Here is a 72,089-nt window from a genome sequence, read left to right as displayed (position 1 = left end):
CAAACTGGGCCAAACAGGAGGTTAAAGGCGCTGACTTTCCAAGTAGGGAGAGTGTTAGTAAAGCATCTGGAATGTTGCACCCGAGTACCAGGGGAGGAAAACTGAGACATATTTGAACACGTCTCCCGTTCACACAGTTGATCATACTCTGGGTTCCACATGCATGTTTTAGCTGAAGGAAGAATACCTTAAACCTGGAGAGTTGAGACCCGTGTAATGGGTACCATGCAATATGACTTCAAAGGGTCTTCATTTGCTCACCGAACCTCTCCAATCCTATCACTGCTGCGTTTATGCCCCTGTACACATGCTTGATTCTCTTTCAGAGACATAGCAATCCATAGGTTTTAAGATATTTACTAGTCAGGTACATTCTTAGGTGTTTAATATGCGGTGTTGAGTCCATTTCGTTGAGCAAGGAGTAGCTCTTGTCTATTCCATATTTGGCTTAAGGAACTTTATCTGTGCTCATTTCAATCTCTGGTTTTATGCAGCACCCCAACTCACCTTTCCCCTTAAGCAAGCATAAGTTGGTTTTCTAAATTTGAGACCCTGTTCTGTTTTGGAATTCAGTTCCTGTGTAGCCAAGTTTACATTCCGTGTATTACTGATATCTTATGATGTTTCTTTTTCTGTGTGACTTATTTCAGTTAGAATCATCGTACCTGAATCCACTCATTATGCTGCTACGGGCCTGATGACATAGATTTCATTGCTGAGTGATATTGCTTTGTAAGCAAATACCACAAGTTCTTTATCCATTTTTCACTTTCTGCGATGTTGAACTTGTACTGTAAACGAGGTTCTTGTAAACAGAGGTGTCCCAAGCTTTGGGGACGCTGTGTCTTTTTGATTTTAATTTCCCTAAGCTATAGGACCATAAGTGGAAGTGCCCTAGGCTCTGTTGCTTTGTTTTTTAGATGTTTCAGGAAACACCATACACTTCTCCCGAGTGTCTGTTGGCAATTTACATCCCGCCCATCAGCATAACAAGGCTCCCAGTTCTCCGTGGCCTCTCCTGCTTTTCTGGATTTTACACTTTTTTCAGATGGCCCTTTTGACCGGGGGGAAGTGAGACTTCATTGTAGTGCAGATTTCCTTTGCAAGCTTGCTTGGTTGGCCAAAAAGGGCGTATGCGTTTTTTCCTGAATATATTCAGGAAAAAACGCATACGCCCTTTTTGGCCAAGTGCATCATTGTGGACGCTCTGCCTCTTTTCCTATGCTTTCAATGCAATTCCAGTCTACCTCCTGAAATCGGTTTCCTGCAATTCTGCCCGGCTTTCAAGTCCTCTTGGCAGCCTTACTTCAGTCTATTTTTGGACGATAGCTGTCATTTATAACTCTGCAGGTTTGTGAATTACAGTGCCCCTGAGCTCCTTTCTTCAACTCGCTTTCTTGTGAGCTGGCCGCAACACCGCAGGATGGCTTCAGGCCCTAATCTGGTTCCGGCACGGCACGCTGAGCCTTTGGTTATTTCCTCTTCCTGGTGGGAAATGAGAGTTAAATTTGCCCGTCCAGACACCTCCAGCTAGTCTGTCATTGGTTTTCGCTATTCCTGTTCATCTTCCGCAGAAATTGCAATCTGGGCCAAACAGGAGGTTAAAGACGCTGACTTTCCAAGAGGGAAGAGTGTTAGTAAAGCGTCTGGAATGTTGCACCCGAGTACAAGGGGAGGAAAAGTGAGACATATTTGAACACGTCTCCCGTTCACACGGTTGATCATACTCTGGGTTCCACATGCATGTTTTAGCTGAAGGAAGAATACCTTAAACCTGGAGAGTTGAGACCCGTGTAATGGGTACCATGCAATATGACTTCAAAGGGTCTTCATTTGCTCACCGAACCTCTCCAATCCTATCACTGCTGCGTTTATGCCCGTGTACACACGCTTGATTCTCTTTTGGAGACATAGCAATCCATAGGTTTTAAGATACTTACTAGTCAGGTACATTCTTAGGCGTTTAATATGGGGTGTTGAGTCCATTTCGTTGAGCAAGGAGTAACTCTTGTCTATTCCATATTTGGCATAAGGAACTTTATCTGTGCTCATTTCAATCTCTGGTTTTATGCAGCACCCCAACTCACCTTTCCCCTTAAGCAAGCATAAGTTGGTTTTCTAAATTTAAGACCCTGTTCTGTTTTGGAATTCAGTTCCTGTGTATCCAAGTTTACATTCCGTGTATTACTGATATCTTATGATGTTTCTTTTTCTGTGTGACTTATTTCAGTTAGAATCATCGTACCTGAATCCACTCATTGTGCTGCTAAGGGCCTGATGACATAGATTTCATTGCTGAGTGATATTGCTTTGTAAGTAAATACCACAAGTTCTTTATCCATTTTTCACTTTCTGCGATGTTGAACTTGTACTGTAAACGAGGTTCTTGTAAACAGAGGCGTCCAAAACTTTGGGGTGGCTGTGTCTTTTTGATTTTAATTTCCCTAAGCTATAGGACGATAAGTGGAAGTGCCCTAGGCTCTGTTGCTTTGTTTTTTAGATGTTTCAGGAAACACCATACACTTCTTCCCAGTGTCTGTTGGCAATTTCCATCCCGCCCATCAGCATAACAAGGCTCCCAGTTCTCCATGGCCTCTCCTGCTTTTCTGGATTTTACACTTTTTTCAGATGGCCCTTTTGACCGGGAGGAAGTGAGACTTCACTGTAGTGCAGATTTCCTTTGCAAGCTTGCTTGGTTGGCCAAAAAGTGCGTATGCGTTTTTTCCTGAATATATTCAGGAAAAAACGCATACGCCCTTTTTGGCCAAGTGCATCATTGTGGACGCTCTGCCTCTTTTCCTATGCTTTCAATGCAATTCCAGTCTACCTCCTGAAATTGGTTTCCTGCACTTCTGCCCCGCTTTCAAGTCCTCTTGGCAGCCTTACTTCAGTCTATTTTTGGACGATAGCTGTCATTTATAACTCTGCAGGTTTGTGAATTACAGTGCCCCTGAGCTCCTTTCTTCAACTTGCTTTCTTGTGAGCTGGCCGCAACACCGCAGGATGGCTTCAGGCCCTAATCTGGTTCCGGCACGGCACGCTGAGCCTTTGGTTATTTCCTCTTCCTGGTGGGAAATGAGAGTTAAATTTGCCCGTCCAGACACCTCCAGCTAGTCTCTCATTTGTTCTCCCTATTCCTGTTCATCTTCCACAGAAATTGCAAACTGGGCCAAACAGGAGGTTAAAGGTGCTGACTCTCCAAGTGGGGAGAGTGTTAGTAAAGCGTCTGGAATGTTGCACCCGAGTACCAGGGGAGGAAAACTGAGACATATTTGAACACGTCTCCGATTCACACGGTTGATCATACTCTGGGCTCCACATGCATGTTTTAGCAGAAGGAAGAATACCTTAAACCTGGAGAGTTGAGACCCGTGTAATGGGTACCATGCAATATGTCTTCAAAGGGTCTTCATTTGCTCACCGAACCTCTCCAATCCTATCACTGCTGCGTTTATGCCCCTGTACACACGCTTGATTCTCTTTTGGAGACATAGCAATCCATAGGTTTTAAGATACTTACTAGTCAGTTACATTCTTAGGCGTTTAATATGGGGTGTTGAGTCCATTTCGTTGAGCAAGGAGTAGCTCTTGTCTATTCCATATTTGGCTTAAGGAACTTTATCTGTGCTCATTTCAATCTCTGGTTTTATGCAGCACCACAACTCACCTTTCCCCTTAAGCAAGCATAAGTTGGTTTTCTAAATTTGAGACCCTGTTCTGTTTTGGAATTCAGTTCCTGTGTAGCCAAGTTTACATTCAGTGTATTAGTGATATCTTATGATGTTTCTTTTTCTGTGTGACTTATTTCAGTTAGAATCATCGTACCTGAATCCACTCATTATGCTGCTACGGGCCTGATGACATAGATTTCATTGCTGAGTGATACTGCATTGTACGTAAGTACCACAAGTTCTTTATCCATTTTTCACTTTCTGTGATATTGAACTTGTACGGTAAATGAGGTTCTTGTAAACAGAGGCGTCCCCAACTTTGGGGTGGCTGTGTCTTTTTGATTTTAATTTCCCTAAGCTATAAGACAATAAGTGGAAGTGCCCTAGGCTCTGTTGCTTTGTTTCTTAGATGTTTCAGGAAACACCATACACTTCTCCCGAGTGTCTGTTGGCAATTTACATCCCGCCCATCAGCATAACAAGGCTCCCAGTTCTCCATGGCCTGTCGTGCCTTTCTGGATTTTACGCTTTTTTCAGATGGCCTGTTTCACCAGGGGGAAGTGAGACTTCATTGTAGTGCAGATTTCCTTTGCAAGCTTGCTTGGTTGGCCAAAAAGGGCGTATGCGTTTTTTCGTGAATATATTCAGGAAAAAAGGCATATGCCCTTTTTGGCCAAGTGCATCATTGTGGACGCTCTGCCTCTTTTCCTATGCTTTCAATGCAATTCCAGTCTACCTCCTGAAATCGGTTTCCTGCAATTCTGCCCCGCTTTCAAGTCCTCTTGGCAGCCTTACTTCAGTATATTTTTGGACGATAGCTGTCATTTATAACTCTGCAGGTTTGTGAATTACAGTGCCCCTGAGCTCCTTTCTTCAACTCGCTTTCTTGTGAGCTGGCCGCAACACCGCAGGATGGCTTCAGGCACTAATCTGGTTCCGGCACGGCACGCTGAGCCTTTGGTTATTTCCTCTTCCTGGTGGGAAATGAGAGTTAAATTTGCGTGTCCAGACACCTCCAACTAGTCTCTCATTGGTTCTCCCTATTCCTCTTCATCTTCCGCAGAAATTGCAAACTGGGCCAAACAGGTGGTTAAAGGGGCTGACTCTCCAAGTGGGGAGAGTGTTAGTAAAACGTCTGGAATGTTGCACAAGAGTACCAGGGGAGGAAAACTGAGACATATTTGAACACGTCTCCGATTCACACGGTTGATCATACTCTGGGTTCCACATGCATATTTTAGCTGAAGGAAGAATACCTTAAACATGGAGAGTTGAGACCCGTGTAATGGGTACCATGCAATATGACTTCAAAGGGTCTTCATTTGCTCACCGAACCTCTCCAATCCTATCACTGCTGCGTTTATGCCCCTGTACACATGCTTGATTCTCTTTCGGAGACATAGCAATCCATAGGTTTTAAGATACTTACTAGTCAGGTACATTCTTAGGCGTTTAATATGGGGTGTTGAGTCCATTTCGTTGAGCAAGGAGTAGCTCTTGTCTATTCCATATTTGGCTTAAGGAACTTTATCTGTGCTCATTTCGATCTCTGGTTTTATGCAGCACCCCAACTCACCTTTCCCCTTAAGCAAGCATAAGTTGGTTTTCTAAATTTGAGACCCTGTTCTGTTTTGGAATTCAGTTCCTGTGTAGCCAAGTTTACATTCCGTGTATTAGTGATATCTTATGATGTTTCTTTTTCTGTGTGACTTATTTCAGTTAGAATCATCTTACCTGAATCCACTCATTATGCTGCTACGGGCCTGATGACATAGATTTCATTGCTGAGTGATACTGCATTGTACCTAAGTACCACAAGTTCTTTATCCATTTTTCACTTTCTGTGATATTGAACTTGTACGGTAAACGAGGTTCTTGTAAACAGAGGCGTCCCAAACTTTGGGGTGGCTGTGTCTTTTTGATTTTAATTTCCCTAAGCTATAGGACCATAAGTGGAAGTGCCCTAGGCTCTGTTGCTTTGTTTTTTAGATGTTTCAGGAAACACCATACACTTCTCCTGAGTGTCTGTTGGCAATTTCCATCCCGCCCATCATCATAACAAGGCTCCCAGTTCTCCATGGCCTGTCGTGCCTTTCTGGATTTTACGCTTTTTTCAGATGGCCTGTTTCACCAGGGGGAAGTGAGACTTCATTGTAGTGCAGATTTCCTTTGCAAGCTTGCTTGGTTGGCCAAAAAGTGCGTATGCGTTTTTTCCTGAATATATTCAGGAAAAAACGCATACGTCCTTTTTGGCCAAGTGCATCATTGTGGACATTCTGCCTCTTTTCCTATGCTTTCAATGCAATTCCAGTCTACCTCCTGAAATCGGTTTCCTGCAATTCTGCCCCGCTTTCAAGTCCTCTTGGCAGCCTTACTTCAGTATATTTTTGGACGATAGCTGTCATTTATAACTCTGCAGGTTTGTGAATTACAGTGCCCCTGAGCTCCTTTCTTCAACTCGCTTTCTTGTGAGCTGGCAGCAACACCGCAGGATGGCTTCCGGCCCTAATCTGGTTCCGGCATGGCACGCTGAGCCTTTGGTTATTTCCTCTTCCTGGTGGGAAATGAGAGTTAAATTTGCCCGTCCAGACACCTCCAGCTAGTCTCTCATTGGTTCTCCCTATTCCTGTTCATCTTCCGCAGAAATTGCAAACTGGGCCAAACAGGAGGTTAAAGGCGCTGACTCTCCAAGTGGGGAGAATGTTAGTAAAGCGTCTTGAATGTTGCACCCAAGTACCAGGGGAGGAAAACTGAGACATATTTGAACACGTCTCCCGTTCACACGGTTGATCATACTCTGGGTTCCACATGCATGTTTTAGCAGAAGGAAGAATACCTTAAACCTGGAGAGTTGAGACCCGTGGAATGGGTACCATGCAATATGACTTCAAAGGGTCTTCATTTGCTCACGGAACGTCTCCAATCCTATCACTGCTGCGATTATGCCCCTGTACACACACTTGATTCTCTTTTGGAGACATAGCAATCCATAGGTTTTAAGATACTTACTAGTCAGGTACATTCTTAGGCGTTTAATATGGGGTGTTGAGTCCATTTCGTTGAGCAAGGAGTAGCTCTTTTCTATTCCATATTTGGCTTAAGGAAATTTATCTGTGCTCATTTCAATCTCTGGTTTTATGCAGCACCCCAACTCACCTTTCCCCTTAAGCAAGCATAAGTTGGTTTTCTAAATTTGAGACCCTGTTCTGTTTTGGAATTCAGTTCCTGTGTAGCCAAGTTTACATTCCGTGTATTAGTGATATCTTATGATGTTTCTTTTTCTGTGTGACTTATTTCAGTTAGAATCATTGTACCTGAATCCACTCATTATGCTGCTACGGGCCTGATGACATAGATTTCATTGCTGAGTGATACTGCATTGTACGTAAGTACCACAAGTTCTTTATCCATTTTTCACTTTCTGTGATATTGAACTTGTACGGTAAACGAGGTTCTTGTAAACAGAGGCGTCCCAAACTTTGGGGTGGCTGTGTCTTTTTGATTTTAATTTCCCTAAGCTATAGGACCATAAGTGGAAGTGCCCTAGGCTCTGTTGCTTTGTTTCTTAGATGTTTCAGGAAACACCATACACTTCTCCCGAGTGTCTGTTGGCAATTTACATCCCGCCCATCAGCATAACAAGGCTCCCAGTTCTCCATGGCCTGTTCTGCCTTTCTGGATTTTACGCTTTTTTCAGATGGCCCTTTTGACCGGGGGGAAGTGAGACTTCATTGTAGTGCAGATTTCCTTTGCAAGCTTGCTTGGTTGGCCAAAAAGGGCGTATGCGTTTTTTCCTGAATATATTCAGGAAAAAACGCATACGCCCTTTTTGGCCAAGTGCATCATTGTGGACGCTCTGCCTCTTTTCCTATGCTTTCAATGCAATTCCAGTCTACCTCCTGAAATCGGATTCCTGCAATTCTACCCCGTTTTCAAGTCCTCTTGGCAGCCTTACTTCAGTCTATTTTTGGACGATAGCTGTCATTTATAACTCTGCAGGTTTGTGAATTACAGTGCCCCTGAGCTCCTTTCTTCAACTCGCTTTCTTGTGAGCTGGCCGCAACACCGCAGGATGGCTTCAGGCCCTAATCTGGTTCCGGCACGGCACGCTGAGCCTTTGGTTATTTCCTCTTCCTGGTGGGAAATCAGAGTTAAATTTGCCCGTCCAGACACCTCCAGCTAGTCTCTCATTTGTTCTCCCTATTCCTGTTCATCTTCCGCAAAAATTGCAAACTGGGCCAAACAGGAAGTTAAAGGCGCTGACTCTCCAAGTGGGGAGAGTGTTAGTAAAGCGTCTGGAATGTTGCACCCGAGTACCAGGGGAGGAAAACTGAGACATATTTGAACACATCTCCCGTTCACATGGTTGATCATACTGTGGGTTCCACATGCATGTTTTAGCAGAAGGAAGAATACCTTAAACCTGGAGAGTTGAGACCCGTGTAATGGGTACCATGCAATATGATTTCAAAGGGTCTTCATTTGCTCACCGAACCTCTCTAATCCTATCACTGCTGCGATTATGCCCCTGTACATACACTTGATTCTCTTTTGGAGACATAGCAATCCATAGGTTTTAAGATACTTACTAGTCAGGTACATTCTTAGGCGTTTAATATGGGGTGTTGAGTCCATTTCGTTGAGCAAGGAGTAGCTCTTGTCTATTCCATATTTGGCTTAAGGAACTTTATCTGTGCTCATTTCAATCTCTGGTTTTATGCAGCACCCCAACTCACCTTTCCCCTTAAGGAAGCATAAGTTGGTTTTCTAAATTTGAGACCCTGTTCTGTTTTGGAATTCAGTTCCTGTGTAGCCAAGTTTACATTCAGTGTATTAGTGATATCTTATGATGTTTCTTTTTCTGTGTGACTTATTTCAGTTAGAATCATCGTACCTGAATCCAGTCATTATGCTGCTACGGGCCTGATGACATAGATTTCATTGCTGAGTGATACTGCATTGTACGTAAGTACCACAAGTTCTTTATCCATTTTTCACTTTCTGTGATATTGAACTTGTACGGTAAACGAGGTTCTTGTAAACAGAGGCGTCCCAAACTTTGGGGTGGCTGTGTCTTTTTGATTTTAATTTCCCTAAGCTATAGGACCATAAGTGGAAGTGCCCTAGGCTCTGTTGCTTTGTTTTTTAGATGTTTCAGGAAACACCATACACTTCTCCCGAGTGTCTGTTGGCAATTTACATCCCGCCCATCAGCATAACAAGGCTCCCAGTTCTCCATGGCCTCTCCTGCCTTTCTGGATTTTACGCTTTTTTCAGATGGACCTTTTGACCGGGGGGAAGTGAGACTTCATTGTAGTGCAGATTTCCTTTGCAAGCTTGCTTGGTTGGCCAAAAAGGGCGTATGCGTTTTTTCCTGAATATATTCAGGAAAAAACGCATACGCCCTTTTTGGCCAAGTGCATCATTGTGGACATTCTGCCTCTTTTCCTATGCTTTCAATGCAATTCCAGTCTACCTCCTGAAATCGGTTTCCTGCAATTCTGCCCCGCTTTCAAGTCCTCTTGGCAGCCTTACTTCAGTATATTTTTGGACGATAGCTGTCATTTATAACTCTGCAGGTTTGTGAATTACAGTGCCCCTGAGCTCCTTTCTTCAACTCGCTTTCTTGTGAGCTGGCAGCAACACCGCAGGATGGCTTCCGGCCCTAATCTGGTTCCGGCATGGCACGCTGAGCCTTTGGTTATTTCCTCTTCCTGGTGGGAAATGAGAGTTAAATTTGCGTGTCCAGACACCTCCAGCTAGTCTCTCATTGGTTCTCCCTATTCCTGTTCATCTTCCGCAGAAATTGCAAACTGGGCCAAACAGGAGGTTAAAGGCGCTGACTCTCCAAGTGGGGAGAATGTTAGTAAAGCGTCTTGAATGTTGCACCCAAGTACCAGGGGAGGAAAACTGAGACATATTTGAACACGTCTCTTGCTCACACGGTTGATCATACTCTGGGTTCCACATGCATGTTTTAGCAGAAGGAAGAATACCTTAAACCTGGAGAGTTGAGACCCGTGGAATGGGTACCATGCAATATGACTTCAAAGGGTCTTCATTTGCTCACCGAACCTCTCCAATCCTATCACTGCTGCGATTATGCCCCTGTACACACACTTGATTCTCTTTTGGAGACATAGCAATCCATAGGTTTTAAGATACTTACTAGTCAGGTACATTCTTAGGCGTTTAATATGGGGTGTTGAGTCCATTTCGTTGAGCAAGCAGTAGCTCTTTTCTATTCCATATCTGGCTTATGGAAATTTATCTGTGCTCATTTCAATCTCTGGTTTTATGCAGCACCCCAACTCACCTTTCCCCTTAAGCAAGCATAAGTTGGTTTTCTAAATTTGAGACCCTGTTCTGTTTTGGAATTCAGTTCCTGTGTAGCCAAGTTTACATTCCGTGTATTAGTGATATCTTATGATGTTTCTTTTTCTGTGTGACTTATTTCAGTTAGAATCATCGTACCTGAATCCACTCATTATGCTGCTACGGGCCTGATGACATAGATTTCATTGCTGAGTGATACTGCATTGTACGTAAGTACCACAAGTTCTTTATCCATTTTTCACTTTCTGTGATATTGAACTTGTACGGTAAACGAGGTTCTTGTAAACAGAGGCGTCCCAAACTTTGGGGTGGCTGTGTCTTTTTGATTTTAATTTCCCTAAGCTATAGGACCATAAGTGGAAGTGCCCTAGGCTCTGTTGCTTTGTTTCTTAGATGTTTCAGGAAACACCATACACTTCTCCCGAGTGTCTGTTGGCAATTTACATCCCGCACATCAGCATAACAAGGCTCCCAGTTCTCCATGGCCTGTCCTGCCTTTCTGGATTTTACGCTTTTTTCAGATGGCCCTTTTGACCGGGGGGAAGTGAGACTTCATTGTAGTGCAGATTTCCTTTGCAAGCTTGCTTGGTTGGCCAAAAAGGGCGTATGCGTTTTTTCCTGAATATATTCAGGAAAAAACGGATACGCCCTTTTTGGCCAAGTGCATCATTGTGGACGCTCTGCCTCTTTTCCTATGCTTTCAATGCAATTCCAGTCTACCTCCTGAAATCGGATTCCTGCAATTCTACCCCGTTTTCAAGTCCTCTTGGCAGCCTTACTTCAGTCTATTTTTGGACGATAGCTGTCATTTATAACTCTGCAGGTTTGTGAATTACAGTGCCCCTGAGCTCCTTTCTTCAACTCGCTTTCTTGTGAGCTGGCCGCAACACCGCAGGATGGCTTCAGGCCCTAATCTGGTTCTGGCACGGCACGCTGAGCCTTTGGTTATTTCCTCTTCCTGGTGGGAAATCAGAGTTAAATTTGCCCGTCCAGACACCTCCAGCTAGTCTCTCATTTGTTCTCCCTATTCCTGTTCATCTTCCGCAGCAATTGCAAACTGGGCCAAACAGAAAGTTAAAGGCGCTGACTCTCCAAGTGGGGAGAGTGTTAGTAAAGCGTCTGGAATGTTGCACCCGAGTACCAGGGGAGGAAAACTGAGACATATTTGAACACATCTCCCGTTCACATGGTTGATCATACTGTGGGTTCCACATGCATGTTTTAGCAGAAGGAAGAATACCTTAAACCTGGAGAGTTGAGACCCGTGTAATGGGTACCATGCAATATGATTTCAAAGGGTCTTCATTTGCTCACCGAACCTCACCAATCCTATCACTGCTGCGATTATGCCCCTGTACACACACTTGATTCTCTTTTGGAGACATAGCAATCCATAGGTTTTAAGATACTTACTAGTCAGGTACATTCTTAGGCGTTTAATATGCGGTGTTGAGTCCATTTCGTTGAGCAAGGAGTAGCTCTTGTCTATTCCATATTTGGCTTAAGGAACTTTATCTGTGCTCATTTCAATCTCTGGTTTTATGCAGCACCCCAACTCACCTTTCCCCTTAAGCAAGCATAAGTTGGTTTTCTAAATTTGAGACCCTGTTCTGTTCTGTAATTCAGTTCCTGTGTAGCCAAGTTTACATTCCGTGTATTACTGATATCTTATGATGTTTCTTTTTCTGTGTGACTTATTTCAGTTAGAATCATCGTACCTGAATCCACTCATTGTGCTGCTAAGGGCCTGATGACACAGATTTCTTTGCTGAGTGATATTGCTTTGTAAGTAAATACCACAACTTCTTTATCCATTTTTCACTTTCTGCGATGTTGAACTTGTACTGTAAACGAGGTTCTTGTAAACAGAGCCGTTCCAAACTTTGGGGTGGCTGTGTCTTTTTGATTTTAATTTCCCTAAGCTATAGGACCATAAGTGGAAGTGCCCTAGGTTCTGTTGCTTTGTTTTTTAGATGTTTCAGGAAACACCATACACTTCTCCCGAGTGGTTGTTGGCAATTTACATCCCGCCCCTCAGCATAACAAGGCTCCCAGTTCTCCATGGCCTGTCCTGCCTTTCTGGATTTTACACTTTTTTCAGATGGCCCTTTTGACAGAGGGGAAGTGAGACTTCATTGTAGTGCAGATTTCCTTTGCAAGCTTGCTTGGTTGGCCAAAAAGGGCGTATGCGTTTTTTCCTGAATATATTCAGGAAAAAACGCATACGCCCTTTTTGGCCAAGTGCATCATTGTGGACGTTCTGCCTCTTTTCCTATGCTTTCAATGCAATTCCAGTCTACCTCCTGAAATCGGTTTCCTGCAATTCTGCCCCGCTTTCATGTCCTCTTGGCAGACTTACTTCAGTGTATTTTTGGACGATAGCTGCCATTTATAACTCTGCAGGTTTGTGAATTACAGTGCCCCTGAGCTCCTTTCTTCAACTCGCTTTCTTGTGAGCTGGCCGCAACACGGCAGAATGGCTTCAGGCCCTAATCTTGTCCGGAACGGCACGCTGAGCCTTTGGTTATTTCCTCTTCCTGGTGGGAAATGAGAGTTAAATTTGCCCGTCCAGACACCTCCAGCTAGTCTCTCATTGGTTCTCGCTATTCCTGTTCATCTTCCGCAGAAATTGCAAACTGGGCTAAACCGGAGGTTAAAGGGACTGACTCTCCAAGTGGGGAGATTGTTAGTAAAGCGTCTGGAATGTTGCACCCGAGTACCAGGGGAGGAAAACTGAGACATATTTGAACACGTCTCCCGATCACATGATTGATCATACTCTAGGTTCCACATGCATGTTTTAGCTGAAGGAAGAATACCTCAAACCTGGAGAGTTGAGACCCGTGGAATGGGTACCATGCAATATGACTTCAAAGGGTCTTCATTTGCTCACCGAACCTCTCCAATCCTATCACTGCTGCGTTTATGCCCCTGTACACACGCTTGATTCTCTTTTGGAGACATAGCAATCCATAGGTTTTAAGATACTTACTAGTCAGGTACATTCTTAGGCGTTTAATATGGGGTGTTGAGTCCATTTCATTGAGCAAAGAGTAGTTCTTGTCTATTCCATATTTGGCTTAAGGAACTTTATCTGTGCTCATTTCAATCTCTGGTTTTATGCAGCACCCCAACTCACCTTTCCCCTTAAGGAAGCATAAGTTGGTTTTCTAAATTTGAGACCCTGTTCTGTTTTGGAATTCAGTTCCTGTGTAGCCAAGTTTACATTCCGTGTATTAGTGATATCTTATGATGTTTCTTTTTCTGTGTGACTTATTTCAGTTAGAATCATCGTACCTGAATCCAGTCATTATGCTGCTACGGGCCTGATGACATAGATTTCATTGCTGAGTGATACTGCATTGTACGTAAGTACCACAAGTTCTTTATCCATTTTTCACTTTCTGTGATATTGTACTTGTACGGTAAACGAGGTTCTTGTAAACAGAGGCGTCCCAAACTTTGGGGTGGCTGTGTCTTTTTGATTTTAATTTCCCTAAGCTATAGGACCATAAGTGGAAGTGCCCTAGGCTCTGTTGCTTTGTTTTTTAGATGTTTCAGGAAACACCATACACTTCTCCCGAGTGTCTGTTGGCAATTTACATCCCGCCCATCAGCATAACAAGGCTCCCAGTTCTCCATGGCCTCTCCTGCCTTTCTGGATTTTACGCTTTTTTCAGATGGCCCATTTGACCGGGGGGAAGTGAGACTTCATTGTAGTGCAGATTTCCTTTGCAAGCTTGCTTGGTTGGCCAAAAAGGGCGTATGCGTTTCTTCCTGAATATATTCAGGAAAAAACGCATACGCCCTTTTTGGCCAAGTGCATCATTGTGGACATTCTGCCTCTTTTCCTATGCTTTCAATGCAATTCCAGTCTACCTCCTGAAATCGGTTTCCTGCAATTCTGCCCCGCTTTCAAGTCCTCTTGGCAGCCTTACTTCAGTATATTTTTGGACGATAGCTGTCATTTATAACTCTGCAGGTTTGTGAATTACAGTGCCCCTGAGCTCCTTTCTTCAACTCGCTTTCTTGTGAGCTGGCCGCAACACCGCATGATGGCTTCAGGCCCTAAACTAGTAAAGGCATGGCACGCTGAGCCTTTGGTTATTTCCTCTTCCTGGTGGGAAATGAGAGTTAAATTTGCCTGTCCAGACACCTCCAGCTAGTCTCTCATTGGTTCTCCCTATTCCTGTTCATCTTCCGCAGAAATTGCAAACTGGGCCAAACAGGAGGTTAAAGGCGCTGACTCTCCAAGTGGGGAGAATGTTAGTAAAGCGTCTTGAATGTTGCACCCGAGTACCAGGGGAGGAAAACTGAGACATATTTGAACACATCTCCCGTTCACATGGTTGATCATACTCTGGGTTCCACATGCATGTTTTAGCAGAAGGAAGAATACCTTAAACCTGGGTAGTTGAAACCCGTGGAATGGTTACCATGCAATATGACTTCAAAGGGTCTTCATTTGCTCACCGAACCTCTCCAATTCTATCACTGCTGCGATTATGCCCCTGTACACACACTTGATTCTCTTTTGGAGACATAGCAATCCATAGAATTAAGATACTTACTAGTCAGGTACATTCTTAGGCGTTTAATATGGGGTGTTGAGTCCATTTCGTTGAGCAAGGAGTAGCTCTTGTCTATTACATATTTGGCTTAAGGAACTTTATCTGTGCTCATTTCAATCTCTGGTTTTATGCAGCACCCCAACTCACCTTTCCCCTTAAGCAAGCATAAGTTTGTTTTCTAAATTTGAGACCCTGTTCTGTTTTGGAATTCAGTTCCTGTGTAGCCAAGTTTACATTCCGTGTATTAGTGATATCTTATGATGTTTCTTTTTCTGTGTGACTTATTTCAGTTAGAATCATCGTACCTGAATCCACTCATTATGCTGCTACGGGCCTGATGACATAGATTTCATTGCTGAGTGATACTGCATTGTACGTAAGTACCACAAGTTCTTTATCCATTTTTCACTTTCTGTGATATTGAACTTGTACGGTAAACGAGGTTCTTGTAAACAGAGGCGTCCCAAACTTTGGGGTGGCTGTGTCTTTTTGATTTTAATTTCCCTAAGCTATAGGACCATAAGTGGAAGTGCCCTAGGCTCTGTTGCTTTGTTTTTTAGATGTTTCAGGAAACACCATACACTTCTCCCGAGTGTCTGTTGGCAATTTCCATCTCGCCCATCAGCATAACAAGGCTCCCAGTTCTCCATGGCCAGTCCTGCCTTTCTGGATTTTACGCTTTTTTCACGTGGACCGTTTGACCGGGGGGAAGTGAGACTTCATTGTAGTGCAGATTTCCTTCGCAAGCTTACTTGGTTGGCCAAAAAGGTCGTATGCGTTTTTTCCTGAATATATTCAGGAAAAAACGCATACGCCCTTTTTGGCCAAGTGCATCATTGTGGACGTTCTGCCTCTTTTCCTATGCTTTCAATGCAATTCCAGTCTACCTCATGAAATCGGTTTCCTGCAATTCTGCCCCGCTTTCAAGTCCTCTTGGCAGCCTTACTTCAGTATATTTTTGGACGATAGCTGTCATTTATAACTCTACAGGTTTGTGAATTACAGTGCCCCTGAGCTCCTTTCTTCAACTCGCTTTCTTTTGAGCTGGCCGCAACACCGAAAGGATGGCTTCAGGCCCTAATATGGTTCCGGCACGGCACGCTGAGGCTTTGGTTAATTCCTCTTCCTGGTGGGAAATGAGAGTTAAATTTGCCCGTCCAGACACCTCCAGCTAGTCTCTCATTGGTTCTCGCTATTCCTGTTCATCTTCTGCAGAAATTGCAAACTGGGCCAAACAGGAGGTTAAAGGGACTGACTCTCCAAGTGGTGAGAGTGTTAGTAAAGTGTCTGGAATGCTGCACCCGAGTACCAGGGTACGAAAACTGAGACATATTTGAACACGTCTCCCGATCACATGGTTGATCATACTCTAGGTTCCACATGCATGTTTTAGCTGAAGGAAGAATACCTTAAACCTGGGTAGTTGAAACCCGTGGAATGGGTACCATGCAATATGACTTCAAAGGGTCTTCATTTGCTCACCGAACCTCTCCAATCTTATCACTGCTGCGTTTATGCCCCTGTACACATGCTTGGTTCTCTTTCGGGGACATAGCAATCCATAGGTTTTAAGATACTTACTAGTCAGGTACATTCTTAGGCGTTTAATATGCGGTGTTGAGTCCATTTCGTCGAGCAAGGAGTAGCTCTTGTCTATTCCATATTTGGCTTAGGGAACTTTATCTGTGCTCATTTCAATCTCTGGTTTTATGCAGCACCCCAACTCACCTTTCCCCTTAAGCAAGCATAAGTTTGTTTTCTAAATTTGAGACCCTGTTATGTTTTGTAATTCAGTTCCTGTGTAGCCAAGTTTACATTCCGTGTATTAGTGATATCTTATGATGTTTCTTTTTCTGTGTTACTTATTTCAGTTAGAATCATCGTACCTGAATCCACTCATTGTGCTCCTAAGGGCCTGATGACATAGATTTCATTGCTGAGTGATATTGCTTTGTAAGTAAATACCACAACTTCTTTATCCATTTTTCACTTTCTGCGATGTTGATCTTGTACTGTAAACGAGGTTCTTGTAAACAGAGCCGTCCCAAACTTTGGGATGGCTGTGTCTTTTTGAATTTAATTTCCGTAAGCTATATGACCGTAAGTGGAAGTGCCCTAGGCTCTGTTGCTTTGTTTTTTAGATGTTTCAGGAAACACCATACACTTCTCCGGAGTGTCTGTTGGCAATTTACATCCCGCCCATCAGCATAACAAGGCACCCAGTTCTCCATGGCCTGTCCTGCCTTTCTGGATTTTATACTTTTTGCAGATGGCCCTCTTGACCGGGGAGATGTGAGACTTCATTGTAGTGCAGATTTCCTTTGCAAGCTTGCTTGGTTGGCCAAAAAGGGCGTATGCATTTTTTCCTGAATATATTCAGGAAAAAACGCATACGCCCTTTTTGGCCAAGTGCATCATTGTGGACGTTCTGCCTCTTTTCCTATGCTTTCAATGCAATTCCAGTCTACCTCCTGAAATCGGTTTCCTGCAATTCTGCCCCGCTTTCAAGTCCTCTTGGCAGCCTTACTTCAGTATATTTTTGGACGATAGCTGTCATTTATAACTCTGCAGGTTTGTGAATTACAGTGCCCCTGAGCTCCTTTCTTCAACTCGCTTTCTTTTGAGCTGGCCGCAACACCGCAGGATGGCTTCAGGCCCTAATCTGGTACCGGCACGGCACACTGAGCCTTTGGTTAATTCCTCTTCCTGGTGGGAAATGAGAGTTAAATTTGCCCGTCCAGACACCTCCAGCTAGTCTCTCATTGGTTCTCGCTATTCCTGTTCATCTTCCGCAGAAATTGCAAACTGGGCCCAACAGGAGGTTAAAGGGACTGACTCTCCAAGTGGTGAGAGTGTTAGTAAAGCGTCTGGAATGTTGCACCCGAGTACCAGGGTACGAAAACTGAGACATATTTGAACACGTCTCCCGATCACATGGTTGATCATACTCTAGGTTCCACATGCATGTTTTAGCTGAAGGAAGAATACCTTAAACCTGGGTAGTTGAATCCCGTGGAATGGGTACCATGCAATATGACTTCAAAGGGTCTTCATTTGCTCACCGAACCTCTCCAATCCTATCACTGCTGCATTTATGCCCCTGTACACATGCTTGATTCTCTTTCGGAGACATAGCAATCCATAGGTTTTAAGATACTTACTAGTCAGGTACATTCTTAGGCGTTTAATATGCATTGTTGAGTCCATTTCGTCGAGCAAGGAGTAGCTCTTGTCTATTCCATATTTGGCTTAAGGAACTTTATCTGTGCTCATTTCAATCTCTGGTTTTATGCAGCACCCCAACTCACCTTTCCCCTTAAGCAAGCATAAGTTGGTTTTCTAAATTTGAGACCCTGTTATGTTTTGTAATTCAGTTCCTGTGTAACCAAGTTTACATTCTGTGTATTAGTGATATCTTATGATGTTTCTTTTTCTGTGTTACTTATTTCAGTTAGAATCATCGTACGTGAATCCACTCATTGTGCTCCTAAGGGCCTGATGACATAGATTTCATTGCTGAGTGATATTGCTTTGTAAGTAAATACCACAAGTTCTTTATCCATTTTTCACTTTCTGCGATGTTGAACTTGTACTGTAAACGAGGTTCTTGTAAACAGAGGTGTCCCAAGCTTTGGGGACGCTGTGTCTTTTTGATTTTAATTTCCCTAAGCTATAGGACCATAAGTGGAAGTGCCCTAGGCTCTGTTGCTTTGTTTTTTAGATGTTTCAGGAAACACCATACACTTCTCCCGAGTGTCTGTTGGCAATTTACATCCCGCCCATCAGCATAACAAGGCTCCCAGTTCTCCATGGCCTGTCCTGCCTTTCTGGATTTTACACTTTTTTCAGATGGCCCTTTTGACCGGGGGGAAGTGAGACTTCATTGTAGTGCAGATTTCCTTCGCAAGCTTGCTTGGTTGGCCAAAAAGGGCGTATGCGTTTTTTCCTGAATATATTCAGGAAAAAACGCATACGCCCTTTTTGGCCAAGTGCATCATTGTGGACGTTCTGCCTCTTTTCCTATGCTTTCAATGCAATTCCAGTCTACCTCCTGAAATCGGTTTCCTGCAATTCTGCCCCGCTTTCAAGTCCTCTTGGCAGCCTTACTTCAGTATATTTTTGGACGATAGCTGTCATTTATAACTCTGCAGGTTTGTGAATAACAGTGCCCCTGAGCTCCTTTCTTCAACTCGCTTTCTTTTGAGCTGGCCGCAACACCGCAGGATGGCTTCAGGCCCTAATCTGGTTCCGGCACGGCACACTGAGCCTTTGGTTAATTCCTCTTCCTGGTGGGAAATGAGAGTTAAATTTGCCCGTCCAGACACCTCCAGTTAGTCTCTCATTGGTTCTCGCTATTCCTGTTCATCTTCCGCAGAAATTGCAAACTGGGCCAAACAGGAGGTTAAAGGGACTGACTCTCCAAGTGGGGAGAGTGTTAGTAAAGCGTCTGGAATGTTGCACCCGAGTACCAGCGTACGAAAACTGAGACATATTTGAACACGTCTCCCGATCACATGGTTGATCATACTCTAGGTTCCACATGCATGTTTTAGCTGAAGGAAGAATACCTTAAACCTGGGTAGTTGAAACCCGTGGAATGGGTACCAGGCAATATGACTTCAAAGGGTCTTCATTTGCTCACCGAACCTCTCCAATCCTATCACTGCTGCGTTTATGCCCCTGTACACATGCTTGATTCTCTTTCGGAGACATAGCAATCCATAGGTTTTAAGATACTTACTAGTCAGGTACATTGTTAGGCGTTTAATATGCGGTGTTGAGTCCATTTCGTCGAGCAAGGAGTAGCTCTTGTCTATTCCATATTTGGCTTAAGGAACTTTATCTGTGCTCATTTCAATCTCTGGTTTTATGCAGCACCCCAACTCACCTTTCCCCTTAAGCAAGCATAAGTTGGTTTTCTAAATTTGAGACCCTGTTATGTTTTGTAATTCAGTTCCTGTGTAGCCAAGTTTACATTCCGTGTATTAGTGATATCTTATGATGTTTCTTTTTCTGTGTTACTTATTTCAGTTAGAATCATCGTACCTGAATCCACTCATTGTGCTCCTAAGGGCCTGATGACATAGATTTCATTGCTGAGTGATATTGCTTTGTAAGTAAATACCACAACTTCTTTATCCATTTTTCACTTTCTGCGATGTTGAACTTGTACTGTAAACAAGGTTCTTGTAAACAGAGCCGTGCCAAACTTTCAGGTGGCTGTGTCTTTTTGATTTTAATTTCCCTAAGCTATAGGACCATAAGTGGAAGTGCCCTAGGCTCTGTTGCTTTGTTTTTTAGATGTTTAAGGAAACACCATACACTTCTCCCAAGTGTCTGTTGGCAATTTACATCCCGCCCATCAGCATGACAAGGCTCCCAGTTCTCCATGGCCTGTCCTGCCTTTCTGGATTTTACACTTTTTTCAGATGGCCCTTTTGACCGGGGGGATGTGAGACTTCATTGTAGTGCAGATTTGCTTTGCAAGCTTGCTTGGTTGGCCAAAAAGTGCGTATGCTCTTTTTCCTGAATATATTCAGGAAAAAAAGCATATGCCCTTTTCGACCAAGTGCATCATTGTGGACGTTCTGCCTCTTTTCCTATGCTTTCAATGCAATTCCAGTCTACCTCCTGAAATCGGTTTCCTGCAATTCTGCCCCGCTTTCAAGTCCTCTTGGCAGCCTTACTTCAGTATATTTTTGGACGATAGCTGTCATTTATAACTCTGCAGGTTTGTGAATTACAGTGACCTTGAGCTCCTTTCTTCAACTCGCTTTCTTGTGAGCTGGCCACAACACCACAGGATGGCTTCAGGCCCTAATCTGGTTCCGGCATGGCACGGTGAGCCTTTAGTTACTTCCTCTTCCTGGTGGGAAATGAGAGTTAAATTTGCCCGTCCAGACACCTCCAGCTAGTCTCTCATTGGTTCTCGCTATTCCTGTTCATCTTCCGCAGAAATTGCAAACTGGGCCAAACAGGAGGTTAAAGGGACTGACTCTCCAAGTCGGGAGAGTGTTAGTAAAGCGTCTGGGATGTTGCACCCGAGTACCAGGGTACGAAACCTGAGACATATTTGAACATGTCTCCCGATCACATGGTTGATCATACTCTAGGTTCCACATGCATGTTTTAGCTGAAGGAAGAATACCTTAAACCTGGGTAGTTGAAACCCGTGGAATGGGTACCATGCAATATGACTTCAAAGGGTCTTCATTTGCTCACCGAACCTCTCCAATCCTATCACTGCTGCGTTTATGTCCCTGTACACATGCTTGATTCCCTTTCGGAGACATAGCAATCCATAGGTTTTAAGATACTTACTAGTCAGGTACATTCTTAGGCGTTTAATATGCGGTGTTGAGTCCATTTCGTCGAGCAAGGAGTAGGTCTTATCTATTCCATATTTGGCTTAAGGAACTTTATCTGTGCTCATTTCAATCTCTGGTTTTATGCAGCACCCCAACTCACCTTTTCCCTTAAGCAAGCATAAGTTGGTTTTCTAAATTTGAGACCCTGTTATGTTTTGTAATTCAGTTCCTGTGTAGCCAAGTTTACATTCCGTGTATTACTGATATCTTATGATGTTTCTTTTTCTGTGTTACTTATTTCAGTTAGAATCATCGTACCTGAATCCACTCATTGTGCTCCTAAGGGCCTGATGACATAGATTTCATTGCTGAGTGATACTGCATTGTACGTAAGTACCACAAGTTCTTTATCCATTTTTCACTTTCTGTGATATTGAACTTGTATGGTAAACGAGGTTCTTTTAAACAGAGGTGTCCCAAACTTTGGGGTGGCTGTGTCTTTTTGATTTTAATTTCCCTAAGTTATAGGACCATAAGTGGAAGTGCCCTAGGCTCTGTTGCTTTGTTTTTTAGATGTTTCAGGAAACAACATACACTTCTCCCGAGTGTCTGTTGGTGATTTACATCCCGCCCATCAGCATAACAAGGCTCCCAGTTCTCCATGGCCTGTCCTGCCTTTCTGGATTTTACACTTTTTTCAGATGGCCCTTTTGACCGGGGGGAAGTGAGACTTCATTGTAGTGCAGATTTCCTTTGCAAGCTTGCTTGGTTGGCCAAAAAGTGCGTATGCGTTTTTTCCTGAATATATTCAGGAAAAAACGCATACGCCCTTTTTGGCCAAGTGCATCATTGTGGACGCTCTGCCCCTTTTCCTATGCTTTCAATGCAATTCCAGTCTACCTCCTGAAATCAGTTTCCTGCAATTCTGCCCCGCTTTCAAGTCCTCTTGGCAGCCTTACTTCAGTCTATTTTTGGACGATAGCTGTCATTTATAACTCTGCAGGTTTGTGAATTACAGTGTCCCTGAGATCCTTTCTTCAACTCGCTTTCTTGTGACCTGGCCGCAACACCGCAGGATTGCTTCAGGCCCTAATCTGGTTCCGGCACGGCACGCTGAGCCTTTGGTTAATTCCTCTTCCTGGTGGGAAATGAGAGTTAAATTTGCCCGTCCAGACACCTCCAGCTAGTCTCTCATTGGTTCTCGCTATTCCTGTTCATCTTCCGCAGAAATTGCAAACTGGGCCAAACAGGGGGTTAAAGGGACTGACTCTCCAAGTCGGGAGAGTGTTAGTAAAGCGTCTGGAAAGTTGCACCCGAGTACCAGGGTACGAAAACTGAGACATATTTGAACACGTCTCCCAATCACATGGTTGATCATACTCTAGGTTCCACATGCATGTTTTAGCTGAAGGAAGAATACCTTAAACCTGGGTAGTTGAAACCCGTGGAATGGGTACCATGCAATATGACTTCAAAGGGTCTTCATTTGCTCACCGAACCTCTCCAATCCTATCACTGCTGCGTTTATGCCCCTGTACACATGCTTGATTCTCTTTCGGAGACATAGCAATCCATAGGTTTTAAGATACTTACTAGTCAGGTAAATTCTTAAGGCGTTTAATATGGGGTGTTGAGTCCATTTCGTTGAGCAAGGAGTAGCTCTTGTCTATTCCATATTTGGCTTAAGGAACTTTATCTGTGCTCATTTCAATCTCTGGTTTTATGCAGCACCCCAACTCACCTTTCCCCTTAAGCAAGCATAAGTTGGTTTTCTAAATTTGAGACCCTGTTCTGTTCTGTAATTCAGTTCCTCTGTAGCCAAGTTTACATTCCGTGTATTACTGATATCTTATGAAGTTTCTTTTTCTGTGTGACTTATTTCAGTTAGAATCATCATACCTGAATCCACTCATTGTGCTGCTAAGGTCCTGATGACATAGATTTCATTGCTGAGTGATACTGCATTGTACGTAAATACCACAAGTTCTTTATCCATTTTTCACTTTCTGCGATGTTGAACTTCTACTGTAAACGAGGTTCTTGTAAACAGAGCCGTTCCAAACTTTGGGGTGGCTGTGTCTTTTTGATTTTAATTTCCCTAAGCTATAGGACCATAAGTGGAAGTGCCCTAGGCTCTGTTGCTTTGTTTTTTAGATGTTTCAGGAAACACCATACACTTCTCCGGAGTGTCTGTTGGCAATTTACATCCCGCCCATCAGCATAACAAGGCTCCCAGTTCTCCATGGCCTGTCCTGTCTTTCTGGATTTTACACTTTTTTCAGATGGTCCTTTTGATCGGGGGGAAGTGAGATTTCATTGTAGTGCAGTTTTCCTTTGCAAGCTTGCTTGGTTGGCCAAAAAGGGCGTATGTGTTTTTTCCTGAATATATTAAGGAAAAAACGCATACGCCCTTTTTGGCCAAGTGCATCATTGTGGACGTTCTGCCTGTTTTCCTATGCTTTCAATGCAATTCCAGTCTACCTCCTGAAATCGGTTTCCTGCAATTCTGCCCCGCTTTCAAGTCCTCTTGGCAGCCTTACTTCAGTATATTTTTGGACGATAGCTGTCATTTATAACTCTGCACGTTTGTGAATTACAGTGCCCCTGAGCTCCGTTCTTCAACTCGGTTTCTTTTGAGCTGGCCGCAACACCGCAGAATGGCTTCAGGCCCTAATCTGGTTCCGGCACGGCACGCTGAGCCTTTGGTTATTTCCTCTTCCTGGTGGGAAATGAGAGTTAAATTTGCCCGTCCAGACACCTCCAGCTAATCTCTCATTTGTTCTCCCTATTCGTGTTCATCTTCCACAGAAATTGCAAACTGGGCCAAACAGAAGGTTAAAGGCACTGACTCTCCAAGTCGGGAGAGTGTTAGTAAAGCGTCTGGAATGTTGCACCCGAGTACCAGGGTACGATAACTGAGACATATTTGAACACGTCTCCCGATCACACGGTTGATCATATTCTGGGTTCCACATGCATGTTTTAGCTGAAGGAAGAATACCTTAAACCTGGGTAGGTGAAACCCGTGGAATGGGTACCATGCAATATGACTTCAAAGGGTCTTCATTTGCTCACCGAACCTCTCCAATCCTATCACTGCTGCGTTTATGCCCCTGTACACAGGCTTGATTCTCTTGGAGACATAGCAATCCATAGGTTTTAAGATACTTACTAGTCAGGTACATTCTTAGGCGTTTAATATGCGGTGTTGAGTCCATTTCGTTGAGCAAGGAGTAGCTCTTGTCTATTCCATATTTGGCTTAAGGAACTTTATCTGTGCTCATTTCAATCTCTGGTTTTATGCAGCTCCCCAACTCACCTTTCCCCTTAAGCAAGCATAAGTTGGTTTTCTAAATTTGAGACCCTGTTCTGCTCTGTAATTCAGTTCCTGTGTAGCCAAGTTTACATTCCGTGTATTACTGATATCTTATGATGTTTCTTTTTCTGTGTGACTTATTTCAGTTAGAATCATCGTACCTGAATCCACTCATTGTGCTGCTAAGGGCCTGATGACATAGATTTCATTGCTGAGTGATATTGCTTTGTACGTAAGTACCACAAGTTCTTTATCCATTTTTCACTTTCTGCGATGTTGAACTTGTACTGTAAACGAGGTTCTTGTAAACAGAGGCGTCCCAAATTTTGGGGTGGCTGTGTCTTTTTGATTTTAATTTCCCTAAGCTATGGGACCATAAGTGGAAGTGCCCTAGGCTCTGTTGCTTTGTTTTTTAGATGTTTCAGGAAACACCATACACTTCTCCCGAGTGTCTGTTGGCAATTTACATCCCGCCCATCAGCATAACAAGGCTCCCAGTTCTCCATGGCCTGTCCTGCCTTTCTGGATTTTACACTTTTTTCAGATGGCCCTTTTGACCAGGTGGAAGTGAGACTTCATTGTAGTGCAGGTTTCCTTTGCAAGCTTGCTTGGTTGGCCAAAAAGGGCGTATGCGTTTTTTCCTGAATATATTCAGGAAAAAACGCATACGCCCTTTTTGGCCAATTGCATCATTGTGGACGTTCTGCCTCTTTTCCTATGCTTTCAATGCAATTCCAGTCTACCTCCTGAAATCGGTTTCCTGCAATTCTGCCCCGCTTTCAAGTCCTCTTGACAGCCTTACTTCAGTATATTTTTGGACGATAGCTGTCATTTATAACTCTGCAGGTTTGTGAATTACAGTGCCCCTGAGCTCCTTTCTTCAACTCGCTTTCTTGTGAGCTGGCCGCAACACCGCAGGATGGCTTCAGGCCCTAATCTGGTTCTGGCACGGCATGCTGAGTCTTTGGTTATTTCCTCTTCCTGGTGGGAAATGAGAGTTAAATTTGCCCGTCCAGACACCTCCAGCTAGTCTCTCATTGGTTCTCCCTATTCCTGTTCATCTTCCACAGAAATTGCAAACTGGGCCAAACAGGAGGTTAAAGGCGCTGACTCTCCAAGGGGGAGAGTGTTAGTAAAGCGTCTGGAATGTTGCACCCGAGTACCAGGGGAGGAAAACTGAGACATATTTGAACACGTCTCCCATTCCCATGGTTCATCGTACTCTGGGTTCCACATGCATGTTTTAGCTGAAGGAAGAATACCTTAAACCTGGAGAGTTGAGACCCGTGGAATGGGTACCATGCAATATGAATTCAAAGGTCTTCATTTGCTCAACGAACCTCTCCAATCCTATCACTGCTGCGTTTATGTCCCTGTGCACACGCTTGATTCTCTTTTGGAGACATAGCAATCCATAGGTTTTAAGATACTTACTAGTCAGGTACATTCTTAGGCGTTTAATATGCGGTGTTGAGTCCATTTCGTTGAGCAAGGAATAGCTCTTGTCTATTCCATATTTGGCTTAAGGAACTTTATCTGTGCTCATTTCAATCTCTGGTTTTATGCAGCACCCCAACTCACCTTTCCCCTTAAGCAAGCATAAGTTGCTTTTCTAAATTTGAGACCCTGTTCTGTTTTGGAATTCACTTCCTGTGTAGCCAAGTTTACATTCCGTGTATTACTGATATCTTATGATGTTTCTTTTTCTGTGTGACGTATTTCAGTTAGAATCATCGTACCTGAATCCACTCATTGTGCTGCTAAGGGCCTGATGACATAGATTTCATTGCTGAGTGATATTGCTTTGTACGTAAGTACCACAAGTTCTTTATCCATTTTTCACTTTCTGCGATGTTGAACTTGTACTGTAAACGAGGTTCTTGTAAACAGAGGCGTCCCAAACTTTGGGGTGGCTGTGTCTTTTTTATTTTAATTTCCCTAAGCTATAGGACCATAAGTGGAAGTGCCCTAGGCTCTGTTGCTTTGTTTTTTAGATGTTTAAGGAAACACCATACACTTCTGCGGAGTGTCTGTTGGCAATTTCCATCCCGCCCATCAGCATAACAAGGCTCCCAGTTCTCCATGGCCTCTCCTGCCTTTCTGGATTTTACGCTTTTTTCAGATGGCCCATTTGACCGGGGGGAAGTGAGACTTCATTGTAGTGCAGATTTCCTTTGCAAGCTTGCTTGGTTGGCCAAAAAGGGCGTATGCGTTTTTTCCTGAATATATTCAGGAAAAAACGCATACGCCCTTTTTGGCCAAGTGCATCATTGTGGACATTCTGCCTCTTTTCCTATGCTTTCAATGCAATTCCAGTCTACCTCCTGAAATCGGTTTCCTGCAATTCTGCCCCGCTTTCAAGTCCTCTTGGCAGCCTTACTTCAGTATATTTTTGGATGATAGCTGTCATTTATAACTCTGCAGGTTTGTGAATAACAGTGCCCCTGAGCTCCTTTCTTCAACTCGCTTTCTTTTGAGCTGGCCGCAACACCGCAGGATGGCTTCAGGCCCTAATCTGGTTCCGGCACGGCACGCTGAGCCTTTGGTTATTTCCTCTTCCTGGTGGGAAATGAGAGTTAAATTTGCCCGTCCAGACACCTCCAGCTAGTCTCTCATTGGTTCTCCCTATTCCTGTTCATCTTCCGCAGAAATTGCAAACTGGGCCAAACAGGAGGTTAAAGGCGCTGACTCTCCAATTGGGGAGAGTGTTAGTAAAGCGTCTGGAATGTTGCACCCGAGTACCAGGGGAGGAAAACTGAGACATATTTAAACACGTCTCCCGTTCACACGGTTGATCATACTCTGGGTTCCACATGCATGTTTTAGCTGAAGGAAGAATACCTTAAACCTGGAGAGTTGAGACCCGTGGAGTGGGTACCATGCAATATGACTTCAGAGGTCTTCATTTGCTCACCGAACCTCTCCAATCCTATCACTGCTGCGTTTATGTCCCTGTACACACGCTTGATTCTCTTTTGGAGACATAGCAATCCATAGGTTTTAAGATACTTACTAGTCAGGTACATTCTTAGGCGTTTAATATGGGGTGTTGAGTCCATTTCGTTGAGCAAGGAATAGCTCTTGTCTATTCCATATTTGGCTTAAGGAACTTTATCTGTGCTCATTTCAATCTCTGGTTTTATGCAGCACCCCAACTCACCTTTCCCCTTAAGCAAGCATAAGTTGGTTTTCTAAATTGGAGACCCTGTTCTGTTTTGGAATTCAGTTCCTGTGTAGCCAAGTTTACATTCCGTGTATTAGTGATATCTTATGATGTTTCTTTTTCTGTGTGACTTATTTCAGTTAGAATCATCGTACCTGAATCCACTCATTATGCTGCTACGGGCCTGATGACATAGATTTCATTGCTGAGTGATACTTCATTGTACGTAAGTACCACAAGTTCTTTATCCATTTTTCACTTTCTGTGATATTGAACTTGTACGGTAAACGAGGTTCTTGTAAACAGAGGCGTCCCAAACTTTGGGGTGGCTGTGTCTTTTTGATTTTAAATTCCCTAAGCTATAGGACCATAAGTGGAAGTGCCCTAGGCTCTGTTGCTTTGTTTTTTAGATGTTTCAGGAAACACCATACACTTCTCCTGAGTGTCTGTTGGCAATTTACATCCCGCCCATCAGCATAACAAGGCTCCCAGTTCTCCATGGCCTGTCCTGCCTTTCTGGATTTTACACTTTTTTCAGATGGCCCTTTTGATCGGGGGGAAGTGAGACTTCATTGTAGTGCAGATTTCCTTTGCAAGCTTGCTTGGTTGGCCAAAAAGGGCATATGCGTTTTTTCCTGAATATATTCAGGAAAAAACGCATACGCCCTTTTTGGCCAAGTGCATCATTGTGGACGTTCTGCCTCTTTTCCTATGCTTTCAATGCAATTCCAGTCTACCTCCTGAAATCGGTTTCCTGCAATTCTGCCCGGCTTTCAAGTCCTCTTGGCAGCCTTACTTCAGTATATTTTTGGACGATAGCTGTCATTTATAACTCTGCAGGTTTGTGAATTACAGTGCCCCTGAGCTCTTTTCTTCAACTCGCTTTCTTTTGAGCTGGCCGCAACACCGCAGGATGGCTTCAGGCCCTAATCTGGTTCCGGCACGGCACGCTGAGCCTTTGGTTATTTCCTCTTCCTGGTGGGAAATGAGAGTTAAATTTGCCCGTCCAGACACCTCCAGCTAGTCTCTCATTGGTTCTCCCTATTCCTGTTCATCTTCCGCAGAAATTGCAAACTGGGCCAAACAGGAGGTTAAAGGCGCTGACTCTCCAATTGGGGAGAGTGTTAGTAAAGCGTCTGGAATGTTGCACCCGAGTACCAGGGGAGGAAAACTGAGACATATTTAAACACGTCTCCCGTTCACACGGTTGATCATACTCTGGGTTCCACATGCATGTTTTAGCTGAAGGAAGAATACCTTAAACCTGGAGAGTTGAGACCCGTGGAGTGGGTACCATGCAATATGACTTCAGAGGTCTTCATTTGCTCACCGAACCTCTCCAATCCTATCACTGCTGCGTTTATGTCCCTGTACACACGCTTGATTCTCTTTTGGAGACATAGCAATCCATAGGTTTTAAGATACTTACTAGTCAGGTACATTCTTAGGCGTTTAATATGGGGTGTTGAGTCCATTTCGTTGAGCAAGGAATAGCTCTTGTCTATTCCATATTTGGCTTAAGGAACTTTATCTGTGCTCATTTCAATCTCTGGTTTTATGCAGCACCCCAACTCACCTTTCCCCTTAAGCAAGCATAAGTTGGTTTTCTAAATTGGAGACCCTGTTCTGTTTTGGAATTCAGTTCCTGTGTAGCCAAGTTTACATTCCGTGTATTAGTGATATCTTATGATGTTTCTTTTTCTGTGTGACTTATTTCAGTTAGAATCATCATACCTGAATCCACTCATTGTGCTGCTAAGGGCCTGATGACATAGATTTCATTGCAGAGTGATATTGCTTTGTAAGTAAATACCACAACTTCTTTATCCATTTTTCACTTTCTGGGATGTTGAACTTCTACTGTAAATGAGGTTCTTGTAAACAGAGCCGTTCCAAACTTTGGGGTGGCTGTGTCTTTTGGATTTTAATTTCCCTAAGCTATAGGACCATAAGTGGAAGTGCCCTAGGCTCTGTTGCTTTGTTTTTTAGATGTTTCAGGAAACACCATACACTTCTCCCGAGTGTCTGTTGGCAATTTACATCCCGCCCATCAGCGTAACAAGGCTCCCAGTTCTCCATGGCCTGTCCTGCCTTTCTGGATTTTACACTTTTTTCAGATGGCCCTTTTGACCGGGGTAAGTGAGACTTCATTGTACTGCAGATTTCCTTTGCAAGCTTGCTTGGTTGGCCAAAAAGGGCGTATGCGTTTTTTCCTGAATATATTCAGGAAAAAACGCATACGCCCTTTTTGGCCAAGTGCATCATTGTGGACGTTCTGCCTCTTTTCCTATGCTTTCAATGCAATTCCAGTCTACCTCCTGAAATCGGTTTCCTGCAATTCTGCCCCATTTTCAAGTCCTCTTGGCAGCCTTACTTCAGTATATTTTTGGACGATAGCTGTCATTTATAACTCTGCAGGTTTGTGAATTACAGTGCCCCTGAGCTCCTTTCTTCAACTCGCTTTCTTTTGAGCTGGCCGCAACACCGCAGGATGGCTTCAGGCCCTAATCTGGTTCCGGCACGGCACGCTGAGCCTTTGGTTAATTCCTCTTCCTGGTGGGAAATGAGAGTTAAATTTGCCCGTCCAGACACCTCCAGCTAGTCTCTCATTGGTTCTCCCTATTCGTGTTCATCTTCCACAGAAATTGCAAACTGGGCCAAACAGAAGGTTAAAGGCACTGACTCTCCAAGTCGGGAGAGTGTTAGTAAAGCGTCTGGAATGTTGCACCCGAGTACCAGGGTACGATAACTGAGACATATTTGAACACGTCTCCCGATCACACGGTTGATCATATTCTGGGTTCCACATGCATGTTTTAGCTGAAGGAAGAATACCTTAAACCTGGGTAGGTGAAACCCGTGGAATGGGTACCATGCAATATGACTTCAAAGGGTCTTCATTTGCTCACCGAACCTCTCCAATCCTATCACTGCTGCGTTTATGCCCCTGTACACAGGCTTGATTCTCTTGGAGACATAGCAATCCATAGGTTTTAAGATACTTACTAGTCAGGTACATTCTTAGGCGTTTAATATGCGGTGTTGAGTCCATTTCGTTGAGCAAGGAGTAGCTCTTGTCTATTCCATATTTGGCTTAAGGAACTTTATCTGTGCTCATTTCAATCTCTGGTTTTATGCAGCTCCCCAACTCACCTTTCCCCTTAAGCAAGCATAAGTTGGTTTTCTAAATTTGAGACCCTGTTCTGCTCTGTAATTCAGTTCCTGTGTAGCCAAGTTTACATTCCGTGTATTACTGATATCTTATGATGTTTCTTTTTCTGTGTGACTTATTTCAGTTAGAATCATCGTACCTGAATCCACTCATTGTGCTGCTAAGGGCCTGATGACATAGATTTCATTGCTGAGTGATATTGCTTTGTACGTAAGTACCACAAGTTCTTTATCCATTTTTCACTTTCTGCGATGTTGAACTTGTACTGTAAACGAGGTTCTTGTAAACAGAGGCGTCCCAAATTTTGGGGTGGCTGTGTCTTTTTGATTTTAATTTCCCTAAGCTATGGGACCATAAGTGGAAGTGCCCTAGGCTCTGTTGCTTTGTTTTTTAGATGTTTCAGGAAACACCATACACTTCTCCCGAGTGTCTGTTGGCAATTTACATCCCGCCCATCAGCATAACAAGGCTCCCAGTTCTCCATGGCCTGTCCTGCCTTTCTGGATTTTACACTTTTTTCAGATGGCCCTTTTGACCGGGTGGAAGTGAGACTTCATTGTAGTGCAGGTTTCCTTTGCAAGCTTGCTTGGTTGGCCAAAAAGGGCGTATGCGTTTTTTCCTGAATATATTCAGGAAAAAACGCATACGCCCTTTTTGGCCAATTGCATCATTGTGGACGTTCTGCCTCTTTTCCTATGCTTTCAATGCAATTCCAGTCTACCTCCTGAAATCGGTTTCCTGCAATTCTGCCCCGCTTTCAAGTCCTCTTGACAGCCTTACTTCAGTATATTTTTGGACGATAGCTGTCATTTATAACTCTGCAGGTTTGTGAATTACAGTGCCCCTGAGCTCCTTTCTTCAACTCGCTTTCTTGTGAGCTGGCCGCAACACCGCAGGATGGCTTCAGGCCCTAATCTGGTTCTGGCACGGCATGCTGAGTCTTTGGTTATTTCCTCTTCCTGGTGGGAAATGAGAGTTAAATTTGCCCGTCCAGACACCTCCAGCTAGTCTCTCATTGGTTCTCCCTATTCCTGTTCATCTTCCACAGAAATTGCAAACTGGGCCAAACAGGAGGTTAAAGGCGCTGACTCTCCAAGGGGGAGAGTGTTAGTAAAGCGTCTGGAATGTTGCACCCGAGTACCAGGGGAGGAAAACTGAGACATATTTGAACACGTCTCCCATTCCCATGGTTCATCGTACTCTGGGTTCCACATGCATGTTTTAGCTGAAGGAAGAATACCTTAAACCTGGAGAGTTGAGACCCGTGGAATGGGTACCATGCAATATGAATTCAAAGGTCTTCATTTGCTCAACGAACCTCTCCAATCCTATCACTGCTGCGTTTATGTCCCTGTGCACACGCTTGATTCTCTTTTGGAGACATAGCAATCCATAAGTTTTAAGATACTTACTAGTCAGGTACATTCTTAGGCGTTTAATATGCGGTGTTGAGTCCATTTCGTTGAGCAAGGAATAGCTCTTGTCTATTCCATATTTGGCTTAAGGAACTTTATCTGTGCTCATTTCAATCTCTGGTTTTATGCAGCACCCCAACTCACCTTTCCCCTTAAGCAAGCATAAGTTGCTTTTCTAAATTTGAGACCCTGTTCTGTTTTGGAATTCACTTCCTGTGTAGCCAAGTTTACATTCCGTGTATTACTGATATCTTATGATGTTTCTTTTTCTGTGTGACGTATTTCAGTTAGAATCATCGTACCTGAATCCACTCATTGTGCTGCTAAGGGCCTGATGACATAGATTTCATTGCTGAGTGATATTGCTTTGTACGTAAGTACCACAAGTTCTTTATCCATTTTTCACTTTCTGCGATGTTGAACTTGTACTGTAAACGAGGTTCTTGTAAACAGAGGCGTCCCAAACTTTGGGGTGGCTGTGTCTTTTTTATTTTAATTTCCCTAAGCTATAGGACCATAAGTGGAAGTGCCCTAGGCTCTGTTGCTTTGTTTTTTAGATGTTTCAGGAAACACCATACACTTCTGCGGAGTGTCTGTTGGCAATTTCCATCCCGCCCATCAGCATAACAAGGCTCCCAGTTCTCCATGGCCTCTCCTGCCTTTCTGGATTTTACGCTTTTTTCAGATGGCCCATTTGACCGGGGGGAAGTGAGACTTCATTGTAGTGCAGATTTCCTTTGCAAGCTTGCTTGGTTGGCCAAAAAGGGCGTATGCGTTTTTTCCTGAATATATTCAGGAAAAAACGCATACGCCCTTTTTGGCCAAGTGCATCATTGTGGACATTCTGCCTCTTTTCCTATGCTTTCAATGCAATTCCAGTCTACCTCCTGAAATCGGTTTCCTGCAATTCTGCCCCGCTTTCAAGTCCTCTTGGCAGCCTTACTTCAGTATATTTTTGGATGATAGCTGTCATTTATAACTCTGCAGGTTTGTGAATAACAGTGCCCCTGAGCTCCTTTCTTCAACTCGCTTTCTTTTGAGCTGGCCGCAACACCGCAGGATGGCTTCAGGCCCTAATCTGGTTCCGGCACGGCACGCTGAGCCTTTGGTTATTTCCTCTTCCTGGTGGGAAATGAGAGTTAAATTTGCCCGTCCAGACACCTCCAGCTAGTCTCTCATTGGTTCTCCCTATTCCTGTTCATCTTCCGCAGAAATTGCAAACTGGGCCAAACAGGAGGTTAAAGGCGCTGACTCTCCAATTGGGGAGAGTGTTAGTAAAGCGTCTGGAATGTTGCACCCGAGTACCAGGGGAGGAAAACTGAGACATATTTAAACACGTCTCCCATTCACACGGTTGATCATACTCTGGGTTCCACATGCATGTTTTAGCTGAAGGAAGAATACCTTAAACCTGGAGAGTTGAGACCCGTGGAGTGGGTACCATGCAATATGACTTCAGAGGTCTTCATTTGCTCACCGAACCTCTCCAATCCTATCACTGCTGCGTTTATGTCCCTGTACACACGCTTGATTCTCTTTTGGAGACATAGCAATCCATAGGTTTTAAGATACTTACTAGTCAGGTACATTCTTAGGCGTTTAATATGGGGTGTTGAGTCCATTTCGTTGAGCAAGGAATAGCTCTTGTCTATTCCATATTTGGCTTAAGGAACTTTATCTGTGCTCATTTCAATCTCTGGTTTTATGCAGCACCCCAACTCACCTTTCCCCTTAAGCAAGCATAAGTTGGTTTTCTAAATTGGAGACCCTGTTCTGTTTTGGAATTCAGTTCCTGTGTAGCCAAGTTTACATTCCGTGTATTAGTGATATCTTATGATGTTTCTTTTTCTGTGTGACTTATTTCAGTTAGAATCATCGTACCTGAATCCACTCATTATGCTGCTACGGGCCTGATGACATAGATTTCATTGCTGAGTGATACTTCATTGTACGTAAGTACCACAAGTTCTTTATCCATTTTTCACTTTCTGTGATATTGAACTTGTACGGTAAACGAGGTTCTTGTAAACAGAGGCGTCCCAAACTTTGGGGTGGCTGTGTCTTTTTGATTTTAAATTCCCTAAGCTATAGGACCATAAGTGGAAGTGCCCTAGGCTCGGTTGCTTTGTTTTTTAGATGTTTCAGGAAACACCATACACTTCTCCTGAGTGTCTGTTGGCAATTTACATCCCGCCCATCAGCATAACAAGGCTCCCAGTTCTCCATGGCCTGTCCTGCCTTTCTGGATTTTACACTTTTTTCAGATGGCCCTTTTGATCGGGGGGAAGTGAGACTTCATTGTAGTGCAGATTTCCTTTGCAAGCTTGCTTGGTTGGCCAAAAAGGGCGTATGCGTTTTTTCCTGAATATATTCAGGAAAAAACGCATACGCCCTTTTTGGCCAAGTGCATCATTGTGGACGTTCTGCCTCTTTTCCTATGCTTTCAATGCAATTCCAGTCTACCTCCTGAAATTGGTTTCCTGCAATTCTGCCCGGCTTTCAAGTCCTCTTGGCAGCCTTACTTCAGTATATTTTTGGACGATAGCTGTCATTTATAACTCTGCAGGTTTGTGAATTACAGTGCCCCTGAGCTCTTTTCTTCAACTCGCTTTCTTTTGAGCTGGCCGCAACACCGCAGGATGGCTTCAGGCCCTAATCTGGTTCCGGCACGGCACGCTGAGCCTTTGGTTATTTCCTCTTCCTGGTGGGAAATGAGAGTTAAATTTGCCCGTCCAGACACCTCCAGTTAGTCTCTCATTGGTTCTCCCTATTCCTGTTCATCTTCCGCAGAAATTGCAAACTGGGCCAAACAGGAGGTTAAAGGCGCTGACTCTCCAAGTGGGGAGAGTGTTAGTAAAGCGTCTGGAATGTTGCACCCGAGTACCAGGGGAGGAAAACTGAGACATATTTAAACACGGCTCCCGTTCACACGGTTGATCATACTCTGGGTTCCACATGCATGTTTTAGCTGAAGGAAGAATACCTTAAACCTGGAGAGTTGAGACCCGTGGAATGGGTACCATGCAATATGACTTCAGAGGTCTTCATTTGCTCACCGAACCTCTCCAATCCTATCACTGCTGCGTTTATGTCCCTGTACACACGCTTGATTCTCTTTTGGAGACATAGCAATCCATAGGTTTTAAGATACTTACTAGTCAGGTACATTCTTAGGCGTTTAATATGCGGTGTTGAGTCCATTTCGTTGAGCAAGGAGTAGCTCTTGTCTATTCCATATTTGGCTTAAGGAACTTTATCTGTGCTCATTTCAATTTCTGGTTTTATGCAGCACCCCAACTCACCTTTACCCTTAAGCAAGCATAAGTTGGTTTTCTAAATTTGAGACCCTGTTCTGTTTTGGAATTCAGTTCCTGTGTAGCCAAGTTTACATTCCGTGTATTAGTGATATCTTATGATGTTTCTTTTTCTGTGTGACTTATTTCAGTTAAAATCATCATACCTGAATCCACTCATTGTGCTGCTAAGGGCCTGATGACATAGATTTCATTGCAGAGTGATATTGCTTTGTAAGTAAATACCACAACTTCTTTATCCATTTTTCACTTTCTGGGATGTTGAACTTCTACTATAAACGAGGTTCTTGTAAACAGAGCCGTTCCAAACTTTGGGGTGGCTGTGTCTTTTGGATTTTAATTTCCCTAAGCTATAGGACCATAAGTGGAAGTGCCCTAGGCTCTGTTGCTTTGTTTTTTAGATGTTTCAGGAAACACCATACACTTCTCCCGAGTGTCTGTTGGCAATTTACATCCCGCCCATCAGCGTAACAAGGCTCCCAGTTCTCCATGGCCTGTCCTGCCTTTCTGGATTTTACACTTTTTTCAGATGGCCCTTTTGACCGGGGTAAGTGAGACTTCATTGTACTGCAGATTTCCTTTGCAAGCTTGCTTGGTTGGCCAAAAAGGGCGTATGCGTTTTTTCCTGAATATATTCAGGAAAAAACGCATACGCCCTTTTTGGCCAAGTGCATCATTGTGGACGTTCTGCCTCTTTTCCTATGCTTTCAATGCAATTCCAGTCTACCTCCTGAAATCGGTTTCCTGCAATTCTGCCCCATTTTCAAGTCCTCTTGGCAGCCTTACTTCAGTATATTTTTGGACGATAGCTGTCATTTATAACTCTGCAGGTTTGTGAATTACAGTGCCCCTGAGCTCCTTTCTTCAACTCGCTTTCTTTTGAGCTGGCCGCAACACCGCAGGATGGCTTCAGGCCCTAATCTGGTTCCGGCACGGCATGCTGAGCCTTTGGTTAATTCCTCTTCCTGGTGGGAAATGAGAGTTAAATTTGCCCGTCCAGACACCTCCAGCTAGTCTCTCATTGGTTCTCCCTATTCCTGTTCATCTTCCGCAGAAATTGCAAACTGGGCCAAACAGGAGGTTAAAGGCGTTGACTCTCCAAGTTGGGAGAGTGTTAGTAAAGCGTCTGGAATGTTGCACCCGAGTACCAGGGGAGAAAAACTGAGACATATTTGAACACGTCTCCTGTTCACACGGTTGATCATACTCTGGGTTCCACATGCATGTTTTAGCTGAAGGAAGAATACCTTAAACCTGGGTAGTTCAAACCCGTGGAATGGGTACCATGCAATATGACTTCAAAGGGTCTTCATTTGCTCACCGATCTTCTCCAATCCTATCACTGCTGCGTTTATGCCCCTGTACACACGCTTGATTCTCTTTTGGAGACATAGCAATCCATAGGTTTTAAGATACTTACTAGTCCGGTACATTCTTAGGCGTTTAATATGGGATGTTGAGTCCATTTCGTTGAGCAAGGAGTAGCTCTTGTCTATTCCATATTTGGCTTAAGGAACTTTATCTGTGCTCATTTCAATCTCTGGTTTTATGCAGCACCCCAACTCACCTTTCCCCTTAAGCAAGCATAAGTTGGTTTTCTAAATTGGAGACCCTGTTCTGTTTTGGAATTCAGTTCCTGTGTAGCCAAGTTTACATTCCGTGTATTAGTGATATCTTATGATGTTTCTTTTTCTGTGTGACTTATTTCAGTTAGAATCATCGTACCTGAATCCACTCATTATGCTGCTACGAGCCTGATGACATAGATTTCATTGCTGAGTGATACTGCATTGTACGTAAGTACCACAAGTTCTTTATCCATTTTTCACTTTCTGTGATATTGAACTTGTACGGTAAACGATGTTCTTGTAAACAGAGCTGTCCCAAACTTTGGGGTGGCTGTGTCTTTTTGATTTTAATTTCCCTAAGCTATAGGACCATAAGTGGAAGTGCCCTAGGCTCTGTTGCTTTGTTTTTTAGATGTTTCAGGAAACACCATACACTTCTCCCGAGTGTCTGTTGGCAATTTACATCCCGCCCATCAGCATAACAAGGCTCCCAGTTCTCCATGGCCTGTCCTGCCTTTCTGGATTTTACACTTTTTTCAGATGGCCCTTTTGACCGGGTGGAAGTGAGACTTCATTGTAGTGCAGGTTTCCTTTGCAAGCTTGCTTGGTTGGCCAAAAAGGGCGTATGCGTTTTTTCCTGAATATATTCAGGAAAAAACGCATACGTCCTTTTTGGCCAAGTGCATCATTGTGGACGTTCTGCCTCTTTTCCTATGCTTTCAATGCAATTCCAGTCTACCTCCTGAAATCGGTTTCCTGCAATTCTGCCCCGCTTTCAAGTCCTCTTGACAGCCTTACTTCAGTATATTTTTGGACAATAGCTGTCATTTATAACTCTGCAGGTTTGTGAATTACAGTGCCCCTGAGCTCCTTTCTTCAACTCGCTTTCTTGTGAGCTGGCCGCAACACCGCAGGATGGCTTCAGGCCCTAATCTGGTTCCGGCATGGCATGCTGAGTCTTTGGTTATTTCCTCTTCCTGGTGGGAAATGAGAGTTAAATTTGCCCGTCCAGACACCTCCAGCTAGTCTCTCATTGGTTCTCCCTATTCCTGTTCATCTTCCGCAGAAATTGCAAACTGGGCCAAACAGGAGGTTAAAGGCGCTGACTCTCCAAGTGGAGAGAGTGTTAGTAAAGCGTCTGGAATGTTGCACCCGAGTACCAGGGGAGGAAAACTGAGATATATTTAAACACGGCTCCCATTCACACGGTTGATCATACTCTGGGTTCCACATGCATGTTTTAGCTGAAGGAAGAATACCTTAAACCTGGAGAGTTGAGACCCGTGGAATGGGTACCATGAAATATGACTTCAGAGGTCTTCATTTGCTCACCGAACCTCTCCAATCCTATCACTGCTGCGTTTATGTCCCTGTACACACGCTTGATTCTCTTTTGGAGACATAGCAATCCATAGGTTTTAAGATACTTACTAGTCAGGTACATTCTTAGGCGTTTAATATGGGGTGTTGAGTCCATTTCGTTGAGCAAGGAGTAGCTCTTGTCTATTCCATATTTGGCTTAAGGAACTTTATCTGTGCTCATTTCAATCTCTGGTTTTATGCAGCACCCCAACTCACCTTTCCCCTTAAGCAAGCATAAGTTGGTTTTCTAAATTTGAGACCCTGTTCTGTTTTGGAATTCAGTTCCTGTGTAGCCAAGTTTACATTCCGTGTATTAGTGATATCTTATGATGTTTCTTTTTCTGTGTGACTTATTTCAGTTAGAATCATCATACCTGAATCCACTCATTGTGCTGCTAAGGGCCTGATGACATAGATTTCATTGCTGAGTGATATTGCTTTGTAAGTAAATACCACAAGTTCTTTATCCATTTTTCACTTTCTGGGATGTTGAACTTCTACTGTAAACGAGGTTCTTGTAAACAGAGCCGTTCCAAACTTTGGGGTGGCTGTGTCTTTTTGATTTTAATTTCCCTAAGCTATAGGACCATAAGTGGAAGTGCCCTAGGCTCTGTTGCTTTGTTTTTTAGATGTTTCAGGAAACACCATACACTTCTCCCGAGTGTCTGTTGGCAATTTACATCCCGCCCATCAGCATAACAAGGCTCCCAGTTCTCCAAGGCCTGTCCTGCCTTTCTGGATTTTACACTTTTTTCAGATGGCCCTTTTGACCGGAGGGAAGTGAGACTTCATTGTAGTGCAGATTTCCTTTGCAAGCTTGCTTGGTTGGCCAAAAAGGGCGTATGCGTTTTTTCCTGAATATATTCAGGAAAAAACGCATACGCCCTTTTTGGCCAAGTGCATCATTTTGGACGTTCTGCCTCTTTTCCTATGCTTTCAATGCAATTCCAGTCTACCTCCTGAAATCGGTTTCCTGCAATTCTGCCCTGCTTTCAAGTCCTCTTGGCAGCCTTACTTCAGTCTATTTTTGGACGATAGCTGTCATTTATAACTCTGCAGGTTTCTGCATTACAGTGTCCCCGAGCTCCTTTCTTCAACTGGCTTTCTTGTGAGCTGGCCGCAACACCGCAGGATGGCTTCAGGCCCTAATCTGGTTCCGGCACGGCACGCTGAGCCTTTGGTTATTTCCTCTTCCTGGTGGGAAATGAGAGTTAAATTTGCCCGTCCAGACACCTCCAGCTAGTCTCTCATTGGTTCTCGCTATTCCTGTTCATCTTCCGCAGAAATTGCAAACTGGGCCAAACAGGAGGTTAAAGGCGCTGATTCTCCAAGTGGGGAGAGTGTTAGTAAAGCGTCTGGAATGTTGCACCCGAGTACCAGGGGAGGAAAACTGAGACATATTTGAACACGTCTCCCGTTCACACGGTTGATCATACTCTGGGTTCCACATGCATGTTTTAGCTGAAGGAAGAATACCTTAAACCTGGAGAGTTGAGACCCGTGGAATGGGTACCATGCAATATGACTTCAAAGGTCTTCATTTGCTCACCGATCCTCTCCAATCCTATCACTGCTGCGTTTATGCCCCTGTACACACGCTTGATTCTCTTTTGGAGACATAGCAATCCATAGGTTTTAAGATACTTACTAGTCAGGTACATTCTTAGGCGTTTAATATGGGGTGTTGAGTCCATTTCGTTGAGCAAGGAGTAGCTCTTGTCTATTCCATATTTGGCTTAAGGAACTTTATCTGTGCTCATTTCAATCTCTGGTTTTATGCAGCACCCCAACTCACCTTTCCCCTTAAGCAAGCATAAGTTGGTTTTCTAAATTTGAGACCCTGTTCTGTTTTGGAATTCAGTTCCTGTGTAGCCAAGTTTACATTCCGTGTATTACTGATATCTTATGATGTTTCTTTTTCTGTGTGACTTATTTCAGTTAGAATCATCGTACCTGAATCCACTCATTATGCTGCTACGGGCCTGATGACATAGATTTCATTGCTGAGCGATATTGCTTTGTAAGTAAATACCACAACTTCTTTATCCATTTTTCACTTTCTGGGATGTTGAACTTCTACTGTAAACGAGGTTCTTGTAAACAGAGCCGTTCCAAACTTTGGGGTGGCTGTGTCTTTTTGATTTTAATTTCCCTAAACTATAGGACCATAAGTGGAAGTGCCCTAGGCTCTGTTGCTTTGTTTTTTAGATGTTTCAGGAAACACCATACACTTCTCCCAAGTGTCTGTTGGCAATTTACATCCCGCCCATCAGCATAACAAGGCTCCCAGTTCTCCATGGACTGTCCTGCCTTTCTGGATTTTACACTTTTTTCAGATGGCCCTTTTGACCGGGGGGAAGTGAGACTTCATTGTAGTGCAGATTTCCTTTGCAAGCTTGCTTGGTTGGCCAAAAAGGGCGTATGCGTTTTTTCCTGAATATATTCAGGAAAAAACGCATACACCCTTTTTGGCCAAGTGCATCATTGTGGACGTTCTGCCTCTTTTCCTATGCTTTCAATGCAATTCCAGTCTACCTCCTGAAATCGGTTTCCTGCAATTCTGCCCGGCTTTCAAGTCCTCTTGGCAGCCTTACTTCAGTATATTTTTGGACGATAGCTGTCATTTATAACTCTGCAGGTTTGTGAATTACAGTGCCCCTGAGCTCCTTTTTTCAACTCGCTCTTTTGTGACCTGGCCGCAACACAGCAGGATGGCTTCAAGCCCTAATCTGGTTCCCGCACGACACGCTGAGCCTTTGGTTAATTCCTCTTCCTGGTGGGAAATGAGAGTTAAATTTGCCTGTCCAGACACCTCCAGCTAGTCTCTCATTGGTTCTCGCTATCCCTGTTCATCTTCCGCAGAAATTGCAAACTGGGCCAAACAGGAGGTTAAAGGGACTGACTCTCCAAGTAGGGAGAGTGTTAGTAAAGCGCCTGAAATGTTGCACCCGAGTACCAGGGTACGAAAACTGAGACATATTTGAACACGTCTCCCGATCACATGGTTGATCATACTCTAGGTTCCACATGCATGTTTTAGCTGAAGGAAGAATACCTTAAACCTGGAGAGTTGAAACCCGTGGAATGGGTACCATGCAATATGACTTCAAAGGGTCTTCATTTGCTCACCGAACATCTCCAATCCTATCACTGCTGCGTTTATGCCCCTGTACACATGCTTGATTCTCTTTCGGAGACATAGCAATCCATAGGTTTTAAGATACTTACTAGTCAGGTACATTCTTAGGCGTTTAATATGCGGTGTTGAGTCCATTTCGTTGAGCAAGGAGTAGCTCTTGTCTATTCCATATTTGGCTTAAGGAACTTTATCTGTGCTCATTTCAATCTCTGGTTTTATGCAGCACCCCAACTCACCTTTCCCCTTAAGCAAGCATAAGTTGGTTTTCTAAATTTGAGACCCTGTTCTGTTTTGGAATTCAGTTCCTGTGTAGCCAAGTTTACATTCCGTGTATTACTGATATCTTATGATGTTTCTTTTTCTGTGTGACTTATTTCAGTTAGAATCATCGTACCTGAATCCACTCATTATGCTGCTACGGGCCTGATGACATAGATTTCATTGCTGAGTGATACTGCATTGTACGTAAGTACCACAAGTTCTTTATTCATTTTTCACTTTCTGTGATATTGAACTTGTACGGTAAACGAGGTTCTTGTAAACAGAGGCGTCCCAAACTTTGGGGTGGCTGTGTCTTTTTGATTTTAATTTCCCTAAGCTATAGGACCATAAGTGGAAGTGCCCTAGGCTCTGATACTTTGTTTTTTAGATGTTTCAGGAAACACCATACACTTCTCCCGAGTGTCTGTTGGCAATTTACATCCCGCCCATCAGCATAACAAGGCTCCCAGTTCTCCATGGCCTGTCCTGCCTTTCTGGATTTTACACTTTTTTCAGATGGCCCTTTTGATCGGGGGGAAGTGAGACTTCATTGTAGTGCAGATTTCCTTTGCAAGCTTGCTTGGTTGGCCAAAAAGGGCGTATGCGTTTTTTCCTGAATATATTCAGGAAAAAACGCATACGCCCTTTTTGGCCAAGTGCATCATTGTGGACGTTCTGCCTCTTTTCCTATGCTTTCAATGCAATTCCAGTCTACCTCCTGAAATCGGTTTCCTGCAATTCTGCCCGGCTTTCAAGTCCTCTTGGCAGCCTTACTTCAGTATATTTTTGGACGATAGCTGTCATTTATAACTCTGCAGGTTTGTGAATTACAGTGCCCCTGAGCTCTTTTCTTCAACTCGCTTTCTTTTGAGCTGGCCGCAACACCGCAGGATGGCTTCAGGCCCTAATCTGGTTCCGGCACGGCACGCTGAGCCTTTGGTTATTTCCTCTTCCTGTTGGGAAATGAGAGTTAAATTTGCCCGTCCAGACACCTCCAGCTAGTCTCTCATTGGTTCTCCCTATTCCTGTTCATCTTCCGCAGAAATTGCAAACTGGGCCAAACAGGAGGTTAAAGGCGCTGACTCTCCAAGTGGAGAGAGTGTTAGTAAAGAGTCTGGAATGTTGCACCCGAGTACCAGGGGAGGAAAACTGAGACATATTTAAACACGGCTCCCGTTCACACGGTTGATCATACTCTGGGTTCCACATGCATGTTTTAGCTGAAGGAAGAATACCTTAAACCTGGAGAGTTGAGACCCGTGGAATGGGTACCATGCAATATGACTTCAGAGGTCTTCATTTGCTCACCGAACCTCTCCAATCCTATCACTGCTGCGTTTATGTCCCTGTACACACGCTTGATTCTCTTTTGGAGACATAGCAATCCATAGGTTTTAAGATACTTACTAGTCATGTACATTCTTAGGCGTTTAATATGCGGTGTTGAGTCCATTTCGTTGAGCAAGGAGTAGCTCTTGTCTATTCCATATTTGGCTTAAGGAACTTTATCTGTGCTCATTTCAATCTCTGGTTTTATGCAGCACCCCAACTCACCTTTACCCTTAAGCAAGCATAAGTTGGTTTTCTAAATTTGAGACCCTGTTCTGTTTTGGAATTCAGTTCCTGTGTAGCCAAGTTTACATTCCGTGTATTAGTGATATCTTATGATGTTTCTTTTTCTGTGTGACTTATTTCAGTTAGAATCATCATACCTGAATCCACTCATTGTGCTGCTAAGGGCCTGATGACATAGATTTCATTGCTGAGTGATATTGCTTTGTAAGTAAATACCACAACTTCTTTATCCATTTTTCACTTTCTGGGATGTTGAACTTCTACTGTAAACGAGGTTCTTGTAAACAGAGCCGTTCCAAACTTTGGGGTGGCTGTGTCTTTTGGATTTTAATTTCCCTAAGCTATAAGACCATAAGTGGAAGTGCCCTAGGCTCTGTTGCTTTGTTTTTTAGATGTTTCAGGAAACACCATACACTTCTCCCGAGTGTCTGTTGGCAATTTACATCCCGCCCATCAGCATAACAAGGCTCCCAGTTCTCCATGGCCTGTCCTGCCTTTCTGGATTTTACACTTTTTTCAGATGGCCCTTTTGACCGCTGGGAAGTGAGACTTCATTGTAGTGCAGATTTCCTTTGCAAGCTTGCTTGGTTGGCCAAAAAGGGCGTATGCGTTTTTTTCCTGAATATATTCAGGAAAAAACGCATACGCCCTTTTTGGCCAAGTGCATCATTGTGGACGTTCTGCCTCTTTTCCTATGCTTTCAATGCAATTCCAGTCTACCTCCTGAAATCGGTTTCCTGCAATTCTGCCCCGCTTTCAAGTCCTCTTGGCAGCCTTACTTCAGTATATTTTTGGACGATAGCTGTCATTTATAACTCTGCAGGTTTGTGAATTACAGTGCCCCTGAGCTCTTTTCTTCACCTCGCTTTCTTTTGAGCTGGCCGCAACACCGCAGGATGGCTTCAGGCCCTAATCTGGTTCCGGCACGGCACGCTGAGCCTTTGGTTATTTCCTCTTCCTGGTGGGAAATGAGAGTTAAATTTGCCCGTCCAGACACCTCCAGCTAGTCTCTCATTGGTTCTCGCTATTCCTGTTCATCTTCCGCAGAAATTGCAAACTGGGCCAAACAGGAGGTTAAAGGCGCTGACTCTCCAAGTGGGGAGAGTGTTAGTAAAGCGTCTGGAATGTTGCACCCGAGTACCAGGGGAGGAAAACTGAGACATATTTGAACACATCTCCCGTTCACACGGTTGATCATACTCTGGGTTCCACATGCATGTTTTAGCTGAAGGAAGAATACCTTAAACCTGGAGAGTTGAGACCCGTGGAATGGGTACCATGCAATATGACTTCAAAGGGTCTTCATTTGCGCACCGAACCTCTCCAATCCTATCAATGCTGTGTTTATGCCCCTGTACAGATGCTTGATTCTCTTTTGGATACATAGCAATCCATAGGTTTTAAGATAGTTACTAGTCTGGTACATTCTTAGGTGTTTAATATGGGGTGTTGAGTCCATTTCGTTGAGCAAGGAGTAGCTCTTGTCTATTCCATATTTGGCTTAAGGAACTTTATCTGTGCTCATTTCAATCTCTGGTTTTATGCAGCAACCCAACTCACCTTTCCCCTTAAGCAAGCATAAGTTGGTTTTCTAAATTTGAGACCCTGTTCTGTTCTGTAATTCAGTTCCTGTGTAGCCAAGTTTACATTCCGTGTATTAGTGATATCTTATGATGTTTCTTTTTCTGTGTGACTTATTTCAGTTAGAATCATCGTACCTGAATCCACTCATTATGCTGCTACGGGCCTGATGACATAGATTTCATTGCTGAGTGATATTGCTTTGTAAGTAAATACCACAACTTCTTTATCCATTTTTCACTTTCTGTGATGTTGAACTTCTACTGTGAACGAGGTTCTTGTAAACAGAGGCGTCCCAAACTTTGGCGTGGCTGTGTCTTTTTGATTTTAATTTCCCTAAGCTATAGGACCATAAGTGGAAGTGCCCTAGGCTCTGTTGCTTTGTTTTTTAGATGTTTCAGGAAACACCATACACTTCTCCCGAGTGTCTGTTGGCGATTTACATCCCGCCCATCAGCATAACAAGGCTCACAGTTCTCCATGGCCTGTCCTGCCTTTCTGGATTTTACACTATTTTCAGATGACCCTTTTGACCGGGGGGAAGTGAGACTTCATTGTAGTGCAGATTTCCTTTGCAAGTTTCCTTGGTTGGCCAAAAAGGGCGTATGCATTTTTTCCTGAATATATTCAGGAAAAAACGCATACGCCCTTTTTGGGCAAGTGCATCATTGTGGACGTTCTGCCTCTTTTCCTATGCTTTCCATGCAATTCCAGTCTACCTCCTGAAATAGGTTTCCTGCAATTCTGCCCCGCTTTCAAGTCCTCTTGGCAGCCTTACTTCAGTCTATTTTTGGATGATAGCTGTCATTTATAACTCTGCATGTTTGTGAATTACAGTGCCCCTGAGCTCCTTTCTTCAACTCGGTTTCTTGTGAGCTGGCCGCAACACCGCAGGATGGCTTCAGGCCCTAATCTGGTTCCGGCACGGCACGCTGAGCCTTTGGTTAATTCCTCTTCCTGGTGGGAAATGAGAGTTAAATTTGCCCGACCAGACACCTCCAGCTAGTCTGTCATTGGTTCTCGCTATTCCTGTTCATCTTCCGCAGAAATTGCAAACTGGGCCAAACAGGAGGTTAAAGGGACTGACTCTCAAAGTCGGGAGAGTGTTAGTAAAGCGTGTGGAATGTTGCACCCGAGTACCAGGGTACGAAAACTGAGACATATTTGAACACGTCTCCCGATCACATGGTTGATCATACTCTAGGTTCCACATGCATGTTTTAGCTGAAGGAAGAATACCTTAAACCTGGGTAGTTGAAACCCGTGGAATGGGTACCATGCAATATGACTTCAAAGGGTCTTCATTTGCTCACCGAACCTCTCCAATCCTATCACTGCTGCGTTTATGCCCCTGTACACATGCTTGATTCTCTTTCGGAGACATAGCAATCCATAGGTTTTAAGATACTTACTAGTCAGGTACATTCTTAGGTGTTTAATATGCGGTGTTGTGTCCATTTCGTTGAGCAAGGAGTAGCTCTTGTCTATTCCATATTTGGCTTAAGGAACTTTATCTGTGCTCATTTCAATCTCTGGTTTTATGCAGCACCCCAACTCACCTTTCCCCTTAAGCAAGCATAAGTTGGTTTTCTAAATTTGAGACCCTGTTCTGTTCTGTAATTCAGTTCCTGTGTAGCCAAGTTTACATTCCGTGTATTAGTGATATCTTATGATGTTTCTTTTTCTGTGTGACTTATTTCAGTTAGAATCATCATACCTGAATCCACTCATTGTGCTGCTAAGGGCCTGATGACATAGATTTCATTGCTGAGCGATATTGCTTTGTAAGTAAATACCACAACTTCTTTATCCATTTTTCACTTTCTGCGATGTTGAACTTGTACTCTAAACTAGGTTCTTGTAAACAGAGGCGTCCCAAACTTTGGGGTGGCTGTGTCTTTTTGATTTTAATTTCCCTAAGCTATAGGACCATAATTGGAAGTGTCCTAAGCTCTGTTGCTTTGTTTTTTAGATGTTTCAGGAAACACCATACACTTCTCCGGAGTGTCTGTTGGCAAGTTACATCCCGCCCATCAGCATAACAAGGCTCCCAGTTCTCCATGGCCTGTCCTCCCTTTCTGGATTTTACACTTTTTTCAGATGGCCCTTTTGACCGGGGGGAAGTGAGACTTCATTGTAGTGCAGATTTCCTTTGCAAGCTTGCTTGGTTGACCAAAAAGGGCGTATGCGTTTTTTCCTGAATATATTCAGGAAAAAACGCATACGCCCTTTTTGGCCAAGTGCATCATTTTGGACGTTCTGCCTCTTTTCCTATGCTTTCAATGCAATTCCAGTCTACCTCCTGAAATCGGTTTCCTGCAATTCTGCCCCGCTTTCAAGTCCTCTTGGCAGCCTTATTTCAGTATACTTTTGGACGATAGCTGTCATTTATAACTCTGCAGGTTTGTGAATTACAGTGCCCCTGAGCTCCTTTCTTCAACTCGCTTTCTTGTGAGCTGGCCGCAACACCGCTGGATGGCTTCAGGCCCTAATCTGGTCCCGGCACGGCACGCTGAGCCTTTGGTTAATTCCTCTTCCTGATGGGAAATGAGAGTTAAATTTACACCTCCAGAAACCTCCAGCTAGTCTCTCATTGTTTCTCGCTATTCCTGTTCATCTTCCGCAGAAATTGCAAACTGCGCCAAACAGGAGGTTAAAGGGACTGACTCTCCAAGTCGGGAGAGTGTTAGTAAAGCGTCTGGAATGTTGCACCCGAGTACCAGGGTACGAAAACTGAGACATATTTGAACACGTCTCCCGATCACATGGTTGATCATACTCTGGGTTCCACATGCATGTTTTAGCTGAAGGAAGAATACCTTAAACCTGGAGAGTTGAGACCCGTGGAATGGGTACCATGCAATATGACTTCAAAGGGTCTTCATTTGCTCACCGAACCTCTCCAATCCTATCACTGCTGCGTTTATGCCCCTGTACACATGCTTGATTCTCTTTTGGATGCATAGCAATCCATACGTTTTAAGTTACTTACTAGTAAGGTACATTCTTAGGCGTTTAATACGGGTTGTTGAGTCCATTTCGTTGAGCAAGGAGTAGCTCTTGTCTATTCCATATTTGGCTTAAGGAACTTTATCTGTGCTCATTTCAATCTCTGGTTTTATGCAGCACCCCAACTCACCTTTCCCCTTAAGCAAGCATAAGTTGGTTTTCTAAATTGGAGACCCTGTTCTGTTTTGGAATTCAGTTCCTGTGTAGCCAAGTTTACATTCCGTGTATTAGTGATATCTTATGATGTTTCTTTTTCTGTGTGACTTATTTCAGTTAGAATCATCGTACCTGAATCCACTCATTATGCTGCTACGGGCCTGATGACATAGATTTCATTGCTGAGTGATACTGCATTGTACGTAAGTACCACAAGTTCTTTATCCATTTTTCACTTTCTGTGATATTGAACTTGTACGGTAAACGAGGTTCTTGTAAACAGAGGCGTCCCAAACTTTGGGGTGGCTGTGTCTTTTTGATTTTAATTTCCCTAAGCTATCGGACAATAAGTGGAAGTGACCTTGGCTCTGTTGCTTTGTTTTTTAGATGTTTCAGGAAACACCATACACTTCTCCCGAGTGTCTGTTGGCAATTTACATCCCGCCCATCAGCATAACAAGGCTCTCAGTTCTCCATGGCCTGTCCTCCCTTTCTGGATTTTACACTTTTTTCAGATGGCCCTTTTGACCGGGGGAAGTGAGACTTCATTGTAGTGCAGATTTCCTTTGCAAGTTTGCTTGGTTGACCAAAAAGGGCGTATGCGTTTTTTCCTGAATATATTCAGGAAAAAACGCATACGCCCTTTTTGGCCAAGTGCATCATTGTGGACGTTCTGCCTCTTTTCCTATGCTTTCAATGCAATTCCAGTCTACCTCCTGAAATCGGTTTCCTGCAATTCTGCCCCGCTTTCAAGTCCTCTTGGCAGCCTTATTTCAGTATATTTTTGGAGGATAGCTGTCATTTATAACTCTGCAGGTTTGTGAATTACAGTGCCCCTGAGCTCCTTTCTTCAACTCGCTTTCTTGTGACCTGGCCGCAACACCGCAGGATGGCTTCAGGCCCTAATCTGGTCACGGCACGGCACGCTGAGCCTTTGGTTAATTCCTCTTCCTGGTGGGAAATGAGAGTTAAATTTACACGTCCAGACACCTCCAGCTAGTCTATCATTGTTTCTCGCTATTCCTGTTCATCTTCCGCAGAAATTGCAAACTGCGCCAAACAGGAGGTTAAAGGGACTGACTCTCCATGTCGGGAGAGTGTTAGTAAAACGTCTGGAATGTTGCACAAGAGTACCAGGGTACGAAAATTGAGACATATTTGAACACGTCTCCCGATCACATGGTTGATCATACTCTGGGTTCCACATGCATGTTTTAGCTGAAGGAAGAATACCTTAAACCTGGAGAGTTGAGACCCGTGGAATGGGTACCATGAAATATGACTTCAAAGGGTCTTCATTTGCTCACCGAACCTCTCCAATCCTATCACTGCTGCGTTTATGCCCCTGTACACATGCTTGATTCTCTTTTGGAGACATAGCAATCCATAGGTTTTAAGATACTTACTAGTCAGGTACATTCTTAGGCGTTTAATATGGGTTGTTGAGTCCAATTCCTTGAGCAAGGAGTAGCTCTTGTCTATTCCATATTTGGCTTAAGGAACTTTATCTGTGCTCATTTCAATCTCTGGTTTTATGCAGCTCCCCAACTCACCTTTCCCCTTAAGCAAGCATAAGTTGGTTTTCTAAATTTGAGACCCTGTTCTGTTTTGGAATTCAGTTCCTGTGTAGCCAAGTTTCCATTCCGTGTATTAGTGATATCTTATGCTGTTTCTTTTTCTGTGTGACTTATTTCAGTTAGAATCATTGTACCTGAATCCACTCATTATGCTGCTACGGGCCTGAAGACATAGATTTCATTGCTGAATGATACTGCATTGTACGTAAGTATCACAAGTTCTTTATCCATTTTTCACTTTCTGTGATATTGAACTTGTACGGTAAACGAGGTTCTTGTAAACAGAGGTGTCCCAAACTTTGGGGTGGCTGTGTCTTTTTGATTTTAATTTCCCTAAGCTATAGGACCATAAGTGGAAGTGCCCTAGGCTCTGTTGCTTTGTTTTTTAGATGTTTCAGGAAACACCATACACTTCTCCCGAGTGTCTGTTGGCAATTTACATCCCGCCCATCAGCATAACAAGGCTCCCAGTTCTCCATGGCCTGTCCTGCCTTTCTGGATTTTACACTTTTTTAAGATGGCCCTTTTGACCGGGGGGAAGTGAGACTTCATTGTACTGCAGATTTCCTTTGCAAGTTTGCTTGGTTGGCCAAAAAGGGCGTATGCGTTTTTTCCTGAATATATTCAGGAAAAAACCCAAACGCCCTTTTTGGCCAAGTGCATCATTGTGGACGTTCTGCCTCTTTTCCTATGCTTTCAATGCAATTCCTGTCTACCTCCTGAAATCGGTTTGCTGCAATTCTGCCCCGCTTTCAAGTCCTCTTGGCAGCCTTACTTCAGTCTATTTTTGGACGATAGCTGTCATTTATAACTCTGCAGGTTTGTGAATTACAGTGCCCCTGAGCTCCTTTCTTCAACTCGCTTTCTTTTGAGCTGGCCGCAACACCGCAGGATGGCTTCAGGCCCTAATCTGGTTCCGGCACGGCACGCTGAGCCTTTGGTTAATTCCTCTTTCTGGTGGGAAATGAGAGTTAAATTTGCCCGTCCAGACACCTCCAGCTAGTCTCTCATTGGTTCTCGCTATTCCTGTTCATCTTCCGCAGAAATTGCAAACTGGGCCAAACAGGAGGTTAAAGGGACTGACTCTCCAAGTCGGGAGAGTGTTAGTAAAGCGTCTGGAATGTTGCACCCGAGTACCAGGGTATGAAAACTGAGACATATTTGAACACGTCTCCCGATCACATGGTTGATCATACTCTAGGTTCCACATGCATGTTTTAGCTGAAGGAAGAATACCTTAAACCTGGGTATTTGAAACCCGTGGAATGGGTACCATGCAATATGACTTCAAAGGGTCTTCATTTGCTCACCGAACCTCTCCAATCCTATCACTGCTGCGTTTATGCCCTATACACATGCTTGATTCTCTTTTGGAGACATAGCAATCCATAGGTTTTAAGATACTTACTAGTCAGGTACATTCTTAGGCGTTTAATATGGGTTGTTGAGTCCAATTCCTTGAGCAAGGAGTAGCTCTTGTCTATTCCATATTTGGCTTAAGGAACTTTATCTGTGCTCATTTCAATCTCTGGTTTTATGCAGCTCCCCAACTCACCTTTCCCCTAAAGCAAGCATAAGTTGGTTTTCTAAATTTGAGACCCTGTTCTGTTTTGGAATTCAGTTACTGTGTAGCCAAGTTTCCATTCCGTGTATTAGTGATATCTTATGCTGTTTCTTTTTCTGTGTGACTTATTTCAGTTAAAATCATTGTACCTGAATCCACTCATTATGCTGCTAAGGGCCTGATGACATAGATTTCATTGCTGAGTGATACTGCATTGTACGTAAGAACCACAAGTTCTTTATCCATTTTTCACTTTCTGTGATATTGTACTTGTACGGTAAACGAGGTTCTTGTAAACAGAGGTGTCCCAAATTTTGGGGTGGCTGTGTCTTTTTGATTTTAATTTCCCTAAGCTATAGGACCATAAGTGGAAGTGCCCTAGGCTCTGTTGCTTTGTTTTTTAGATGTTTCAGGAAACACCATACACTTCTCCTGAGTGTCTGTTGGCAACTTACATCCCGCCCATCAGCATAACAAGGCTCCCAGTTCTCCATGGCCTGTCCTGCCTTTCTGGATTTTACACTTTTTTCAGATGGCCCTTTTGACCGGGGGGAAGTGAGACTTCATTGTACTGCAGATTTCCTTTGCAAGTTTGCTTGGTTGGCCAAAAAGGGCGTATGCATTTTTTCCTGAATATATTCAGGAAAAAACCCATATGCCCTTTTTGGCCAAGTGCATCATTGTGGACGTTCTGCCTCTTTTCCTATGCTTTCAATGCTAGTCCAGTCTACCTCCTGAAATCGGTTTGCTGCAATTCTGCCCCGCTTTCAAGTCCTCTTGGCAGCCTTACTTCAGTCTATTTTTGGACGATAGCTGTCATTTATAACTCTGCAGGTTTGTGAATTACAGTGCCCCTGAGCTCCTTTCTTCAACTCGCTTTCTTGTGAGCTGGCCGCAACACCGCAGGATGGCTTCAGGCCCTAATCTGGTTCCGGCACGGCATGCTGAGCCTTTGGTTAATTCCTCTTCCTGGTGGGAAATGAGAGTTAAATTTGCCCGTCCAGACACCTCCAGCTAGTCTCTCATTGGTTCTCGCTATTCCTGTTCATCTTCCGCAGAAATTGCAAACTGGGCTAAACAGGAGGTTAAAGGGACTGACTCTCCAAGTCGGGAGAGTGTTAGTAAAGCGTCTGGAATGTTGCACCCGAGTACCAGGGTACGAAAACTGAGACATATTTGAACACGTCTCCCGATCACATGGTTGATCATACTCTAGGTTCCACATGCATATTTTAGCTGAAGGAAGAATACCTTAAACCTGGGTATTTGAAACCCGTGGAATGGGTACCATGCAATATGACTTCAAAGGGTCTTCATTTGCTCACCGAACCTCTCCAATCCTATCACTGCTGCGTTTATGCCCCTGACACATGCTTGATTCTCTTTTGGAGACATAGCAATCCATAGGTTTTAAGATACTTACTAGTCAGGTACATTCTTAGGCGTTTAATATGGGTTGTTGAGTCCATTTCGTTGAGCAAGGAGTAGCTCTTGTCTATTCCATATTTGGCTTAAGGAACTTTATCTGTGCTCATTTCAATCTCTGGTTTTATGCAGCACCCCAACTCACCTTTCCCCTTAAGCAAGCATAAGTTGGTTTTCTAAATTTGAGACCCTGTTCTGTTTTGGAATTCAGTTCCTGTGTAGCCAAGTTTATATTTCGTGTATTAGTGATAACTTATGATGTTTCTGTTTCTGTGTGACTTATTTCAGTTAGAATCATTGTACCTGAATCCACTCATTATGCTGCTAAGGGCCTGATGACATAGATTTCATTGCTGAGTGATACTGCATTGTACGTAAGTACCACAAGTTCTTTTTCCATTTTTCACTTTCTGTGATATTGAACTTGTATGGTAAACGAGATTCTTGTAAACACAGGCGTCCCAAATTTTGGGGTGGTTGTGTCTTTTTGATTTTAATTTCCCTAAGCTATAGGACCATAAGTGGAAGTGCCCTAGGCTCTGTTGCTTTGTTTTTTAGATGTTTCAGGAAACACCATACACTTCTGCCGAATGTCTGTTGGCAATTTACATCCCGCCCATCAGCATCACAAGGCTTCCAGTTCTCCATGGCCTGTCCTGCCTTTCTGGATTTTACACTTTTTTCAGATGACCCTTTTGACCGGGGGGAAGTGAGACTTCATTGTAGTGCAGATTTCCTTTGCAAGTTTCCTTGGTTGGCCAAAAAGGGCGTATGCGTTTTTTCCTGAATATATTCAGGAAAAAACGCATACGCCCTTTTTGGCCAAGTGCATCATTGTGGACGTTCTGCCTCTTTTCCTATGCTTTCAATGCAATTCCAGTCTACCTCCTGAAATCGGTTTCCTGCAATTCTGCCCCGCTTTCAAGTCCTCTTGGCAACCTTACTTCAGTCTATTTTTGGACGATAGCTGTCATTTATAACTCTGCAGGTTTGTGAATTACAGTGCCCCTGATCTCCTTTCTTCAATTCGCTTTCTTGTGAGCTGGCCGCAACACCGCAGGATGGCTTCAGGCCCTAATCTGGTTCCGGCACGGCACGCTGAGCCTTTGGTTAATTCCTCTTCCTGGTGGGAAATGAGAGTTAAATTTGCCCGTCCAGACACCTCTAGCTAGTCTCTCATTGGTTCTCGCTATTCCTGTTCATCTTCCACAGAAATTGCAAACTGGGCCAAACAGGAGGTTAAAGGGACTGACTCTCCAAGTCGGGAGAGTGTTAGTAAAGCGTCTGGAATGTTGCACCCGAGTACCAGGGTACGAAAACTGAGACATATTTGAACACGTCTCCCGATCTCATGGTTGATCATACTCTGGGTTCCACATGCATGTTTTAGCTGAAGGAAGAATACCTAAAACCTGGGTAGTTGAAACCCGTGGAATGGGTACCATGCAATATGACTTCAAAGGGTCTTCATTTGCTCACCGAACCTCTCCAATCCTATCACTGCTGCGTTTATTCCCCTGTACACATGCTTGATTCTCTTTCGGAGACATAGCAATCCATAGGTTTTAAGATACTTACTACTCAGGTAAATTCTTAGGCGTTTAATATGCGGTGTTGTGTCCATTTCGTTGAGCAAGGAGTAACTCTTGTCTATTCCATATTTGGCTTAAGGAACTTTATCTGTGCTCATTTCAATCTCTGGTTTTATGCAGCACCCCAACTCACCTTTCCCCTTAAGCAAGCATAAGTTGGTTTTCTAAATTTGAGACCCTGTTCTGTTCTGTAATTCAGTTCCTGTGTAGCCAAGTTTCCATTCCGTGTATTACTGATATCTTATGATGATTCTTTTTCTGTGTGACTTATTTCAGTTAGAGTCATCATACCTGAATCCACTCATTGTGCTGCTAAGGGCCTGATGACATAGATTTCATTGCTGAGCGATATTGCTTTGTAAGTAAATACCACAACTTCTTTATCCATTTTTCACTTTCTGCGATGTTGAACTTGTACTATAAACGAGGTTCTTGTAAACAGAGGCGTCCCAAACTTTGGGGTGACTGTGACTTTTTTATTTTAATTTCCCTAAGCTATAGGACCATAAGTGGAAGTGCCCTAGGCTCTGTTACTTTGTTTTTTAGATGTTTCAGGAAACACCATACACTTCTCCAGAGTGTCAGTTGTCAAGTTACATCCCGCCCATCAGCATAACAAGGCTCCCAATTCTCCATGGCCTGTCCTCCCTTTCTGGACTTTAAACTTTTTTCAGATGGCCCTATTTACCGTGGGGAAGTGAGACTTCATTGTAGTGCAGATTTCCTTTGCAAGTTTGCTTGGTTGACCAAAAAGGGCGTATGCGTTTTTTCCTGAATATATTCAGGAAAAAACGCATACGCCCTTTTTGGCCAAGTGCATCATTGTGGACGTTCTGCCTCTTTTCCTATGCTTTCAATGCAATTCCAGTCTACCTCCTGAAATCGGTTTCCTGCAATTCTGCCCCGCTTTCAAGTCCTCTTGGCAGCCTTACTTCAGTCTATTTTTGGACGATAGCTGTCATTTATAACTCTGCAGGTTTGTGAATTACAGTGCCCCTGAGCTCCTTTCTTCAACTCGCTTTCTTTTGAGCTGGCCGCAACACCGCAGGATGGCTTCAGGCCCTAATCTGGTTCCGGCACGGCACGCTGAGCCTTTGGTTAATTCCTCTTTCTGGTGGGAAATGAGAGTTAAATTTGCCCGTCCAGACACCTCCAGCTAGTCTCTCATTGGTTCTCGCTATTCCTGTTCATCTTCCGCAGAAATTGCAAACTGGGCCAAACAGGAGGTTAAAGGGACTGACTCTCCAAGTCGGGAGAGTGTTAGTAAAGCGTCTGGAATGTTGCACCCGAGTACCAGGGTATGAAAACTGAGACATATTTGAACACGTCTCCCGATCACATGGTTGATCATACTCTAGGTTCCACATGCATGTTTTAGCTGAAGGAAGAATACCTTAAACCTGGGTATTTGAAACCCGTGGAATGGGTACCATGCAATATGACTTCAAAGGGTCTTCATTTGCTCACCGAACCTCTCCAATCCTATCACTGCTGCGTTTATGCCCTGTACACATGCTTGATTCTCTTTTGGAGACATAGCAATCCATAGGTTTTAAGATACTTACTAGTCAGGTACATTCTTAGGCGTTTAATATGGGTTGTTGAGTCCAATTCCTTGAGCAAGGAGTAGCTCTTGTCTATTCCATATTTGGCTTAAGGAACTTTATCTGTGCTCATTTCAATCTCTGGTTTTATGCAGCTCCCCAACTCACCTTTCCCCTAAAGCAAGCATAAGTTGGTTTTCTAAATTTGAGACCCTGTTCTGTTTTGGAATTCAGTTACTGTGTAGCCAAGTTTCCATTCCGTGTATTAGTGATATCTTATGCTGTTTCTTTTTCTGTGTGACTTATTTCAGTTAAAATCATTGTACCTGAATCCACTCATTATGCTGCTAAGGGCCTGATGACATAGATTTCATTGCTGAGTGATACTGCATTGTACGTAAGAACCACAAGTTCTTTATCCATTTTTCACTTTCTGTGATATTGTACTTGTACGGTAAACGAGGTTCTTGTAAACAGAGGTGTCCCAAATTTTGGGGTGGCTGTGTCTTTTTGATTTTAATTTCCCTAAGCTATAGGACCATAAGTGGAAGTGCCCTAGGCTCTGTTGCTTTGTTTTTTAGATGTTTCAGGAAACACCATACACTTCTCCTGAGTGTCTGTTGGCAATTTACATCCCGCCCATCAGCATAACAAGGCTCCCAGTTCTCCATGGCCTGTCCTGCCTTTCTGGATTTTACACTTTTTTCAGATGGCCCTTTTGACCGGGGGGAAGTGAGACTTCATTGTACTGCAGATTTCCTTTACAAGTTTGCTTGGTTGGCCAAAAAGGGCATATGCATTTTTTCCTGAATATATTCAGGAAAAAACCCATATGCCCTTTTTGGCCAAGTGCATCACTGTGGACGTTCTGCCTCTTTTCCTATGCTTTCAATGCTAGTCCAGTCTACCTCCTGAAATCGGTTTGCTGCAATTCTGCCCCGCTTTCAAGTCCTCTTGGCAGCCTTACTTCAGTCTATTTTTGGACGATAGCTGTCATTTATAACTCTGCAGGTTTGTGAATTACAGTGCCCCTGAGCTCCTTTCTTCAACTCGCTTTCTTGTGAGCTGGCCGCAACACCGCAGGATGGCTTCAGGCCCTAATCTGGTTCCGGCACGGCACGCTGAGCCTTTGGTTAATTCCTCTTCCTGGTGGGAAATGAGAGTTAAATTTGCCCGTCCAGACACCTCCAGCTAGTCTGTCATTGGTTCTCGCTATTCCTGTTCATCTTCCGCAGAAATTGCAAACTGGGCCAAACAGGAGGTTAAAGGGACTGACTCTCCAATTCGGGAGAGTGTTAGTAAAGTGTCTGGAATGTTGCACCCGAGTACCAGGGTACGAAAACTGAGACATATTTGAACACGTCTCCCGATCACATGGTTGATCATACTCTAGGTTCCACATGCATATTTTAGCTGAAGGAAGAATACCTTAAACCTGGTTATTTGAAACCCGTGGAATGGGTACCATGCAATATGACTTCAAAGGGTCTTCATTTGCTCACCGAACCTCTCCAATCCTATCACTGCTGCGTTTATGCCCCTGACACATGCTTGATTCTCTTTTGGAGACATAGCAATCCATAGGTTTTAAGATACTTACTAGTCAGGTACATTCTTAGGCGTTTAATATGGGTTGTTGAGTCCATTTCGTTGAGCAAGGAGTAGCTCTTGTCTATTCCATATTTGGCTTAAGGAACTTTATCTGTGCTCATTTCAATCTCTGGTTTTATGCAGCACCCCAACTCACCTTTCCCCTTAAGCAAGCATAAGTTGGTTTTCTAAATTTGAGACCCTGTTCTGTTTTGGAATTCAGTTCCTGTGTAGCCAAGTTTATATTGCGTGTATTAGTGATAACTTATGATGTTTCTTTTTCTGTGTGACTTATTTCAGTTAGAATCATTGTACCTGAATCCACTCATTATGCTGCTAAGGGCCTGATGACATAGATTTCATTGCTGAGTGATACTGCATTGTACGTAAGTACCACAAGTTCTTTTTCCATTTTTCACTTTCTGTGATATTGAACTTGTATGGTAAACGAGATTCTTGTAAACACAGGCGTCCCAAACTTTGGGGTGGTTGTGTCTTTTTGATTTTAATTTCCCTAAGCTATAGGACCATAAGTGGAAGTGCCCTAGGCTCTGTTGCTTTGTTTTTTAGATGTTTCAGGAAACACCATACACTTCTGCCGAATGTCTGTTGGCAATTTACATCCCGCCCATCAGCATCACAAGGCTTCCAGTTCTCCATGGCCTGTCCTGCCTTTCTGGATTTTACACTTTTTTCAGATGACCCTTTTGACCGGGGGGAAGTGAGACTTCATTGTAGTGCAGATTTCCTTTGCAAGTTTCCTTGGTTGGCCAAAAAGGGCGTATGCGTTTTTTCCTGAATATATTCAGGAAAAAACGCATACGCCCTTTTTGGCCAAGTGCATCATTGTGGACGTTCTGCCTCTTTTCCTATGCTTTCAATGCAATTCCAGTCTACCTCCTGAAATCGGTTTCCTGCAATTCTGCCCCGCTTTCAAGTCCTCTTGGCAAACTTACTTCAGTCTATTTTTGGACGATAGCTGTCATTTATAACTCTGCAGGTTTGTGAATTACAGTGCCCCTGATCTCCTTTCTTCAACTCGCTTTCTTGTGAGCTGGCCGCAACACCGCAGGATGGCTTCAGGCCCTAATCTGGTTCCGGCACGGCACGCTGAGCCTTTGGTTAATTCCTCTTCCTGGTGGGAAATGAGAGTTAAATTTGCCCGTCCAGACACCTCTAGCTAGTCTCTCATTGGTTCTCGCTATTCCTGTTCATCTTCCACAGAAATTGCAAACTGGGCCAAACAGGAGGTTAAAGGGACTGACTCTCCAAGTGGGGAGAGTGTTAGTAAAGCGTCTGGAATGTTGCACCCGAGTACCAGGGTACGAAAACTGAGACATATTTGAACACGTCTCCCGATCTCATGGTTGATCATACTCTGGGTTCCACATGCATGTTTTAGCTGAAGGAAGAATACCTAAAACCTGGGTAGTTGAAACCCGTGGAATGGGTACCATGCAATATGACTTCAAAGGGTCTTCATTTGCTCACCGAACCTCTCCAATCCTATCACTGCTGCGTTTATTCCCCTGTACACATGCTTGATTCTCTTTCGGAGACATAGCAATCCATAGGTTTTAAGATACTTACTACTCAGGTAAATTCTTAGGCGTTTAATATGCGGTGTTGTGTCCATTTCGTTGAGCAAGGAGTAACTCTTGTCTATTCCATATTTGGCTTAAGGAACTTTATCTGTGCTCATTTCAATCTCTGGTTTTATGCAGCACCCCAACTCACCTTTCCCCTTAAGCAAGCATAAGTTGGTTTTCTAAATTTGAGACCCTGTTCTGTTCTGTAATTCAGTTCCTGTGTAGCCAAGTTTCCATTCCGTGTATTACTGATATCTTATGATGATTCTTTTTCTGTGTGACTTATTTCAGTTAGAGTCATCATACCTGAATCCACTCATTGTGCTGCTAAGGGCCTGATGACATAGATTTCATTGCTGAGCGATATTGCTTTGTAAGTAAATACCACAACTTCTTTATCCATTTTTCACTTTCTGCGATGTTGAACTTGTACTATAAACGAGGTTCTTGTAAACAGAGGCGTCCCAAACTTTGGGGTGACTGTGACTTTTTTATTTTAATTTCCCTAAGCTATAGGACCATAAGTGGAAGTGCCCTAGGCTCTGTTACTTTGTTTTTTAGATGTTTCAGGAAACACCATACACTTCTCCCGAGTTGGTGTTGGCAATTTACATCCCGCCCATCAGCATAACAAGGCTCCCAGTTCTCCATGGCCTGTCCTGACTTTCTGGACTTTACTCTTTTTTCAGATGGCCCTTTTGACCGGGGGGAAGTGAGACTTCATTGTAGTGCAGATTTCCTTTGCAAGCTTGCTTGGTTGGCCAAAAAGGGCGTATGCGTTTTTTCCTGAATATATTCAGGAAAAAACGCATACGCCCTTTTTGGCCAAGTGCATCATTGTGGACGTTCTGCCTCTTTTCCTATGCTTTCAATGCAATTCCAGTCTACCTCCTGAAATCGGTTTCCTGCAATTCTGCCCCGCTTTCAAGTCCTCTTGGCAGCCTTATTTCAGTATATATTTGGATGATAGCTGTCATTTATAACTCTGCAGGTTTGTGAATTACAGTGCCCCTGAGCTCCTTTCTTCAACTCGCTTTCTTGTGAGCTGGCTGCAACACCGCAGGATGGCTTCAGGCCCTAATCTGGTTCCGGCACGGCACGCTGAGCCTTTGGTTAATTCCTCTTCCTGCTGGGAAATGAGAGTTAAATTTGCCCGTCCAGACACCTCCAGCTAGTCTCTCATTGGTTCTCCCTATTCCTGTTCATCTTCCGCAGAAATTGCAAACTGGGCCAAACAGGAGGTTAATGGCACTGACTCTCCAAGTCGGGTGAGTGTTAGTAAAGCGTCTGGAATGTTGCACCCGAGTACCAGGGGACGAGAATGGAGACATATTTGAACACGTCTCCCGATCACACGGTTGATCATACTCTGGGTTTCACATGTATGTTTTAGCTGAAGGAAGAATCCCTTAAACCTGGAGAGTTGAGACCCGTGGAATGGGTACCATGCAATATGACTTCAAAGGGTCTTCATTTGCTCACCGAACCTCTCCAATCCTATCACTGCTGCGTTTATGCCCCTGTACACACGCCTGATTCTCTTTCGGAGACATAGCAATCCATAGGTTTTAAGATACTTATTAGTCGGGTACATTCTTAGGCGTTTAATATGGGGTGTTGAGTCCATTTCGTTGAGCAAGGAGTAGCTCTTGTCTATTCCATATTTGGCTTAAGGAAATTTATCTGTGCTCATTTCAATCTCTGGTTTTATGCAGCACCCCAACTCACCTTTCCCCTTAAGCAAGCATAAGTTGGTTTTCTAAATTTGAGACCCTGTTCTGTTTTGTAATCCAGTTCCTGTTTAGCCATGTTTACATTCCATGTATTAGTGATATCTTATGATGTTTCTTTTTCTGTGTGACTTATTTCAGTTAGAATCATCATACCTGAATCCACTCACTATGCTGCTACGGGCCTGATGACATAGATGTCATTGCTGAGTGATATTGCATTGTACGTAAGTACCACAACCTCTTCATCCATTTTTCACTTTCTGCGATATTGAACTTGTACCGTAAACGAGGTTCTTGTAAACAGAGCCGTCCCAAACTTTGGGGTGGTGGTGTCTTTTTGATTTTCATTTCCCTAAGCTATAGGACCATAAGTGGAAGTGCCCTAGGCTCTGTTGCTTTGTTTTTTAGATGTTTCAGGAAACACCATACACTTCTCCCGAGTGTCTGTTGACAATTTACATCCCGCTCATCAGCATAACAAGGCTCCCAGTTCTCCATGGCCTGTCCTGCCTTTCTGGATTTTACACTTTTTTCAGATGGCCCTTTTGACCGGGGAGAAGTGAGACTTCATTGTAGTGCAGATTTCCTTTGCAAGCTTGCTTGGTTGGCCAAAAAGGGCGTATGCGTTTTTTCCTGAATATATTCAGGAAAAAACGCATACGCCCTTTTTGGCCAAGTGCATCATTGTGGACGTTCTGCCTCTTTTCCTATGCTTTCAATGCAATTCCAGTCTACCTCCTGAAATCGGTTTCCTGCAATTCTGCCCCGCTTTCAAGTCCTCTTGGCAGCCTTACTTCAGTATATTTTTGGACGATAGCTGTCATTCATAACTCTGCAGGTTTGTGAATTACAGTGCCCCTGAGCTCCTTTCTTCAACTCGCTTTCTTGTGAGCTGGCCGCAACACCGCAGGATTGCTTCAGGCCCTAATCTGGTTCCAGCACGGCACGCTGAGCCTTTGGTTAATTCCTCTGCCTGGTGGGAAAAGAGAGTTAAATTTGCCCGTCCAGACACCTCCAACTAGTCTCTCATTGGTTCTCCCTCTTCCTGTTCATCTTCCGCAGAAATTGCAAACTGGGCCAAACAGGAGGTTAAAGGCACTGACTCTCCAAGTCGGGAGAGTGTTAGTAAAGCGTCTGGAATGTTGCACCCTAGTACCAGGGTATGAAAACTGAGACATATTTGAACACGTCTCCCGATCACACGGTTGATCATACTCTAGGTTCCACATGCATGTTTTAGCTGAAGGAAGAATCCCTTAAACCTGGAGAGTTTAGACCCGTGGAATGGGTACCATGCAATATGACTTCAAAGGGTCTTCATTTGCTCACCGAACCTCTCCAATCCTATCACTGCTGCGTTTATGCCCCTGTACACACGCTTGATTCTCTTTCGGAGACATAGCAATCCATAGGTTTTAAGATACTTACTAGTCAGGTACATTCTTAGGCGTTTAATATGGGGTGTTGAGTCCATTTCGTTGAGCAAGGAGTAGCTCTTGTCTATTCCATATTTGGCTTAAGGAACTTTATCTGTGCTCATTTCAATCTCTGGTTTTATGCAGCACCCGAACTCACCTTTCCCCTTAAGCAAGCATAGGTTAGTTTTCTAAATTGGAGACCCTGTTCTGTTTTGTAATTCAGTTCCTGTGTAGCCAAGTTTACATTCCGTGTATTAGTGATATCTTATGATGCTTCTTTTTCTGTGTGACTTATTTCAGTTAGAATCATCATACCTGAATCCACTCATTATGCTGCTATGGGCCTGATGACATAGATTTCATTGCTGAGTGATATTGCATTGTACGTAAGTACCACAACTTCTTCATCCATTTTTCACTTTCTGCGATATTGAACTTGTCCCGTAAACGAGGTTCTTGTAAACAGAGCCGTCCCAAACTTTGGGGTGGCTGTGTCTTTTTGATTTTCATTTCCCTAAGCTATAGGACCATAAGTGGAAGTGCCCTAGGCTCTGTTGCTTTGTTTTTTGGATATTTCAGGAAACACCATACACTTCTCCCAAGTGGTGTTGGCAACTTACATCCCGCCCATCAGCATAACAGGGCTCCCAGTTCTCCATGGCCTGTCCTGCCTTTCTGGATTTTACACTTTTTTCAGATGGCCCTTTTGACCGGGCGGAAGTGAGACTTCATTGTAGTGCAGATTTCCTTTGCAAGCTTGCTTGGTTGGCCAAAAAGGGCATATGCGTTTTTTCCTGAATATATTCAGGAAAAAACGCATACGCCTTTTTTGGCCAAGTGCATCATTGTCGAGGTTCTGACTTTCTTCATATGTTTTCAATGCAATTCCAGTCTACCTCCTCAAATCGGTTTCCTGCATTTCTGCCTTGCTTTCATTGACTCTTCATAGCCTTACCTCAGTATATTTTTTGAAAGTAGTTGGCCTTTATAACTCTGCAGGTTTTTGAATTGCAGTGTCCCTTAGCTCCATTTTTCAGCTCTTATTTTTGTGATTTTGCCTCATAACCACACGATTCCTTCAGGCCCTATTCTTCTGGGGCACCTTGCTGTGCCTTTGGTTAATTCTTCTTACTGATGTGAAATTAGAGTGACATGTGCCCATTGAAACCGCTACAGCTAGTTTCTCGCTGGTTCCCCCTATTCCCATTCATCCTCCGCACTAACTGCAGACTGTGCGATACCAGATCTTAAAGGCATTGACTCTCCTTGTGGGGATGTTGTTAGTAAAGCGGCTGGAATGTCGATCCGGAGCCCCAGGAGAGGAAAAATGAGGTGCGTTTTAGAAACCTTTCCCGATCATATGGTATACCAGTCGCTGGGTTTCCCAAGCATGGTTTAGCTGTAGGAAGATTCCCTTCAACCTGGAGTGTTGGGACCCTTGGAATGAGCAGCATGAAGTATTGCATTAAACTTTCGGCAGTTGCTCACCAAAGCTCACCAATCCTCTCAGCCCCAAGTGTCCAGCCTTATGTCTTATCCAGCTGTGGGTTTATATGTGGTCAATCCAGGTTGCATCACAGCCCCTGAGCGAATTTTGTAAGAATTTTTCTCTCTTTCATTGTTTCTGCATTTTGTTTTTAAAATTTATTTCTATAATGGGGTTTAGCTCATTTTCACTGCTGTGTTTGTGCTGCTCTGCACACACTTGATTCCCTTATGGAGATATATCAATACATGGGTTTTAAGACTCTTATTACTCAGATATATTTCTCTGTGGTGTATAGGGTGTGTTGAGGCCAGTTCATTGAGCAAGGTGTAGATGTTGTCTAATACCTATTTGGTTTATTGAACAGTATCTGTGCTAATTTCAAACTCTGGTTTTATGCATCACCCCACCTCTCCTTTCCCCTTAAGCTGACATAAGTGTGTTTTCTAAATGTGAGACACTGTTCTGTTCTGTAATTCATTTCTTGTGCAGCCATATTTACCCTCCCTCTATAGGTGATATCTTATGATATGTTTCTTTTTCTGTTTGACTTATTTCAAGTAGTATTATCGGACCTAAATCCACTCTTTATCCTTCTACTAGCCTTATTACATTGATTTCATGGTGAAGAGATATTCCGTTGTACATAAGTACCACATCTTCTTTATCCATTGTTCTCTTTCCTGGGATATTTAAGGTGTACTGAAGTTGAGGTTCTTGTAAACAGAGTAGCCCTAAACTGTGGTGTGCTTGTTTCTTGTTGATTTTTAGACTTCCCTAGATATACTCCCATGATTGGAAGTGTCCTATGCTCTGTAGCTCTGTTTTTTAGATGATTTAGGAACCACCATACACTTCTCCAGAGTGGCTCTCGGCAGTTCACACACTGCCCATCAGCGTATAAAGGCTCCCTGTTCTCCATGGCCTGTCCTGCATTTCTGGTTTTTACAATTTTTTAGGATGGCTCTTTTGACCGGTGGGAAATGAGACTTCTTTGTTGTGCACATTTGCATTGCTTGCTTGCCCATATGGGCTTCCTTCCCATAAAGTGCGTATGCGTTTTTTCCTGGATATAATCAGGAAAAACGCATATGCCCTTTTGGGCCAACTGCATCATTGTCGAAATTCTGCCGCTTTTCATGTGCTTTAAAGATGAGTCCAATCTATCTCTTGAAATCTGTTTCTTGCAATTCTGTCTTGCATTCAGATCCTCTTCTTTGCCTTACCTCAACATATTTTTGGACGTTAGTTTTCATTTATAACTCTGCAGGTTTGTGAATTGCAGTGACCCTGAGCTCCATTTTTTAAGTTGCTCTTTTGTGAGCTGGCCTCAAACCCGCAGGATTGCTTCAGGCCCTATTTTGGCTCCGGCGAGGCAGGCTGAGCCTTTTTTCAATTCTTATTCTTAATGGGAAATTAGATTGATATGTGCCCGTCCAACCCCCTACAACTATTCTCTCATTGGTTCCCCCTCTTCCCGTTCATCCTCCTCACAATTTGCAAAATGTGTGAAACAGAAGTTGAAATGTGCTGATTCTCCAAGTGGGGAGATTCTAAGTAACGTGGCTGGAATGGTGAACAGGAGCACCAGGAGAGGATAAATGAGCTGCATTTTAGACACATCTCCCGATCACATGGTGTACAGTCCTCTGGGTTTTCCATGCATGTTTTAGCTGTAGGAAGATCCCTTGAACCTGCAGATTTGGGACCCATTGAATGGGCACCAGGTAGTATTACTTTAAAGGGTGTGCATTTCCTCACCCAACCTCACATTTCTCTTAGCGCAGTTTCCAGCCTTATGTCTCATCCTGCTGTGGGTCTAGATGTGTTCAATCCATGTTGCATCACCATCCCTGAGGAAAAGTTGTAAGAGGTTTTCTCTGTCTCTCTGTCATTTATTTTTTTCAATTTATTACTATATTGGTTACAGCTGATTTTCAGAGCTCTGTTTCTTGCTGCTGTACATCCACTTGATTCACGTACAGAGAGACATCAATAAATTCTTTTTCAGATTCTTACCAGTCGTATATATTCTTTTCCAGTGACTTGAGTGTGCTGAGTGCAGTTCTTTTAGCTACCGTGTAGGCCTTGTTGATTATCAGTTTGGTATTTGGAATGGTATCTTTGCTAATTTCAACCTCCTGGATGATGCCTCACCCCTCCCCACCTTTCCCGTTTAGCAGCCTTATGCGTGTTTTCTACATATTTGACTATGTTTTTGTTTTGTAATTTATTTCATGTGTAGCCATTTTGGATTCCACCTTTAAGTGATATCTTATGATATGTGTCTTTTTCTTTTTGAATTATGTCACTTAGAATGATCATACGTAACTCCTCCGGAGTTGTTACAACTGGCCATATTTCATTGATTTCCAGGCTGAATAATATTCCACTCTACCTAAGTACCACATCTCTATCCATTTTTTCCCTCCAGAGACATTTAAGTTATATCCTAGTCGAGGATCTTTTAAACAGAGAGGGGGTAAACATTGGGGTGCCTGTGTCCTCTCGATTTTTGTTTTTCCCAAGATATACGCCCATGAGTGCAAGTGCCCTATGCTCTGTAGCTCATTTTTTAGATGCTTTAGTAAACACAATACACTTCTCCAGAATGGCCATTGGCAATATACATTTCCACTATAAGTCTCACAGGGCTCCCTCTTCTCGTTGCCCTGTCCTGCATTTCTGTTGTTTACGCTTTATGAGGATGGCTCTTCTGACTGATGCGAAGTGATATCTTTTGTAGTATTGACTTCCAGTGCCCACCTGTTTGGTTGGCTAAAAAAGTGTATGCCCTTTTCTTGAATATATACAGAAAAAAACGCATACACCCTTTTTGGCCAACTGCAATGTTGGCAATGTTCAGCTCCTTTTCTTGTGCTTAATGGCGAGTCCTTTCTACCTCCTCAAATCCCTTTCCTGCCATTCTCCCTTGCTTACAAGTCCTTTTCTCTGACTTTCCTCAAGACATTTTTCAGTGATGGATATTTTCAACTCTGCAGTTTTGTGAATTTTACTGCCCCTGAGTTCCATTGTTCAACTTGTGTTTATGGGAACTGGCCACAAAGCAGCAGGATTTCCTCAAGCCCTATACTGTTTCCATGGGCAACCCTAGCCTTTGGTCAATTCGTCTTCCTGATTGGAAATTAGAGTGACATGTGCCTGTCTGAACACCTAGGACTTGTCTCTCATTGTTCCTCAACCTTCCGCTTCATCCTCCGGACAAATTCCAAACTGTACGCAACAGGATGTTGACAGTGCTGACATCTCCAAGTGGGGAGACTGTTAGTAAAGACGCTGGAGGGGTGAACCCGAGCACCAGGAGATGAGGAGATGAGATGCCTTTTCCAAACTCTTCCCGATCAGACGGTATACCATCCTCTGGGTGTGACAGACATGCTTTAGCAGTAGGAAGAGTCCCATTCATGTAAGGAGAACACCAGGGCTTTTTCAAAATCAGTGTCTCCCCGAAACCCAAACTGGGGAATTTTTTAAGCTACGGCTACACATATGTTCATTAAGGGCCTTGGGAAGTAGGCAGAGTCCAAACTTTAGATGATTGAAGTCTTCAGGGTCAGAAGCACTCACCACCAGCTTCCCTTAGGTTACACTTTAACTGTCATTGATAGATGATGTCAATAAAAATATCTATTCTTTTTCAGATTATTTCCCCTTATAGGTTATTGCAAAATGTTGAGTGTAGTTCCCTGTGCTATACAGTAGTTCCTTGTTGATGATCTATTTTATACATAGCAGTGTGTATGTGTTAATCCCAAACTGTTAATTTATCCCTCCTCCCACCTTTCCCCTTTGGTAATAATAAATTATAAGATTTTATACTTCTCAGAAATGGGGGAGCTGAAAGAGAGGTATCATTTTCAATGGAAAAGCATTTAAAACAAGATTGAAGGTTTAACCAAGATTATTAGCTGTACATCCTTGGAAAGAAATCACTTCGTTTCTCTAATATTGACCTGACAAATAAGACAAACCTTTTCACTGAACTTGCTTATAATAAAGTGATGGAAATATCAAATGGAAGTGTTAGAAACATCTTATTTTACCGGAGCCTTATACACTGTTCTATGTTAACTACAGTTTGGCTCACACATCTGTTCATTGAGGTTACAATAGTCTCAATTTCTGTTACTGATCCTCCAGAGTGGACCCCAACAAGTGTCCCCCTGCCCAGTGTCATTGGGGCCAACAGATCGAGACTGAGTTTGGTTCACAAGCAAAGGAAACTTTATATTTTGATCAGAGAATGGAGAGGTGAGAGCATGCACTACCCCGTGGGCTGTGGGCTGGGCTGCTGTGTAGAGATCCTGTCAGAGTCAGTGGGAGGGAGGGGGCGGAGCTCTCGAGGGCGGGGTTGGCTGCAGCTCAGGCTCTATATCGTGGAGTCTGCACTGGGCCCCAGGAGCTGAGGTGTCGACCCAGCCATTCTGCACTAGGAAATCTGGTCTGAAGTGCCGGGTGTGGAACCTCTGCATGCGGGACCCTAGGAGCACATGAAATTAGACAAAGCACAAAGGATAAAAAAGGTTAGACTTGACTTTATTGCCCAGATTCTATTTTTATCTCCCAGGGATTTTTAATGGGCTTTGCTGGGGACAAACCCCTCCTCTGCCTTTTGTCCCGTTCCTCATTCTTGGAGTGCTGAGGGTGCAGACCCTTCTTCTGTAACTGCTGAGTGCTGAGTTGGGAGCCCTCATACCCGGGGGCGAGGGTCAGAGCTTCTCCCCAGCAGCCTCCAGGTGACGTTGATTGTCCCCAGGACCCCTGCCTCCCTGCTCGTCCACCTGAGCACCAGCATTGGAAGTGTTATAGATTCTAATGACCTTTAAGGGTCCAGGAAAGAGATGTGCAGAGACGCTGTGGGGGCCGGTTTCACCCCGCCCCACATTTGTTTGGCCACCTTAGGCTGACCGTTTCTGCCAGCCTAGATGCTCTGACCAGTAGTCTGCGCTTTCTTCAATTAGGCCCCTGAATTAATGTACAAACAGCACCAGGTGTCAGAGCCCTGCCCGCTCCACTCCCAGACAGTCCAGGGTCAGTGGTGATCAAGGACCATGATGGCCACTGAGTCAACAGCCTTTTGAAGTAAACAGGAGTCCAGCCGGTCTTATTGGCCACCATCAGCACAGTGTCTGTAGGCTTTTCTATGGTGACAGTGTGATATACGGTTCCCCCGCCAAGATTATTAGCTCCCCTCTGGGTGCAGTAAGTCCTGCAAGCAGTAGTCTACTCTTTTGGGACACACTCTTGTTGTTTTATGAGAGAAACTCCAGGTCAAGTGATGTTCACACGAGTCGTCATGGTGCCCTGTTGCCCCCGGTTATCTCTCTGGATGTTGGAGTTGGAGGGCCTCCTCACTCGAGGTCGGTGTGCCCACGGAGCGAACCCTGCAACTTCAGGGCATGGTTGGTGGTTAGGATCACCACGTGGGGTCCTTTTCCCTTAGGAGGGAGGTGGCCTTTTGGGCTGCTGATTTCCAGGTTTTTAGATACCGCCAGTATCTTGGCCAGATGTGGCAGTGGGCCAAGCCCCTTGGTGACCGTAGTTTATCCTACCTGGATGGCATTCTTGCATTGTTCCATTTCAAGTGGTCCCAGTTTTTGCACTAATTCTCCAATGGCGATTCACCTTTCACCGGGAATGTAAAGGTCAAAGGGTTTAGCTAAATTAGGGAGTTCCATGGCAAGGGTCTGAATTGACTGCTCTTTCCATTCTTGAAAGGTCACTTCTGGATTCTATTCAAAAGGATCATCATCTTTTCCTTTCAGTGTTTCATATAGAGACCCAGCTAGTAGACTATAGTTAGGGATCCAGAAGCAGCAAACCCTGGCCTCCCCAGGAACCCCTAAGCTGTCTTCTAGTTTTAGAAAGGGGTAAGGCTGAAAATGGTTTCTTCCCTTTCCTGGGATGGGCTTCTCCGACCTTCTGTGAGAATGAAGCCCAGGCAGGTCACCGCAGTCTGTGATATTTGAGCTTTTTCTTGGACAACTTCTATCCTTTATTGGCTTGGTAGTTCAGAGGCCTCCTTAGTAGGGCTGGCGATCAGAATGTCGTCTGCGTACTGAAGGAGGATTTCCTTTTCCAGAGGTAGAACTTTTAGGTCTTTAGCTAAGCTGTCCCCAAAGATGGTGTGGGAATTTTTGCACCCTTGGGGCAAGACGGCCCGGAAGTATTGTTTTAGTTGTATGTTGAGTCCTGCCACTCACAAGCCAAAATTTCTTGTGACTCTGGGACTAATGGAATGCAAAAGAAGGCATCATTGAAGACTAATACAGAATACCATGTCCTGGTGGTTGGTAGAATGACCAGCAGGGTGTAGGAATTAGGAGCAACTGGAGGTATATCCTCGGTGGCTTCACTGACTGTCCTGACATCCTTTACCAGGTCCCCAGCAGCCCATGGGGCTCTCGTGGTCAGACCAATCCCAGAATATGGAGCTCACCTGGGCAGGTACCCCACCCCCACCCCAGCCCATGGGGCTCTCGTGGTCAGGCCCCTCCCAGGATACAGAGCTACCCTTGCAGGTACCGTGGCAGGGCTGGGCACACAGGAACTGTGCACATAGCCCTCATTGCAGAGCACCCCCAGCTCACCTGTCGCTCAGAGCTGACACAGAGCACCTCAGAGCAGGACTTGAACTAACAAACAGCAGCTGCGACAGGTCTGTGACCCTGGGCATCACTCTGTGTGGCCTCCTTCCACCTGGTCTTCCAGAGACTTCCACTGCACCCGGGGCACCAGGCCTCTGTCTCCAACCACCACCCACCCCTCCTCTCCCTGACTCCTGGTTTCCTCTCATTAGGAGAGGGTTTTCTTGAAGTTGTCTCCCACTCATGGGCCAGATAAAATGATTAGAAAACAAGCCAAAGCTGCAGCCCCTTGTCTATCCTGACTCTCAGGAGCCCACACCTGTTCCTTGGACCTGGCCGGTTTAGCAAGTTCCATTTTCTGCAACTGTGAGCCCCTGAGGGGTGATGATTGGCTGAGCTGGGCAGCCTTACCATGCCGGCCAGCCCTCCCCAGGTGTGCCTGGGTTGAGATCAATATAAATACCACTCCAGGCAGCAAGAGCCCCTGCAGTGCCTGACGCCATTTTCTCTGCCCTGTCAGCAGTCTCGGGGCTGGGCTGGTGGGAGGGAGTGAGAGGCCACAGCTTTGTGGGTGGCCCAGTGTGAGTGGGGCTCTGCTGGACTTTCTGCAGCAGTTGCCATGCTGCCACCTGCTAAAGAAGAGGATGTGTCACCCATACCTGCTGCTGGAATTTCTCCCTGGGCAGAGGTGAGGAAGGAAAAAAGCAGTGGGGGCAGGGACAGGACGGGTATCTCAGGCAGGGAAATGGAAATCTTCCAGAAGAGCACCCAGGGCCAGGACCATCCTGGCTGGCCTGCAGGCACCAAGTCGGCCGGCATGCTGTCACTCGTGTGGCTCTATGGCCCTTCCTCTAGGCTTTCAAGTCCTTGTATATATTCAGGTGTTTTACCTGGGACGGGTGGGAATAGTTCAGCAGCAACTGGCCTGGGGCTCAGCTCACGTTTACTCACAGATGCCTCGGCACGGTGCCCCAGCTTTGCAATGAGGACGCTTGTTGCGTGGGGGCTGCTGGCTGAATGGGAGACGATTCCCCACCACTGACCAACTTCAGAATTGTTTACAACTGGAGCAAGTGCCCTGATACGGTTTTCCTCTGTGGAACTGGTGGGTTCTGTGTTTTTTTTCTCTTTTTCGTTTTTGATTCAAGGTAGGTTTTATTCCTCTTTTTTGTATTTACAGATATAAGCATGGAAATAATTTATTCATATAAATACATGTATGTGAAGAGAATAATTGTTTTTTCTGTTTTATTTTTTAAATTTTATTTCTTTTTAATTTTGAATTTTATTTTATATTTTTATACAGCAGGTTCTTATTGGTTATCTATTTTATACATATAAATGTATACATGCCAATCCCAGTCTCTCAACTCCTCCCACCACCACCCCCCCAACAGCTTTCCCCCCTTGTTGTCCATACGTTTGTTGTCTACATCTGTTGCTCTATTTATGCCTTGCAAAATGGTTAATCTGTACAGTTTTTCTAGGTTCCACATATATGCATGAATATACAAGATTTGTTTTTCTCTTTCTGACTTACTTCACTCTGTATGACAGTCTCTAGATCCATCGACGTCTCTACAAATGACCCAATTTCATTCCTTTTCGTGGCTTAGTAATATTCCATTTTATATATGTACCACAGCTTTATGCATTCGTCTGTCTGTGGGCATTTAGATTGCTTCCATTACCTCGATATTGTAAATAGTGATGCAATGAACATTGTGGTGAATGTCTCTTTTTGATTTATGGTTTTGTCTGGGTATATGTCCAGTACAGGGATTGCTGTATCATATGGTAATTCTATTGTTAGTTTCTTAAGAAACTCCATATTGTTCTCCATAGTGACTGTATCAATTTATATTCCCAACAATAGTGGAAGAGTGTTCCTTTTCTCCACACCCTTTCCAGCATTTTTGTTTGTAGATTTTCTGATGATGCCCATTCTATCAGGTGTGAGGTGATACCTCATTGTTGAGTCCATTTTGTTGAGCAAGGGGTAGGTCTTGTCTATTACATATTTGGCTTATGGAACGGTATCTGTGC

General features: G+C 43.9%; 2 long non-coding RNA genes across 2 annotated transcripts; both read left to right on the top strand.

Annotated features, from left to right (window-relative positions):
* The first annotated feature begins 30,669 nt into the window (after positions 1 to 30,669).
* Positions 30,670 to 37,065, top strand: LOC307181211. Its single transcript, XR_013826108.1, has 4 exons — positions 30,670 to 30,747; positions 32,240 to 32,325; positions 33,819 to 33,904; positions 36,977 to 37,065. It is a non-coding gene; the product is annotated as an uncharacterized lncRNA (long non-coding RNA).
* A 3,126-nt stretch (positions 37,066 to 40,191) lies between these two features.
* LOC307181212 lies at positions 40,192 to 52,860 on the top strand. Its single transcript, XR_013826109.1, has 3 exons — positions 40,192 to 40,216; positions 46,455 to 46,536; positions 52,772 to 52,860. It is a non-coding gene; the product is annotated as an uncharacterized lncRNA (long non-coding RNA).
* Positions 52,861 to 72,089: the final 19,229 nt, after the last annotated feature.

Source organism: Stenella coeruleoalba, assembly GCF_951394435.1.
Source record: "Stenella coeruleoalba genome assembly, contig: scaffold_198, whole genome shotgun sequence".
Taxonomy (NCBI): Eukaryota; Metazoa; Chordata; class Mammalia; order Artiodactyla; family Delphinidae; genus Stenella; species Stenella coeruleoalba.
This window is presented reverse-complemented; position numbering and strand designations above follow the sequence as displayed.